General features: G+C 44.3%; 2 protein-coding genes across 2 annotated transcripts in view; both read right to left on the minus strand.

Moving 5' to 3' along the window:
* Positions 1-852: 852 nt before the first annotated feature.
* LOC139393676 (myelin regulatory factor-like protein) lies at positions 853-50,631 on the minus strand. The gene is made up of 25 exons (XM_071142019.1): positions 50,332-50,631; positions 36,894-36,982; positions 26,678-26,768; positions 23,737-23,798; positions 23,020-23,563; positions 21,391-21,627; positions 19,805-20,000; positions 18,562-18,638; positions 18,261-18,371; positions 17,448-17,538; positions 16,841-17,041; positions 16,479-16,697; positions 15,389-15,558; positions 12,840-12,903; positions 12,655-12,731; positions 8,417-8,488; positions 8,186-8,238; positions 5,142-5,315; positions 4,888-4,965; positions 4,633-4,680; positions 4,426-4,510; positions 4,249-4,323; positions 3,509-3,620; positions 3,286-3,360; positions 853-1,504 (listed from the first exon to the last, which is right to left on the minus strand). Exons 2-25 carry the CDS (start codon positions 36,967-36,969, stop codon positions 1,418-1,420), a joined length of 3,075 nt encoding a protein of 1,024 aa, XP_070998120.1. The 5' UTR covers positions 36,970-36,982; positions 50,332-50,631; the 3' UTR covers positions 853-1,417.
* Positions 50,632-60,009: 9,378 nt separating this feature from the next.
* LOC139393679 (rab-3A-interacting protein-like) overlaps positions 60,010-72,089 on the minus strand; it is a gene marked incomplete at its 5' end in the record, with an annotated part of 13,698 nt that continues 1,618 nt past the window's right edge. Inside the window, 5 exons of the mRNA XM_071142022.1 lie at positions 60,010-60,355; positions 62,539-62,608; positions 63,078-63,177; positions 68,505-68,617; positions 71,667-71,795. Of these exons, the coding sequence (XP_070998123.1) occupies positions 60,273-60,355; positions 62,539-62,608; positions 63,078-63,177; positions 68,505-68,617; positions 71,667-71,795 (495 nt within the window). The remainder of the gene's footprint in view (positions 60,356-62,538; positions 62,609-63,077; positions 63,178-68,504; positions 68,618-71,666; positions 71,796-72,089) is intronic.

Below are 72,089 nucleotides of genomic sequence, written 5' to 3' on the forward strand. Positions count from 1 at the left end.
CTCCAATCCCTCCCTCTATCCATCCCATTTCTCCCTCCCTCCATCCCATTTCTCCCTCCATCCCCCATCTCTTCCTCCACCCCCCCATCAGACACACACACACTGCACTCATATAGGTCATAGGCTGCACAAAGATGTCTCTTGTCTCCTGTTGGAATGGATTTCAGATTAATTAAAATGTGAATGATTTATACGGATGTCAGAACGGATTATGGGCCGTTGGTTGTGTGCTTTACATTCTAGTGTGTGTGTGTGTGTGTGTGTGTGTGTGTGTGTGTTACTTTCTATTCCAGATTCCTCCAATCCCTCTCTCATGGTGTGTGGATGATGTCAAAGGTTTAAAGAGGAGAGAGGAGAAGGAGACATCTCTATTGGTTAGAATAGAGGAGAGAGGAGACATCTCTATTGGCCAGAATAGAGGAGAAGGAGACATTTCTATTGGTTAGAATAGAGAGGAGAGGAGACATCTCTATTGGCCAGAATAGAGGAGAGGAGACATCTCTATTGGTTAGAATAGAGGAGAGGAGACCTCTATTGGTTAGAATAGAGGAGAGGAGACATCTCTATTGGTTAGAATAGAGGAGAGGAGACATCTCTATTGGTTAGAATAAAGGAGAGGAGACATCTCTATTGGTTAGAATAGAGGAGAGGAGACATCTCTATTGGTTAGAATAGAGGAGAGGAGACATCTCTATTGGTTAGAATAGAGGAGAGGAGACAGGGAGACATTGGTTAGAATCCCTTGTAGCCGTTGGTTTAAAAGTTGTGTTGGTGGTGGTGTGTGTTGTAGGCAACTGACGTCATTCTAAATTTGCGTCTGAATGATAAAGTTGACCCTGGATGGCAAGTAGCTGCTTCAGAACAGAGAATTCAGTACTTTATTTTACAGTTTCCAATGGTATTTACCTGGTAATTACTAGGAAATGATGCAGTAACACAGAGTTCAACACAATTACTTTCTGAAATAAATGTCAAGTATGAGATAGAAGTACTATTTTACTTTGGGGCTCATCCTGTCCTCCTGTGTTCCAACAGTGTGACGTGATCAATGTATAGTTTAATGAACAATCAATAACCTGTTATACTGCATTTACATTCCACTGAAAACAAAATGATCCTGTTCAGGTCTGTTCCAATTCAATCTCTTTTCACATAGTGCCAGAACTGTCACAAGGCAAAGTGAATCATAGGACTCTTACCTACTGTAATTCTGTATCAATAAATATTCTCTTATTACAGTCCTTGTAAAAGAGATTATGTACAACGATCTCATCAACAATCAGGACATTTCATAGAAAAACAATACAAAGTGGATGAATTATTACGATTGCCATGCATCACCAAGAGAAGCATCGACACCCATGTCATTGGACACTGGCTGGCCTGCCAGAGGAACTACAGTATGAGGTCTTCTTCCTCACTCACACCTCCGGTAGAAGTTGAAGTGGTAGTCTGTGAACAGCGCCCCCACGAAGCCACGGTCGGTATTGCAGTCTGCCTGTCCCTGGATGGAGATAGACCAAGATTGTCTATTACATTGACAAGTGACGGCTCTAACAGTGGAAATACTGTACAAGTCCTCAAAGATAGAAGGCAAGCCTGAGGAGGCGAGATCAGGTGGAACCATTCTAGCCAATGACAGGGTAGATAGGCGTGTGCACAACAGGCCTTAGAGATAGAGTTCTCATTTTAGCTTCTGTGCCAGCACGGGCAGCATCTCCGTTTTAAAGTAGTCCATTTTCTTCTTCTTCATTGTGGGATTGCTTCCCTCTCGTAGGAATCCCCACCCAGTTGACTACTTTAAAATGGTGGAAGCCCTCAATGGCAATACCCATGCTAAAATGGGTTATGGATTGTCATAGGGATAGATGGAGAACTCAACATGGCTATAACCCATTTTAGCATGGGTATTGCCATGTTGAGTTCTCCATCTATCCCTACAACAACAGTAACAAATCCGATATAAAGTAGTTTTGTTTTCAAAGTTGCTGAAATGCCACATGTGTTCACTTATATCCGTGCAACAACCTAACCATTACGAAACTTCTATTCCATCAAACAAGCCTCACGTAGCAAAATACGAATTACATTTTTTTGTTGACCAAATTCAACACTCTCTTATTGACGTTCGTACAGAAATTCCTCACTTTGTGGGCAGAGTTTTGAGCAGAGTAAAACCTCTCGCTTCCCCTCTTCCTCTCTGAGATGAAGAAGATTTACAGTTTGTTTTTGGTTTGGAAACAAATCCTCAAATCAACCACACATACATTTAACTGTGTGATATCGTAAGAATAGGACATCTGGCAAAGACTACTAAACCATGACAATAACAGGGTGTAGTCAACGTCTGTTACAACATTAAATAACATCTCTGGGTGGCCTACAGTGACAGTTGTGAACTCTTGTTCAGTTTCCAATACCAGTGTGAGACGAGGCCATTACGGGGAGCATTACGGGGAGACGAGAGCATTACGGGGAGCATTACGGGGAGACGAGAGCATTACGGGGAGACGAGAGCATTACGGGGAGACGAGAGCATTACGGGGAGACGAGAGCATTACGGGGAGACGAGAGCATTACGGGGAGACGAGAGAGCATTACGGGGAGACGAGAGAGCATTACGGGGAGACGAGAGCATTACGGGGAGACGAGAGAGCATTACGGGGAGACGAGAGAGCATTACGGGGAGACGAGAGCATTATGATGAGATGGGGAGACGAGAGCATTACGGGGAGACGAGAGCATTACGATGAGACGAGAGAGCATTACGGGGAGACGAGAGAGCATTACGGGGAGACGAGAGAGCATTACGGGGAGACGAGAGAGCATTACGGGGAGACGAGAGAGCATTACGGGGAGACGAGAGAGCATTACGGGGAGACGAGAGAGCATTACGGGGAGACGAGAGAGCATTACGGGGAGACGAGAGAGCATTACGGGGAGACGAGAGAGCATTACGGGGAGACGAGAGAGCATTACGGGGAGACGAGAGCATTACGGGGAGACGAGAGCATTACGGGGAGACGAGAGCATTACGGGGAGACGAGAGCATTACGGGGAGACGAGAGCATTACGGGGAGACGAGAGCATTACGGGGAGACGAGGAGACGAGAGCATTACGGGGAGACGAGAGCATTACGGGGAGACGAGGAGACGAGAGCATTAGATTGGGTCGTTTTCTCCCCATAACATACAACACGTAGTAGTTGTGAGGCTACCTGGACAGTGTCGTTTGACATTGATATTTTAGGAAAGGACACATTGGAGAAATCTTTTAGTTCTTACAGCCACTGCTGAGCGGAAGTGGTAGGAGCTCCTGTAGAATCGAGACACTGGCAGAGGCCATTCATGGACGTAGCCCTGGAGAGAACAAGAGAAACACTTTCAACCTTTATACTCTCTTTCTTTCTTACTTTCTTTGTTCACTTTTTATCATACAAAGAGCAGAGAGTTTGTAATTATCAAACAGAGAGCAACCACAGTGTAGTGTTGTCTGTGGATGCCATACCTGTGTATTCATGAAATTGTATTCTTCGTTGGTTTGATCGTGGTCCATCAAAGCAGAGCATTGAAACGTCTCATCATTATGACACAGGTGGACAACCAGCAGCTCTGTAGTACTGCGTCAGAGGAGAGGAGACACCTAGTGGTCATTTACGGTACTTACAACAAACCCACGGTGCAAGTACCAAGTGCTCTGTGACCATTTGTAATTAGTGTGAACAACAATGAGAGAATGTGCCTTATGCAGCTCTGTCTTAGAGGCCTTCATCTCCTCATACAGAACAGGAAGTCCTGCCACACTGGGGTCCAATGTCTGATTCAGACAAAGCTTCAAGTCTCGATTCAATCCGTAGCGCTGAAGATCTGCGGTATAGTGTGATTGACATTTAAAGGTAATTTCCCATTGAGACGACATACGCAGCAACTACGTGACTGCAGTCTCCGCAAATGCCCGGAAACATTGCCTTTAAATCCCAAACCGCACCCTACTGCACTAAGGATTAAATGGAGCCCTTAGACTCGCAAGTCCCCCCGTGTATGGACTCTGAATGTCTGGGAGGATTCAGACCATCATCAGCCCCGGAGGTAAAACAACCTCTTAGAAACTATCCCCTGCTCCTTCCAGAGTCCACAGTCAATGCCAACCTGTCACCACCGCAGTGGGAAGACAAGTCCTATTGAATTATTCAAGTGGAAAACAAAGTGGAGACCAGAGGAAGCATGTCTCGTGTCCTGGTCACTCACTTCATCTGGACAGTGACACGCATGTTGGTGGGGACGAACTTGCTGATAGGGATTTGGAAGGAGTAGTTTCCTGACCTGAATGGAAACAGATCAACGTGGAGATGAAGTATGCCATGGGTTTGGCAGTCTGAATCTACATCTATTAAATGAGTTCAAACTACTGACTGAATGACGTACCCGCAGCTTCCCCTCTCACAGTACCGAGAGTCAATGATCTGTTCGTTTTCTTTGATGAAAAAAGACTTTATGGTTGTGTTTGTCCCTGAAAATAGAACAACAATCTGACGTCAAACTCTGAAGTATTGTGAAATAAAGTCAGAAAATAACACATTTGGATTAGCATTATAATGTGTCATCAAACGCATGTGATAGAATTTGACTTACAATCTCCTGCATCTTTGATTTCTTCATTGAATTTGTCTTTCCCTTTATCTGAGAAGGCAGAATTGGAACCAAAAAGAGAAGTGGGATTACTGCCTGTCACAAGCAGCACAATGCCAACACTTTATAGAGCATCAGAATTACGTCTCATTCAAGGTCAGCAACATGGTAGGTTTTACGTCAAGATAAGCTAGCATGAAGAAAGAGATACAGTGGAGATGGCTGTTGGTAAATGAAGACCGGGAGTAGCCAGCTCACCTGCTAGAGAGGGCCCGGTAGTGGGAGATACAGTGGAGATGGCTGTTGGTAAATGAAGACAGGGAGTAGCCAGCTCACCTGCTAGAGAGGGCCCGGTAGTGGGAGATACAGTGGAGATGGCAGTTGGTAAATGAAGACAGGGAGTAGCCAGCTCACCTGCTAGAGAGGGCCCGGTAGTGGGAGGTACAGGGAGTAGACAGCTCACCTGCTAGAGAGGGCCCGGTAGTGGGAGATACAGGGAGTAGACAGCTCACCTGCTAAAGAGGGCCCGGTAGTGGGAGATACAGTGGAGGAGAGGAGGGCAGGAGAGATGGTGCTGGTATTATCCTTGGAGACTGTAGTGGGACAGCAGAACACTTTATCACAGTAGATCAGGCTACAGAAGTCCACATCAGGGGTCCACGGGACAGGGGTGGTTGTTGGGTTTACTAATAAACAAACAAACAAACAAACGTCAATTTCCACATAGAGGACTACTCATGACAGACAGCAATACGTTTACCACCTCTTTGTACAATAGAATTGAATGAGACACCACAACGTCACCACGATGAGACACCACAACGTCACCACGATGAGACACCACAACGTCACCACGATGAGACACCACAACGTTACCACGATGAGACACCACAACGTTACCACGATGAGACACCACAACGTTACTACGATGAGACACCACAACGTTACCACGATGAGACACCACAACGTTACCACGATGAGACACCACAACGTTACCACGATGAGACACCACAACGTTACTAAGATGACACCACAACGTTACTACGATGAGACATCACAACGTTACTACGATGAGACACCACAACGTTACTACGATGACACCACAACGTTACTACGATGAGACATCACAACGTTACTACGATGAGACATCACAACGTTACTACGATGAGACACCACAACGTTACTACGATGAGACACCACAACGTTACTAAGAGGACACCACAACGTCACTACGATGAGACACCACAACGTTACTACGATGAGACACCACAACGTTACTACGATGAGACATCACAACGTTACCACAATGAGACACCATAACGTTACTACGATGAGACACCACAACGTTACCACGATGAGACACCACAACGTTACTACGATGAGACACCACAACGTTACTACAATGAGACACCACAACGTTACTAAGATGACACCACAACGTTACCACGATGAGACACCACAACGTTACCACGATGAGACACCACAACGTTACTACGATGAGACACCACAACGTTACTACGATGAGACACCACAACGTTACTACGATGAGACACCACAACGTTACTACGATGAGACATCACGTTACTACGATGAGACACCACAACGTTACTAAGATGACACCACAACGTTACTACGATGAGACATCACAACGTTACTACGATGAGACATCACAACGTTACTACGATGAGACATCACAACGTTACTACGATGAGACACCACAACGTTACTAAGATGACACCACAACGTTACTACGATGAGACATCACAACGTTACTACGATGAGACATCACAACGTTACTACGATGCGACATCACAACGTTACTACGATGAGACATCACAACGTTACTACGATGAGACACCACAACGTTACTACGATGAGACACCACAACGTTACTAAGATGACACCACAACGTTACTACGATGAGACATCACAACGTTACTACGATGAGACATCACAACGTTACTATGATGCGACATCACAACGTTACTACGATGAGACACCACAACGTTACCACGATGAGACATCACAACGTTACTACGATGAGACATCACAACGTTACTACGATGAGACATCACAACGTTACTATGATGCGACATCACAACGTTACTGTGATGAAAGTAGAACTATATAAAGAGCATTTCTGGGTTGTTTAGGTAGTCCTGACTGTTGTGGTGTAGAGAGGTTGTTTACCTAAGGTAGTCCTGACTGTTGTGGTGTAGAGAGGTTGTTTACCTAAGGTAGTCCTGACTGTTGTGGTGTAGAGAGGTTGTTTACCTAAGGTAGTCCTGACTGTTGTGGTGTAGAGAGGTTGTTTACCTTAGGTGGTCCTGACTGTTGTGGTGTAGAGAGGTTGTTTACCTGAGGTAGTCCTGACTGTTGTGGTGTAGAGAGGTTGTTTACCTAAGGTAGTCCTGACTGTTGTGGTGTAGAGAGGTTGTTTACCTAAGGTAGTCCTGACTGTTGTGGTGTAGAGAGGTTGTTTACCTAAGGTAGTCCTGACTGTTGTGGTGTAGAGAGGTTGTTTACCTAAGGTAGTCCTGACTGTTGTGGTGTAGAGAGGTTGTTTACCTAAGGTAGTCCTGACTGTTGTGGTGTAGAGAGGTTGTTTAGGTAGTCCTGACTGTTGTGGTGTAGAGAGGTTGTTTACCTAAGGTAGTCCTGACTGTTGTGGTGTAGAGAGGTTGTTTAGGTAGTCCTGACTGTTGTGGTGTAGAGAGGTTGTTTACCTAAGGTGGTCCTGACTGTTGTGGTGTAGAGAGGTTGTTTACCTAAGGTAGTCCTGACTGTTGTGGTGTAGAGAGGTTGTTTAGGTAGTCCTGACTGTTGTGGTGTAGAGAGGTTGTTTACCTAAGGTAGTCCTGACTGTTGTGGTGTAGAGAGGTTGTTTAGGTAGTCCTGACTGTTGTGGTGTAGAGAGGTTGTTTACCTAAGGTGGTCCTGACTGTTGTGGTGTAGAGAGGTTGTTTACCTAAGGTAGTCCTGACTGTTGTGGTGTAGAGAGGTTGTTTACCTAAGGTAGTCCTGACTGTTGTGGTGTAGAGAGGTTGTTTACCTGAGGTAGTCCTGACTGTTGTGGTGTAGAGAGGTTGTTTACCTAAGGTAGTCCTGACTGTTGTGGTGTAGAGAGGTTGTTTACCTAAGGTGGTCCTGACTGTTGTGGTGTAGAGAGGTTGTTTACCTGAGGTAGTCCTGACTGTTGTGGTGTAGAGAGGTTGTTTACCTAAGGTAGTCCTGACTGTTGTGGTGTAGAGAGGTTGTTTACCTAAGGTAGTCCTGACTGTTGTGGTGTAGAGAGGTTGTTTACCTAAGGTAGTCCTGACTGTTGTGGTGTAGAGAGGTTGTTTACCTGAGGTAGTCCTGACTGTTGTGATGTAGAGAGGTTGTTTACCTAAGGTAGTCCTGACTGTTGTGGTGTAGAGAGGTTGTTTACCTAAGGTGGTCCTGACTGTTGTGGTGTAGAGAGGTTGTTTACCTGAGGTAGTCCTGACTGTTGTGATGTAGAGAGGTTGTTTACCTAAGGTAGTCCTGACTGTTGTGGTGTAGAGAGGTTGTTTACCTAAGGTGGTCCTGACTGTTGTGGTGTAGAGAGGATGCACAGTAGTCTCGTTGCTGCAAATAAAAAAAAACATGATATGAACTTTGAAATGAATTTCACATTCCATTCTGGATAGCATTTGGCACAGATGATAAAGTTTGAGTCTCAGTAGTATTCTTGCCACCGTATTCTTGGCAGATAAAGGCTGGCGGCATCTGTAGTTTGTGAAGCCGGGTCAGTGGTGTTTCTTACGTGTTTCCAGGAAGCGGCATGCCGGAGTCGTCTCTCAGAGTCAGCATGTAGAGAGCTGTGATGGCAATAGAACTGTGGAAGAGACATAGGGATGTCATAACACATTCATAACACATTACATAAGAAATAAAAAACATTGTCAGGCCCAGACCAGGGGACTTACAATGCAGGTACATCAACAACAACAAAACTTCAAGAGTGGATTTATGAAAAGGAATAGTAAACTTCTATATTCTGAACTCTCCAATGTTTTTATACAGTCACGTCCCACCCCATCTGATCTGATAGTCTACCTTTTCTCACATTTTCATTTCTCTGATACAGTTATCAGAATAGATAAAGCTTTATGCATTCAATATTATATTATATTCAGGTACAGGTAACCGCCAAAATAATGGAAACACTTGAGTAAATGAGGGATACAAAGTACATGGAAAGCAGTCGCTTCCACACAGGTGTGGTTCCTGAGTTAATTAAGCAATTAACATCCTGGCCTGCTTAAGGGTTATTATTTATATTATCATGCTTAAGGGTTATTATTTATATAATATTATCACGCTTAAGGGTTATTATTTATATTACCATGCTTAAGGGTTATTATTTATATTATCATGCTTAAGGGTTATTATTTATATTACCATGCTTAAGGGTTATTATTTATATAATATTATCACGCTTAAGGGTTATTATTTATATTACCATGCTTAAGGGTTATTATTTATATTAGCATGCTTAAGGGTTATTATTTATATTATCATACTTAAGGGTTATTATTTATATTATCATGCTTAAGGGTTATTATTTATATTACCATGCTTAATGGTTATTATATATATTATATTATCACGCTTAAGGGTTATTATTTATTTTATATTATCATGCTTAATGGTTATTTATTTTATCATACTTAAGGGTTATTATTTATATTACCATGCTTAAGGGTTATTATTTATATTATATTATCATGCTTAAGGGTAATTATTTATATTATCGCGCTTAAGGGTTATTATTTATATTATATTATCACGCTTAAGGGTTATTATTTATTTTATCATACTTAAGGGTTATTATTTATATTATCATGCTTAAGGGTTATTATTTATATTATATTATCGCGCTTAAGGGTTATTATTTATATTATCATGCTTAAGGGTTATTATTTATATTATATTATCACGCTTAAGGGTTATTATTTATATTACCATGCTTAGGGGTTATTATATATATTATATTATCACGCTTAAGGGTTATTATTTATTTTATATTATCACGCTTAAGGGTTATTATTTATTTTATCATACTTAAGGGTTATTATTTATATTATCATACTTAAGGGTTATTATTTATATTATCACGCTTAAGGGTTATTATTTATTTTATCATACTTAAGGGTTATTATTTATATTATCATGCTTAAGGGTTATTATTTATATTATCATACTTAAGGGTTATTATTTATTTTATCATACTTAAGGGTTATTATTTATATTATCATGCTTAAGGGTTATTATTTATATTATATTATCACGCTTAAGGGTTATTATTTATTTTATATTATCATGCTTAATGGTTATTATTTATATAATATTATCACGCTTAAGGGTTATTATTTATTTTATCATACTTAAGGGTTATTATTTATATTATCATGCTTAAGGGTTATTATTTATATTATATTATCACGCTTAAGGGTTATTATTTATTTTATATTATCACGCTTAAGGGTTATTATTTATATTATCATGCTTAGGGGTTATTATTTATATTATATTATCACGCTTAAGGGTTATTATTTATTTTACCATGCTTAAGGGTTATTATATATTTTGTATTATCAGGCTTAAGGGTTATTATTTATATTATATTACAACACTTAAGGGTTATTTATATTATATTATCATGCTTAAGGGTTATTATTTATATTACCATGCTTAAGGGTTATTATTTATAATATATCATGCTTAAGGGTTATTATTTATATTACCATGCTTAAGGGTTATTATTTATATTACCATGCTTAAGGGTTATTATTTATGTTATCATGCTTAAGGGTTATTATTTATATTATCATGCTTAAGGGTTATTATTTATATTATCATGCTTAAGGGTTATTATTTATATTATCATGCTTAAGGGTTATTATTTATATTACCATGCTTAAGGGTTATTATTTATATTATCATGCTTAAGGGTTATTATTTATATTATATTATCACGCTTAAGGGTTATTATTTATATTATCATGCTTAAGGGTTATTATTTATATTATCATGCTTAAGGGTTATTATTTATATTATCATGCTTAAGGGTTATTATTTATATTACCATGCTTAAGGGTTATTATTTATATTATCATGCTTAAGGGTTATTATTTATATTATCATGCTTAAGGGTTATTATTTATATTATCATGCTTAAGGGTTATTATTTATATTATCATGCTTAAGGGTTATTATTTATATTATCATGCTTAAGGGTTATTATTTATATTATATATCACGCGTAAGGGTTATTATTTATATTATCATGTTATTATTTATATTATATTATCACGCTTAAGGGTTATTATTTATATTACCATGCTTAGGGGTTATTATATATATTATATTATCACGCTTAAGGGTTATTATTTATATTATCATGCTTAAGGGTTATTATTTATGTTATCATGCTTAAGGGTTATTATTTATGTTATCATGCTTAAGGGTTATTATTTATATTATATTACAACACTTAAGGGTTATTTATATTATATTATCATGCTTAAGGGTTATTATTTATTTTGTATTATCAGGCTTAAGGGTTATTATTTATATTATATTACAACACTTAAGGGTTATTTATATTATATTATCATGCTTAAGGGTTATTATTTATATTACCATGCTTAAGGGTTATTATTTATATTATATTACAACACTTAAGGGTTATTATTTATATTACCATGCTTAAGGGTTATTATAAGGGTTATTATTTATATTATCATGCTTAGGGTTATTATATTATCACGCTTAAGGGTTATTATTTATATTATCATGCTTAAGGGTTATTATTTATGTTATCATGCTTAAGGGTTATTATTTATATTATATTACAACACTTAAGGGTTATTTATATTATATTATCATGCTTAAGGGTTATTATTTATTTTGTATTATCAGGCTTAAGGGTTATTATTTATATTATATTACAACACTTAAGGGTTATTTATATTATATTATCATGCTTAAGGGTTATTATTTATATGACCATGCTTAAGGGTTATTATTTATATTATATTACAACACTTAAGGGTTATTATTTATATTACCATGCTTAAGGGTTATTATTTATATTACCATGCTTAAGGGTTATTATTTATATTATCATGCTTAAGGGTTATTATTTATAATATATCATGCTTAAGGGTTATTATTTATATTATCATGCTTAAGGGTTATTATTTATAATATATCATGCTTAAGGGTTATTATTTATATTACCATGCTTAAGGGTTATTATTTATATTACCATGCTTAAGGGTTATTATTTATATTATCATGCTTAAGGGTTATTATTTATATTATCATGCTTAAGGGTTATTATTTATATTATCACGCTTAAGGGTTATTATTTATATTATCATGCTTAAGGGTTATTATTTATATTATCATGCTTAAGGGTTATTATTTATATTACCATGCTTAAGGGTTATTATTTATATTATATTATCATGCTTAAGGGTTATTATTTATATTACCATGCTTAGGTACATTATTTTGGCCATTTTTTAGGTTACCATGGCTATGCCCCCGTTGATGACAATGCCCAGATCCACAGGGGTCGAGTGGTCACAGAATGGTTTGATGTGCATGAAAACGAAGTAAACCATATGCCATGGCCATCTCTGTCACCAGATCTCAACCCAATGGAACATTTATAGATTCTGAAGCGGCGCCTGAAACCACCATCAACAAAACACCAAATGATGAAATGTCTGGTGGAATAATGGGGTCACATCCCTCCAATAGGGTTCCAGACACTTGTAGAATCGATGTCAAGGTGCATTGATGCTGTTCTGGCTGGTGGAGACCCAACGCCCCTAGTAAGACACTTCATGTTTCCTTTACTCTGGAAGTTACCTGTATATTGCAGTGCTTCAACATCCAGAGGTATTTTCTAACAAAGCAGTCATACTTTTTGTTTCAATATGAAAGTAACATGAACATCTGCTCCTCAGTTGTAACAGGAAGTCTTACCAGAAAGCCATTGTTGTTACCAGAATGATCATGCTGACTTGGACAAACTTGTGTTTTAAACAGCGGTGGAACTTTGCCTACAAGAGAATAAATATGAATATTAATGCTTTTAGTTTAGTTTGATTCAGACTTGCTGTACACCTGTTCTTATACAAGTATACAGTCTTTCTGCAGTTCTACCTCACCTTGACAGATTTGAGAGGTGTTGGCTTCTGTGATGGTGGAACACTGCTGTGTCTGTTTATTTTCCTGTGTGACACAACACATATATTATCAACACAACACATTAAATAATGACAGTTGAAACATGTTAAATAATGACAGTTGAAACACGTTAAATAATGACAGTTGAAACACGTTAAATAATGACAGTTGAAACACGTTAAATAATGACAGTTGAAACACGTTAAATAATGACAGTTGAAACACGTTAAATAATGACAGTTGAAACATGTAAAATAATGACAGTTGAAACACAACATGTTAAATAATGACAGTTGAAACATGTTAAATAATGACAGTTGAAACACGTTAAATAATGACAGTTGAAACATGTTAAATAATGACAGTTGAAACATGTAAAATAATGACAGTTGAAACATGTAAAATAATGACAGTTGAAACATGTAAAATAATGACAGTTGAAACACGTTAAATAATGACAGTTGAAACACGTTAAATAATGACAGTTGAAACACGTTAAATAATGACAGTTGAAACACGTTAAATAATGACAGTTGAAACATGTTAAATAATGACAGTTGAAACATGTTAAATAATGACAGTTGAAACACAACATGTTAAATAATGACAGTTGAAACATGTTAAATAATGACAGTTGAAACATGTTAAATAATGACAGTTGAAACGTTAAATAATGACAGTTGAAACACAACACGTTAAATAATGACAGTTGAAACACAGCACGTTAAATAATGACAGTTGAAACACATGTTAAATAATGACAGTTGAAACACAACACGTTAAATAATGACAGTTGAAACATGTTAAATAATGACAGTTGAAACACAACATGTTAAATAATGACAGTTGAAACACAACACGTTAAATAATGACAGTTGAAACGTTAAATAATGACAGTTGAAACACAACATGTTAAATAATGACAGTTGAAACACGTTAAATAATGACAGTTGAAACACGTTAAATAATGTCAGTTGAAACATGTTAAATAATGACAGTTGAAACACAGCACGTTAAATAATGACAGTTGAAACACATGTTAAATAATGACAGTTGAAACACAACACGTTAAATAATGGCAGTTGAAACATGTTAAATAATGACAGTTGAAACACAACATGTTAAATAATGACAGTTGAAACACAACACGTTAAATAATGACAGTTGAAACACGTTAAATAATGTCAGTTGAAACATGTTAAATAATGACAGTTGAAACACGTTAAATAATGTCAGTTGAAACATGTTAAATAATGACAGTTGAAACACGTTAAATAATGACAGTTGAAACACGTTAAATAATGACAGTTGAAACACGTTAAATAATGACAGTTGAAACACGTTAAATAATGACAGTTGAAACATGTTAAATAATGACAGTTGAAACACAACATGTTAAATAATGACAGTTGAAACATGTTAAATAATGACAGTTGAAACATGTTAAATAATGACAGTTGAAACACAACATGTTAAATAATGACAGTTGAAACACGTTAAATAATGACAGTTGAAACATGTTAAATAATGACAGTTGAAACACAACATGTTAAATAATGACAGTTGAAACATGTTAAATAATGACAGTTGAAACACAACATGTTAAATAATGACAGTTGAAACACAACACGTTAAATAATGACAGTTGAAACGTTAAATAATGACAGTTGAAACACAACACGTTAAATAATGACAGTTGAAACATGTTAAATAATGACAGTTGAAACACAACATGTTAAATAATGACAGTTGAAACACAACACGTTAAATAATGACAGTTGAAACGTTAAATAATGACAGTTGAAACACAACACGTTAAATAATGACAGTTGAAACACAGCACGTTAAATAATGACAGTTGAAACACATGTTAAATAATGACAGTTGAAACACAACATGTTAAATAATGACAGTTGAAAATGTATTAGAAATCAAAGAACGTTGAGCATTCAGTCCATTACAAGTATAAACTCAGTCCTTCCAAAAGGAGAGATTCCTAAGCTACAATAAAGTGGAGATATTTGACAGTACAGGAGGCATAATGCAGAAGGCTGTTATGGTTGAGCTGAGGAAGTGTTGATGGTCCCCATGAGAGTGACCCTGGTCACAAAGACAGACACACAACACATCCAGAGGTCAACCATCCTCAGTACAGCCCCACCGTCTCATAGACACCAGGCTGTATCACAACCGGCCGTGATTGGGAGTCCCATAGGGCGGTGCACACTTGGCCCAGCGTCGTCCGGGTTTGGCCGGTGTCGGCTGTCATTGTAAATAAGAATTTGTTCTTAACTGACTTGCCTAGTTATATAAAGGTTAAATAAAATGTGAAAATGGTTGAAATACAGCAGGGATCTGAAAAGAGTCCCTGAGTACCTGACTAAACCGACTGACTAAATGTACTAAAACAAATGTTTTTATGTTGGGTGAAAATCTCTCAATGTCTTCAAATTATTTTGAAAACTGAAAGAGAACTTGTAGGCAATAGGCCATAGAGAAATAGCACCCCCTGGTGGCACTGTGACATTACCCTTTAGCGCTGCTGTTAGCAGGGTTGCTGCTGTTAGCAGGGCTGCCCATGTCCTTTAGCTTGGCTGACCGTGTGTTCCACACCTCCAGCTCCTGAATCCTGTTCTCCAGGTTGTCAGTCACCTTGCACAGCTGCTTCACAGCCCCTACATTCTCCATGAAGATCTGCTCCTATGGGGGACAAATAGCATAGAAATGGTACAGTATTTTGTTCTTCAAAGTAAAAGTTTTATTTTTTATTGAACCTTTACTTGGCAAGTCAGTTAAGAACACATTCTTATTTACAATGAGAGCCTACCAGGAAACAGTTAACTGCCTTGTTCAGGGGCACAAAGACAGATTTTTACCTTGTCAGCTCGGGGATTCGATCCAGCAACCTTTCGGTTACTGGCCCACCGCTCTAACCACTAGGCTCCCCTGTCTCTAACCACTAGGCTACCCTGTCTCTAACCACTAGGCTACCCTGTCTCTAACCACTAGGCTACCCTGCCTCTAACCACTAGGCTACCCTGCAGGCTACCCTGCCTCTAACCACTAGGCTACCCTGCCTCTAACCACTAGGCTACCCTGCCTCTAACCACTAGGCTACCCTGCCTCTAACCACTAGGATACCCTGCCTCTAACCACTAGGCTACCCTGCCTCTAACCACTAGGCTACCCTGCCTCTAACCACTAGGCTACCCTGCCTCTAACCACTAGGCTACCCTGCCTCTAACCACTAGGCTACCCTGCCTCTAACCACTAGGATACCCTGCCTCTAACCACTAGGCTACCCTGCCTCTAACCACTAGGCTACCCTGCCTCTAACCACTAGGCTACCCTGCCTCTAACCACTAGGCTACCCTGCCTCTAACCACTAGGCTACCCTGCCTCTAACCACTAGGCTACCCTGCCTCTAACCACTAGGCTACCCTGCCTCTAACCACTAGGCTACCCTGCCTCTAACCACTAGGCTACCCTGCCTCTAACCACTAGGCTACCCTGCCGCCCCAAAGTGGGACCATAACTCAGATCTCTTGGCAATCCTCATACTGATTATCACACTGATCACATGTTATCAGGCCTTATATGTCATGCGGACGGAGACGTACTTTGTCCACCATGAGGAAGTTGTGGATCCTCCGTCCGTCGCTGCAGGTGATGTCCCCCACCACTTTGACAGCAGTGGGCAGCAGCTCCTTCACCTCCTGGGCTAGGACGCCCGTTTCATGTATGTGATCGATCCCCATCTCTGAGGCGAACTCAGGCTTGTAGTCATACTCCACAATCCTCATCTGAGATATTCTCTTCAACTGTTCTGTTGAATCCACCTACACAGTTGAAATATTGGCCCGTCAGGTAAGATATCATTCCCTGGGCCACTGTGAAGGCAATTTCTATGTTCCTTCCTGTTATTTCACACCAAAATCCTTATTTTGATAGCTATTATATAAGAGCATGTGCTGCTTTCTACCTCTTGTATGTGGTGTTTTGCACGGCGGTCGGAGGGGTGCATAACCTGCCCCATGATCTTAGCGTTGCCACAGACCACCAGGGCTTCATCGGGGGTGTCTGTGTTGATGCCCACCCTCCCCTGGCACACCACCGCGTCCGGAGCCTGTCCTCGTTGCCACAACACCTCAGTGTCGTTCTCAAACTGGCCCGGGTTCGACGCCTGTAGTGAAGGAACACGGAAGAGTTTAGAGTTCTGGTAACGGTTGGTTCCATTTAGATCACAGTGCATTCTAGAACTAATTGTCCAATGGAAACATGGTAGGAACTACATTTGATTTAATTTGTATATATTCTTTATTTAATCTTAAATTTTAGCAAGGAGTCTCATGCTTTAGTATGCTTTAGTACTTAGTGCTTGAGTCTCATGCTTTAGTATGCTTTAGTACTTAGTGCTTGAGTCTCATGCTTTTAAATAGTACAGGGTTCCCCAACTGGTGTCCTCCGCGCCAAATTTGGCCCCCGGGGTGGTCTCATTTGGCCCCCCAAGTTTTCAGAGAGAAAAAAAAAGAATACATCTGCTCAACAGTTGATGATCTCTGCTTTGGTACTTCTGGTTCAGTACTGACCCTGACTATGATCCTCTCTGACATGAACGCTATCAGCAGGTAACTCTCTTCCCTCACTGTGGCGTACAGACCCACCACCATCAGGAAGTACCTGGTCATAACACAAGGACACATGGAACGACATGTTGAAACTGTTTTCAATGCCGATATTAGTAACACGGCAATGACACGGCAGTAACATGGCAGTGACACGGCAATGACACGGCAGTAACACGGCAGTAGCACGGCAGTAACACGGCAATAACACGGCAATAACACGGCAGTAACACGGCAGTAACACGGCAATAACACGGCAAATGGCAATAACACGGCAGTGACACGGCAGTAACACGGCAGTAACACAGCAGTAACACGGCAAATGGCAATAACACGGCAGTAACACGGCAATAACACGGCAATAACACGGCAGTAACAAAGCAATAACACGGCAGTAACACGGCAATAACACGGCAACATGGCAAATGGCAATAACACGGCAGTAACACGGCAATAACACGGCAGTAACACGGCAGTAACACGGCAGTAACACGGCAAATGGCAATAACACGGCAGTAACAAGGCAGTAACATGGCAGTAACACAGCAATAACACGGCAAATGGCAGTGACACGGCAGTGACACGGCAGTAAAACGTCAGTAACACGGCAGTAACATGGCAATAACACGGCAACATGGCAAATGGCAATAACACGGCAGTAACACGGCAGTAACACGCCAATAACACGGCAGTAACAAGGCAGTAACACGGCAGTAACACGGCAGTAATACGGCAGTAACACGGCAGTAACACGGCAATAACACGGCAATAACCAACCTCTGGTCAGGGTTGGGTTTACCCTTTTTCCTCATGTTGTTGGCAGTGGTCTCACTGAAGTGCAGTCTTCCCAGAGTAACTCTAGTGATCTTGTCCCCTGGTAGATTCACTCTGAGGGACGAGATGTTAGTCAGAAATGTAGGCCCGAGATTCCATCCAAATCGCCCCTTTTTTGGCTATGCACCGTATACCTTTTAAATCACAATTGTGTCATTGTTCAGATATGACAGATTACACTCCCAACGTTGAACACGGCAGTCTACAGTACAGAGTAGAATGACATGGAGGACGGGACACTCACTTGACTGGCAGGAATGGCTTCTTGCTGCGATCCGGCTGGGACTGCTCTATGGTGACTTTGTGAGTCTGTGCCTCAAGCTGCAGAGAACAAAAAGTATAGATAACTAGCAGGGTTGATGAGAACAAACGGTCAAAGTATAGATAACTAGCAGGGTTGATGAGAACAAACGGTCAAAGTATAGATAACTAGCAGGGTTGATGAGAACAAACGGTCAAAGTATAGATAACTAGCAGGGTTGATGAGAACAAACGGTCAAAGTATAGATAACTAGCAGGGTTGATGAGAACAAACGGTCAAAGTATAGATAACTAGCAGGGTTGAGAGAACAAACAGTCAAAGAGAACAAACAGTCAAAGTATAGATAACTAGCAGGGTTGATGAGAACAAACGGTCAAAGTATAGATAACTAGCAGGGTTGATGAGAACAAACGGTCAAAGTATAGATAACTAGCAGGGTTGGGGAGAACAAACGGTCAAAGTATAGATAACTAGCAGGGTTGATGAGAACAAACGGTCAAAGTATAGATAACTAGCAGGGTTGATGAGACCAAACGGTCAAAGTATAGATAACTAGCAGGGTTGATGAGAACAAACGGTCAAAGTATAGATAACTAGCAGGGTTGATGAGAACAAACGGTCAAAGTATAGATAACTAGCAGGGTTGATGAGAACAAACGGTCAAAGTATAGATAACTAGCAGGGTTGATGAGAACAAACAGTCAAAGTATAGATAACTAGCAGGGTTGATGAGAACAAACAGTCAAAGTATAGATAACTAGCAGGGTTGATGAGAACAAACGGTCAAAGTATAGATAACTAGCAGGGTTGATGAGAAAAACGGTCAAAGTATAGATAACTAGCAGGGTTGATGAGAACAAACAGTCAAAGTATAGATAACTAGCAGGGTTGATGAGAACAAACGGTCAAAGTACAGATAACTAGCAGGGTTGGGGAGAACAAACGGTCAAAGTATAGATAACTAGCAGGGTTGATGAGAACAAACGGTCAAAGTATAGATAACTAGCAGGGTTGGGGAGAACAAACAGTCAAAGTATAGATAACTAGCAGGGTTGATGAGTTACGGGGGACATTTAGAAAGTAATCTACCCAACTCTGCTAACTTACATACTAACAAAAAAACTAGTGCTTAATGTCCTCGGCATCATCTGAAGTAGTCTGCCGAGGTCAAACGCTGATGTTCCAGGGAAGTTCGTGTTGCATATTGGGACGGCGTTGAACTAACCTTCACGCCAAACACCTTGACGTGGAAGCTCTCTATCGGCGCAGGGCCGTTGGGTGTTTTGACGTACAGGGGGTCTCCGGCCATCCCTACGTGAACTGTGACCTGAAAGTGGTTCTTTTTCTGACACACGAAGGACTCGTCAGCTGTGGAGTAGTTGAAACCTTTATCGGTGTCCACATGGTAACCGGGGGAAGGGCTGTGGAGAGACGATAGAGCGAGCTACACTGAGTGACAAAACATTAGGAACACCTGCTCTTTCAATGACATAGACTGACCATGTGAATCCATGACATAGACTGACCAGGTGAATCCATGACATAGACTGACCAGGTGAATCCATGACAGACTGACCAGGTGAATCCATGAGATAGACTGACCAGGTGAATCCATGACAGACTGACCAGGTGAATCCATGACAGACTGACCAGGTGAATCCATGACATAGACTGACCAGGTGAATCCATGACATAGACTGACCAGGTGAATCCATGACATAGACTGACCAGGTGAATCCATGACATAGACTGACCAGGTGAATCCATGACATAGACTGACCAGGTGAATCCATGACATAGACTGACCCGGTGAATCCATGACATAGACTGACCAGGTGAATCCATGACAGACTGACCAGGTGAATCCAGGTGAAAGAAGATATGATCCCTTATTGATGTCACCTGTTAAATCCACTTCAATCAGTGTAGATGAAGGGGAGGAGACAGGTTAAAGATGAAGGGGAGGAGACAGGTTATAGATGAAGGGGAGGAGACAGGTTAAAGATGAAGGGGAGGAGACAGGTTAAAGATGAAGGGGAGGAGACAGGTTATAGATGAAGGGGAGGAGACAGGTTAAAGATGAAGGGGAGGAGACAGGTTAAAGATGAAGGGGAGGAGACAGGTTATAGATGAAGGGGAGGAGACAGGTTAAAGATGAAGGGGAGGAGACGTGTTAAAGAAGGAGTTTTAAGCCTTGAGACAACGGAGACATGGATGATGTTTGTGTCAGAGGGTGGAGGGGCAAGACAAATTATTAAAGAGCCTTTGAACAGGGTAGCCCTTAACTGTGGTATATTGGCAATGTACCACAAACCTATGAGATGCCTTATTGCTATTTTAAACTGGTTACAATGTAATTAGAATAGTAAAAATACACGTTGTGTCATACTCGTGGTATACGGTCTGATATACCACAGCTTTCAGCCAATCAGCATTCAGGGCTCAAACCACCCAGTTTATAATTATGAATGACCAAGTACGATAAGAATAACATAACAGTAGGAGTCAGTTGTGTCCATTTAAGTCAATAATTTAACCAAATGGGGTTTGTTTACAACGACTCATGACTAAAACCATTTTACTGCTGGCTAAGAAATGACTAAGATATTACTGATGAGTTATGACATTGTCAGACATAGAAAGTGAAAAAATATTTGCTCCCCCTGCGCTTAACTTGAACAAAAAAATCAGTCCCTTAAAAGAATGTAGCGTTAGTTGAATAGCCTTTGAGTTTAGAGACTAAGACAGGCAGTTTAGAAGGCATGAGCCTTGGTGAAGAGTGAGGGAACGTGAAGGCAGAAGGACACTCACAGGATGTCATAGTTACTGTTGTAGAGCGGTGTCCACAGGCCAGGCTGGTAGCGATCCCAGGTGAGGAGCTGATAGGTCCCCATCCCAGAGGTGCTCTCTGTGGCCCCGTCACTGTCATAGGACGGGACGTCACCGCCTCCCCTCTCAGAGCCCCCTGCTATAGGAACAGCCACTAAATGGTTCTGGACCTCAAGGGGTTCTGTTCGTCTTCTCTTCCTACAGTCAGGCAATATAAGCCTGTGGAGGAAGAGGAGGAGGAGGAGGAGGAGGAAGAGGAAGAGGAGGAGGAAGAGGAAAGGGTAAGAGGGAAGTGTTAAAACATTAATATCCCGTTGAAGTAAAACATATTTTGACTGTCATTCTCAAACTGATATGTGCTGTACGGTAGTTTAGTGGTTTATGTACTGTACGGTAGTTTAGTAGTTTATGTGCTGTACGGTAGTTTAGTAGTTTATGTGCTGTATGGTAGTTTATGTGCTGTACGGTAGTTTAGTAGTTTATGTGCTGCACGGTAGTTTAGTAGTTTATGTACTGTACGGTGGTTTAGTAGTTTATGTGCTGCACGGTAGTTTAGTAGTTTGTGCGCTGCACGGTGGTTTAGTAGTTTATGTGCTGCACGGTGGTTTAGTAGTTTATGTGCTGTACGGTGGTTTAGTAGTTTATGTGCTGTACGGTAGTTTAGTAGTTTTATGTACCCATATGTACTGTACGGTGGTTTAGTAGTTTATGTGCTGTACGGTAGTTTAGTAGTTTATGTACTGTACGGTAGTTTAGTAGTTTATGTACTGTATGGTGGTTTAGTAGTTTATGTGCTGTATTGTAGTTTAGTAGTTTATGCACTGTATTGTAGTTTAGTAGTTTATGTGCCCATATGTGCTGTACGGTAGTTTAGTAGTTTATGTACTGTACGGTAGTTTAGTAGTTTATGTGCTGTATGGTGGTTTAGTAGTTTATGTGCTGTACGGTAGTTTAGTAGTTTATGTACTGTACGGTGGTTTAGTAGTTTATGTGCTGTATGGTGGTTTAGTAGTTTATGTGCTGTACGGTAGTTTATGTACTGTACGGTGGTTTAGTAGTTTATGTGCTGTATGGTAGTTTAGTAGTTTATGTGCTGTACGGTAGTTTAGTAGTTTATGTGCCCATATGTACTGTACGGTAGTTTAGTAGTTTATGTACTGTACGGTAGTTTAGTAGTTTATGTGCTGTACGGTGGTTTAGTAGTTTATGTACTGTATGGTAGTTTAGTAGTTTATGTACTGTATGGTAGTTTAGTAGTTTATGTGCTGTACGGTAGTTTAGTAGTTTATGTGCCCATATGTACTGTACGGTAGTTTAGTAGTTTATGTGCTGTACGGTAGTTTAGTAGTTTATGTACCCATATGTACTGTACGGTGGTTTAGTAGTTTATGTACTGTATGGTAGTTTAGTAGTTTATGTGCTGTACGGTGGTTTAGTAGTTTATGTACTGTACGGTGGTTTAGTAGTTTATGTGCTGTATTGTAGTTTAGTAGTTTATGTGCTGTAAGGTAGTTTAGTAGTTTATGTGCTGTAAGGTAGTTTAGTAGTTTATGTACTGTACGGTAGTTTAGTAGTTTATGTGCTGTACGGTAGTTTAGTAGTAGTTCTCACCCTGTGTGTTGACCAGCTGTGGGAGGCAGGTATGAATATCCTGGTTCTGAAGGGCATCCAGGCACAGGTAGTAGGCAGGATGAGGGCAGCCCGAGGCCTGGGGCTAGGTATGGGGCTTGGCCTGGAGGTAGTTCTGGGGCCGGGGGTGCGTTGGCCCTGGGGTAGCTGTCTGCCAGGCCCTGGAGTGGAGGAGGCTGATGCTGCTGGAGAGCCTTGTGGTGGACGGGCGGTGTGGTGGCAGTGTTAGCCTGTATATAGCTCTCCCCTGGGCTCAGGTAGTGGGGGTTGTGGACGGGCGGTGTGGGGGCAGTGTTAGCCTGTATATAGCTCTCCCCTGGGCTCAGGTAGTGGGGGTGGTGGAGGGGGGGGTTGTGGGGCAGTGAGCCTGGAGATGTGTCTGCCTTGGTGTAAGAGTTAGTCAGCCCCTGGTGGTATGGCAGTCCTGGGTGTGGTGGGGGTTGTGGTGCCAGCTCTTTATATCGGCACGATGCGGCTGGAGGACGTGTCACTGTCTGGAAGACTTCCTGGTAGCCGTAGCTCACGTCTAGGTTAGAAACGGGGCAAAGGCGGTCATATCATTCATTAAAATAGGAACATTTTATTATTATGATATGGTTGTGCTGTTTGTAACACTTGGCATCGAAAGAGATTCCTATCAACCGTTGTTGATAAAGTACTGCCAATAAAGGAAGAGGTTTCATTATCACAGTGGCTCACCTGGTATTTGCGGAGGTGAACACGGTTCTGAACCAGAATCTGGTGGTGACTCTGGTAACATGCTAGGAAGACAAAGACGCAGTCAGACACGGCCCTCCAAAGACGCAGTCGGACACGGCCCTCCAAAGACACAGTCAGACACGGCCCTCCAAAGACACAGTCAGACATGGCCCTCCAAAGACACAGACACAGTCAGACACGGCCCTCCAAAGACACAGTCAGACACGGCCCTCCAAAGACACAGTCAGACACGGCCCTCCAAAGACACAGACACAGTCAGACACGGCCCTCCAAAGACACAGTCAGACACGGCCCTCCAAAGACACAGACACAGTCAGACACGGCCCTCCAAAGACACAGTCAGACACGGCCCTCCAAAGACACAGTCACAGTCAGACACGGCCCTCCAAAGACACAGTCAGACATGGCCCTCCAAAGACACAGTCAGACACGGCCCTCCAAAGACACAGACACAGTCAGACACGGCCCTCCAAAGACACAATCAGACATGACCCTCCAAAGACACAGTCACAGTCAGACATGGCCCTCCAAAGACACAGACACAGTCAGACACGGCCCTCCAAAGACAGTCAGACACGGCCCTCCAAAGACACAGTCAGACACGGCCCTCCAAAGACACAGTCACAGTCAGACACGGCCCTCCAAAGACACGGTCAGACACGGCCCTCCAAAGACACAGTCAGACATGGCCCTCCAAAGAGACAGTCACACACGCCCCTCCAAAGACACAGTCAGACACGGCCCTCCAAAGACACAGTCAGACACGGCCCTCCAAAGACACAGTCAGACACGGCCCTCCAAAGACACAGTCAGACACGGCCCTCCAAAGACACAGTCAGACACGGCCCCCCAAAGACACAGTCAGACACGGCCCTCCAAAGACACAGTCAGACACGGCCCTCCAAAGACACAGTCAGACACGGCCCTCCAAAGACACAGTCAGACACGGCCCTCCAAAGACACAGTCAGACACGGCCCTCTAAAGACACAGTCACAGTCAGACACGGCCCTCCAAAGACCCAGTCACAGTCAGACATGGCCCTCCAAAGACCCAGTCACAGTCAGACACGGCTCTCCAAAGACACAGTCACAGTCAGACACGGCCCTCCAAAGACACAGTCAGAGTCAGACACGGCCCTCCAAAGACACAGTCAGACATGGCCCTCCAAAGACACAGTCAGACATGTTCCTCCAAAGACCCAGTCACAGTCAGACATGGCCCTCCAAAGACACAGTCAGACACGGCCCTCCAAAGACACAGTCACAGTCAGACACGGCCCTCCAAAGACACAGTCAGACATGGCCCTCCAAAGACACAGTCAGACACGGCCCTCCAAAGACACAGTCAGACATGGCCCTCCAAAGACACAGTCAGACACGGCCCTCCAAAGACACAGTCAGACATGGCCCTCCAAAGACACAGTCAGACACGGCCCTCCAAAGACACAGTCACAGTCAGACATGGCCCTCCAAAGACACAGTCAGACATGGCCCTCCAAAGACCCAGTCACAGTCAGACACGGCCCTCCAAAGACACAGTCAGACACGGCCCTCCAAAGACACAGTCACAGTCAGACACGGCCCTCCAAAGACCCAGTCAGACATGGCCCTCCAAAGACCCAGTCAGACATGGCCCTCCAAAGACCCAGTCACAGTCAGACATGGCCCTCCAAAGACACAGTCAGACACAGCCCTCCAAAGACACAGTCACAGTCAGACACGGCCCTCCAAAGACACAGTCGGACACGGCCCTCCAAAGACCCAGTCAGACACGGCCCTCCAAAGACACAGTCAGACATGGCCCTCCAAAGACACAGTCAGACATGGCCCTCCAAAGACACAGTCAGACATGGCCCTCCAAAGACACAGTCAGACATGGCCCTCCAAAGACACAGTCAGACATGGCCCTCCAAAGACACAGTCAGACATGGCCCTCCAAAGACACAGTCAGACATGGCCCTCCAAAGACACAGTCAGACATGGCCCTCCAAAGACACAGTCAGACATGGCCCTCCAAAGACACAGTCAGACATGGCCCTCCAAAGACCCAGTCAGACATGGCCCTCCAAAGACCCAGTCACAGTCAGACATGGCCCTCCAAAGACACAGTCAGACACGGCCCTCCAAAGACACAGTCACAGTCAGACACGGCCCTCCAAAGACACAGTCAGACATGGCCCTCCAAAGACACAGTCAGACATGGCTCTCCAAAGACACAGTCAGACATGGCCCTCCAAAGACACAGTCAGACATGGCCCTCCAAAGACACAGTCAGACATGGCCCTCCAAAGACACAGTCAGACATGGCCCTCCAAAGACACAGTCAGACATGGCCCTCCAAAGTCACAGTCAGACACGGCCCTCCAAAGACACAGTCAGACATGGCCCTCCAAAGACCCAGTCAGACATGGCCCTCCAAAGACACAGTCAGACATGGCCCTCCAAAGACACAGTCAGACATGGCCCTCCAAAGACACAGTCAGACACGGCCCTCCAAAGACACAGTCAGACATGGCCCTCCAAAGACACAGTCAGACATGGCCCTCCAAAGACACGGTTTCTAGAACTAGCCTTTCTCTCTGCTTACCTAACGTGTCATTGTCTTGACTAGCTAACAACAAAGCCTACAGCTGTAGCTGTTGGTGCCATGGTGGAGAGCTGCTCACATGCAGCAGATACAGTGTAGGGCAGGAACAAAAGCCTGCAGAACCAGTAGGTCTCCAGGAGGATGGTTGACCACCCCAGCTCTAGGATTGTGCCATTGTGTTGTAAAAACTTCTGTGTGTCGTCCATTCCATTTAACACAGCTGCTGTGTTTATGGGTGGTAGAAGGACTAAGAATATGGATGCTTACCAGGTATTAGATGGTCCTGGAAACAGATTTACCCTCAGGTACAATAAAGTAAACATGGATGCTTACAATGTTGGGTCCATGTCGTTGCTGAGGTACTGTTCCAGTATGCTGGTGTCCACCACAGCACTCTCCAGGACCCCACTCATATCCTGGCATCCTGGAAACACACTTTTCATTACATTTCACAAGTGCCTCATTCTGGTTCACAGTCTCTCTTAAAATCTTGCTCCCTCTCTCTCTCTCTCTCTCTCTCTCTCTATAAATTTCCTCCCTCTCTCTCTATAAATCTTGCTCCCTCTCTCTCTCTAAATCTTGCTCCTTCTCTCTCTCTAAATCTTGCTCCCTCTCTCTCTCTAAATCTTGCTCCCTCTCTCTCTCTAAATCTTGCTCCCTCTCTCTCTCTAAATCTTGCTCCCTCTCTCTCTCTAAATCTTCCTCCCTCTCTCTCTCTAAATCTTGCTCACTCTTCCCCTCTCTTTCTCTCTAAATCTTTCTCTCTAAATCTTGCTCCCTCTCTCTCTCTCTCAGTCTTGCTCCTTCTCTCTCTCTAAATCTTGCTCCCTCTCTCTCTCTAAATCTTGCTCCTTCTCTCTCTCTAAATCTTGCTCCCTCTCTCTCTCTCTAAATCTTGCTCCCTCTCTCTAAATCTTGCTCCTTCTCTCTCTCTAAATCTTGCTCCCTCTCTCTCTCTCTAAATCTTGCACCTTCTCTCTCTCTAAATCTTGCTCCCTCTCTCTCTCTAAATCTTGCTCCTTCTCTCTCTCTAAATCTTGCTCCCTCTCTCTCTCTCTAAATCTTGCTCCCTCGCTCTCTCTCTAAATCTTGCTCCCTCTCTCTCTCTCTAAATCTTGCTCCTTCTCTCTCTCTAAATCTTGCTCCCTCTCTCTCTCTCTAAATCTTGCTCCTTCTCTCTCTCTAAATCTTGCTCCCTCTCTCTCTCTATAAATCTTGCTCCCTCTCTCTCTCTCTAGATCTTGCTCCCTCTCTCTCTCTCTAAATCTTGCTCCCTCTCTCTCTCTCTAGATCTTGCTCCCTCTCTCTCTCTCTCTAGATCTTGCTCCCTCTCTCTCTCTCTAAATCTTGCTCCCTCTCTCTCTCTCTAGATCTTGCTCCCTCTCTCTCTCTCTAAATCTTGCTCCCTCTCTCTCTCTCTAGATCTTGCTCCCTCTCTCTCTCTCTAGATCTTGCTCCCTCTCTTTCTCTCTAGATCTTGCTCCCTCTCTCTCTCTCTAGATCTTGCTCCCTCTCTCTCTCTCTAAATCTTGCTCCCTCTCTCTCTCTCTAGATCTTGCTCCCTCTCTCTCTCTCTAGATCTTCCTCCCTCTCTCTCTCTCTAAATCTTGCTCCCTCTCTCTCTCTCTAGATCTTGCTCCCTCTCTCTCTCTCTAGATCTTGCTCCCTCTCTCTCTCTCTAGATCTTGCTCCCTCTCTCTCTCTCTCTAGATCTTGCTCCCTCTCTCTCTAGATCTTGCTCCCTCTCTCTCTCTCTAGATCTTGCTCCCTCTCTCTCTCTCTAAATCTTGCTCCCTCTCTCTCTCTCTAGATCTTGCTCCCTCTCTCTCTCTCTAAATCTTGCTCCCTCTCTCTCTCTCTAGATCTTGCTCCCTCTCTCTCTCTCTAAATCTTGCTCCCTCTCTCTCTCTCTAGATCTTGCTCCCTCTCTCTCTCTCTAGATCTTGCTCCCTCTCTTTCTCTCTAGATCTTGCTCCCTCTCTCTCTCTCTAGATCTTGCTCCCTCTCTCTCTCTCTAAATCTTGCTCCCTCTCTCTCTCTAGATCTTGCTCCCTCTCTCTCTCTAGATCTTGCTCCCTCTCTCTCTCTCTAAATCTTGCTCCCTCTCTCTCTCTAGATCTTGCTCCCCCTCTCTCTCTCTCTAGATCTTGCTCCCTCTCTCTCTCTAGATCTTGCTCCCTCTCTCTCTCTCTAGATCTTGCTCCCTCTCTCTCTCTCTAGATCTTGCTCCCTCTCTCTCTCTCTAGATCTTGCTCCCTCTCTCTCTCTAGATCTTGCTCCCTCTCTCTCTCTCTAGATCTTGCTCCCTCTCTCTCTCTCTAAATCTTGCTCCCTCTCTCTCTCTCTAGATCTTGCTCCCTCTCTCTCTCTCTAAATCTTGCTCCCTCTCTCTCTCTCTAGATCTTGCTCCCTCTCTCTCTCTCTAGATCTTGCTCCCTCTCTCTCTCTCTAAATCTTGCTCCCTCTCTCTCTCTCTAGATCTTGCTCCCTCTCTCTCTCTCTAGATCTTGCTCCCTCTCTCTCTCTCTAAATCTTGCTCCCTCTCTCTCTCTCTAGATCTTGCTCCCTCTCTCTCTCTCTAGATCTTGCTCCCTCTCTCTCTCTCTAAATCTTGCTCCCTCTCTCTCTCTCTAGATCTTGCTCCCTCTCTCTCTCTCTAGATCTTGCTCCATCTCTCTCTCTCTAGATCTTGCTCCCTCTCTCTCTCTCTAGATCTTGCTCCCTCTCTCTCTCTCTAGATCTTGCTCCCTCTCTCTCTCTCTAGATCTTGCTCCCTCTCTCTCTCTCTAGATCTTGCTCCCTCTCTCTCTCTCTAGATCTTGCTCCCTCTCTCTCTCTCTAGATCTTGCTCCCTCTCTCTCTCTCTAGATCTTGCTCCCTCTCTCTCTCTCTAGATCTTGCTCCCTCTCTCTCTCTCTAGATCTTGCTCCCTCTCTCTCTCTCTAGATCTTGCTCCCTCTCTCTCTCTCTAGATCTTGCTCCCTCTCTCTCTCTCTAGATCTTGCTCCCTCTCTCTCTCTAGATCTTGCTCCCTCTCTCTCTCTCTATATATTGCTCCCTCTCTCTCTCTCTAGATCTTGCTCCCTCTCTCTCTCTCTAAATCTTGCTCCCTCTCTCTCTCTCTAGATCTTGCTCCTTCTCTCTCTCTCTCTAGATCTTGCTCCCTCTCTCTCTCTCTAAATCTTGCTCCCTCTCTCTCTCTCTAGATCTTGCTCCCTCTCTCTCTCTCTCTAGATCTTGCTCCCTCTCTCTCTCTCTCTAGATCTTGCTCCCTCTCTCTCTCTCTAGATCTTGCTCTCTCTCTCTCTCTAGATCTTGCTCCCTCTCTCTCTCTCTAGATCTTGCTCCCTCTCTCTCTCTCTAGATCTTGCTCCCTCTCTCTCTCTCTAGATCTTGCTCCCTCTCTCTCTCTCTAGATCTTGCTCCCTCTCTCTCTCTCTAGATCTTGCTCCCTCTCTCTCTCTCTAGATCTTGCTCCCTCTCTCTCTCTCTAGATCTTGCTCCCTCTCTCTCTCTCTAGATCTTGCTCCCTCTCTCTCTCTCTAGATCTTGCTCCCTCTCTCTCTCTCTAGATCTTGCTCCCTCTCTCTCTCTCTAGATCTTGCTCCCTCTCTCTCTCTCTAGATCTTGCTCCCTCTCTCTCTCTCTAGATCTTGCTCCCTCTCTCTCTCTCTAAATCTTGCTCCCTCTCTCTCTCTCTAGATCTTGCTCCCTCTCTCTCTCTCTCTAGATCTTGCTCCCTCTCTCTCTCTCTAAATCTTGCTCCCTCTCTCTCTCTCTAGATCTTGCTCCCCTCTCTCTCTCTCTAGATCTTGCTCCCTCTCTCTCTCTCTCTAGATCTTGCTCCCTCTCTCTCTCTCTAGATCTTGCTCTCTCTCTCTCTCTAGATCTTGCTCCCTCTCTCTCTCTCTAGATCTTGCTCCCTCTCTCTCTCTCTAGATCTTGCTCTCTCTCTCTCTCTAGATCTTGCTCCCTCTCTCTCTCTCTAGATCTTGCTCCCTCTCTCTCCCCTACAAAACCTGAATCTGCCAAGGTTATAGGTCACCAGGTGAAACTAACCCATCGTTAATATCAGTATGTAACCATTACAGCGTATCAGAGTGTGGTCCATCACCTACAGGCTCGCTGTAGCCTGCCCTATACATGGCTCCCTGTACTGTAGGAGACAGTAGTAATCACTGTTATCAGCCAGGACACAGCTCTCAGAGGCTCCCTGTACTGTAGGAGACAGTAGTTATCACTGTTCTCAGCCAGGACACAGCTCTCAGAGGCTCCCTGTACTGTAGGAGACAGTAGTAATCACTGTTATCAGCCAGGACACAGCTCTCATAGAGGCTCCCTGTACTGTAGGAGACAGTAGTAATCACTGTTATCAGCCAGGACACAGCTCTCAGAGGCTCCCTGTACTGTAGGAGACAGTAGTTATCACTGTTCTCAGCCAGGACACAGCTCTCATAGAGGCTCCCTGTACTGTAGGAGACAGTAGTAATCACTGTTATCAGCCAGGACACAGCTCGCAGAGGCTCCCTGTACTGTAGGAGACAGTAGTAATCACTGTTATCAGCCAGGACACAGCTCTCAGAGGCTCCCTGTACCGTAGGAGACAGTAGTAATCACTGTTCTCAGCCAGGACACAGCTCTCAGAGGCTCCCTGTACTGTAGGAGACAGTAGTAATCACTGTTATCAGCCAGGACACAGCTCTCATAGAGGCTCCCTGTACTGTAGGAGACAGTAGTAATCACTGTTATCAGCCAGGACACAGCTCTCAGAGGCTCCCTGTACTGTAGGAGACAGTAGTTATCACTGTTATCAGCCAGGACACAGCTCTCAGAGGCTCCCTGTACTGTAGGAGACAGTAGTAATCACTGTTATCAGCCAGGACACAGCTCTCATAGAGGCTCCCTGTACTGTAGGAGACAGTAGTAATCACTGTTATCAGCCAGGACACAGCTCTCAGAGGCTCCCTGTACTGTAGGAGACAGTAGTTATCACTGTTATCAGCCAGGACACAGCTCTCAGAGGCTCCCTGTACTGTAGGAGACAGTAGTTATCACTGTTCTCAGCCAGGACACAGCTCTCAGAGGCTCCCTGTACTGTAGGAGACAGTAGTAATCACTGTTATCAGCCAGGACACAGCTCTCATAGAGGCTCCCTGTACTGTAGGAGACAGTAGTAATCACTGTTATCAGCCAGGACACAGCTCGCAGAGGCTCCCTGTACTGTAGGAGACAGTAGTAATCACTGTTATCAGCCAGGACACAGCTCTCAGAGGCTCCCTGTACCGTAGGAGACAGTAGTAATCACTGTTCTCAGCCAGGACACAGCTCTCAGAGGCTCCCTGTACTGTAGGAGACAGTAGTAATCACTATCAGCCAGGACACAGCTCTCAGAGGCTCCCTGTACCGTAGGAGACAGTAGTAATCACTGTTATCAGCCAGGAAACAGCTCTCATAGAGGCTCCCTGTACTGTAGGATACAGTAGTAATCACTATTAGCCAGGACACAGCTCTCATAGAGGCTCCCTGTACTGTAGGAGATAGTAGTAATCACTGCTATCAGCCAGAAAAGAGGCAGGTCGCTAGAAGAAATGACTGCTCAGTGTGTGCTGTGGTTGATGTCCCAGTCCTGCTGTGTATCTGGGGCGGCAGGGACTAGTAACCGAAAGGTTGCAAGTTCAAACCCCCGAGCTGACAAGGTACAAATCTGTGGTTCTGCCCCTGAACAGACAGTTAACCCACTGTTCCTAGACCAGTTAACCCACTGTTCCTAGACCAGTTAACCCACTGTTCCTAGACCAGTTAACCCACTGTTCCTAGACCAGTTAACCCACTGTTCCTAGACCAGTTAACCCACTGTTCCTAGACCAGTTAACCCACTGTTCCTCGACCAGTTAACCCACTGTTCCTAGACCAGTTAACCCACTGTTCCTAGACCAGTTAACCCCACTGTTCCTAGACCAGTTAACCCCACTGTTCCTAGACCAGTTAACCCACTGTTCCTAGACCAGTTAACCCACTGTTCCTAGACCAGTTAACCCCACTGTTCCTAGACCAGTTAACCCACTGTTCCTAGACCAGTTAACCCACTGTTCCTAGACCAGTTAACCCACTGTTCCTAGACCAGTTAACCCACTGTTCCTAGACCAGTTAACCCACTGTTCCTAGACCAGTTAACCCACTGTTCCTAGACCAGTTAACCCACTGTTCCTAGACCAGTTAACCCACTGTTCCTAGACCAGTTAACCCACTGTTCCTAGACCAGTTAACCCACTGTTCCTAGACCAGTTAACCCACTGTTCCTAGACCAGTTAACCCACTGTTCCTAGACCAGTTAACCCACTGTTCCTAGACCAGTTAACCCACTGTTCCTAGACCAGTTAACCCACTGTTCCTAGACCAGTTAACCCACTGTTCCTAGACCAGTTAACCCACTGTTCCTAGACCAGTTAACCCACTGTTCCCAGGCCGTCATTGAAAAGAAGAATTTGTTCATAACCTAGTTAAATAAAGGTAAAATAAAAAATGTACTGTGTGTACACTCCCCTACGTATTACATTAAGGCAGAAGCTTAGTATCTGGTCCCATATATACACCAGAAGTGAATTTGTCCAAATACTTATGACCCCTTCAAGTACATACCTAGCATACCAAATACATACCTAGCGTGTTAAATGCAAGGAGACATTTTACAGTCACAAACACTCACGCAACAAACAAAGACCTGACCTTAAAAAACATTTTTTTAAAGTTTTCTAAGTTCTTTAAAGAATGTCCTACTAGCTTGTCCCTGAGAGTGATGTGTTTGGCCTTGATCTAATTACTGTGTGACTCTGATTGTGGGACAGGTGGCCTTGAGCTGCCCATGACGTCAGAGCTCTGCTGCACCTGTGTAGATACGGGGCTGGGAAGTGTCTCTGGTCTGCTGACTCTATGACCGTATTTCAATTGTCCAATTGTCCTCGTATGCTGTAAATTTTTTAGCCTACAAAACGTGAAATAACTGGCTCCTTTGAACTTTAACTCCAGATATGGAATGTGTGAGTAGGGAAGAGGACCAAGCTTTCGTAGAACTATCAACACAGAACCGGCAACTTTTATTTCAGCTCTTGTAACATGTGACCAACACTTTACATTTTGCGTTTATATTTGTTTTCAGTATACATGGTCAGTCACCGGCTTCATTAGGAAATGTGTTGATGATGTTGTACCCACAATAACAATCCGGACATACCCCTAACCAAAAACCCTGGATGAACGGAGATATCCGTACAATGCAGAGAGCCCGTACTGCAGCATTCAATGTCAAGCAGAACGGATCCCGATGACTCTGTGGGGCGCAGCGCGGCTAGCAGGTACGAGCTCTGCAAATCCATTAGGGACGCAAAAACACAACACAGCCTCAAACTTGAATTGATGTTCCACAACTCAGACTCACAACGCATGTGGCAAGGACCACAGACTGTCACAGACTACAAAAGGCAAATCCAGCTGTGTGGTGCCCACCGAAGCTTCCAGCTCAGTTTAACACATTCTGTTCTCGCTTCGAGGCAGACAATAGCGAGACAATCCGGGAAGACTCTCGCTGCTCCAGACAACCAGGAAGTCTCTCGCTCCTCCAGACAACCAGGGAAGTCTCTCGCTCCTCCAGACAACCAGGAAGTCTCTCGCTCCTCCAGACAACCAGGAAGTCTCTCGCTGCTCTAGACAACCAGGTGCTTTCACTCTCTGAGGCTGATGTGAGGAAAACTCTCAAAAAAAGAGTGAATACTCCCCGTCTTCAGAGTGTGTGCTGACCAGCTAGTCTTCACTGACATCTTCAACCTGTCCCAGGCTGTAGTCCCCACCTGCTTTAAGGAGACCACCATCGTCCCAGTGCCCAAGAAAAATAAAGTGGCATGCCCAAATGTCTATCGCCCCGTCGCGCTCACCTCAGTCCTCATGAAGTGCCCGGAGAGGCTGGTCATGGCCCACATCAAGGCCAGCATGTCAGGCCCACTGGACCCACTTACATCTGGAAAGAGGAACACCTATGTGAGAATGCTGTTCATTGACTACAGTTCAGCATTCAACACTATTGTTCCCTCCAAGTTTGTTACCAAACTCAAAGCCCTGGGTCAGGACACCAATCTCTGCAACTGGATTCTGGATTTCCTGACGGGCAGACCACAGGCTGTGAGGATTGGCAACAATACCTTCTCCACACTGACTCAACACAGGGCCCCCCCCAGGGGTGTGTCCTCAGTCCTCTGCTGTACTTCCTGTTTATCCACCATCCACGACTGTTTAGCTTTGCACCACACCAACTCCATCATCTAGTCTCCATGACGACACCACGGTTGTAGGCCTGATAACCTACCAAGAACAACGAGTCAGTCTATAGGGAGGAGGTAAGTGAACTGGCATTGTGGTGTCAGGACAACAACCTCTATATCAATGTCAGCAACAACAACCAAAAATGAGTTCGTTGTTGACTTCAGGAAGCAGAGGGAACATGCCCCAATCCACATCAGTGGGACTGCGGTAGAGAGAGTCACAAGTTTTAAGTTCCTCGGCATCCACAGAGTACTTACCATGGACAAACAACACCACCACTCTTGTCAAGAGGGCACAACAGCGTCTCTACTTCCTAATGCTAACCCGGGTCCTCTCCAAATACAACCACTGCACCATCGAGAGCATGCATCACGGCCAAGTATGGGAATTGCTCCGTCCACGACTACACACACATCACAACTGCTGCTACCTGACTGTTACTACACTGCTCAGTTTATACACTGCCCCCCCCCCCATCCCCCCTTCTCCAATACACCTGGAAATATTGATCTACAAATTGTGCCTTCCTTTATTATACTTAATAAGCAACAAAAAATATATATATTCTACTGAGACATTTATTTTCAAATTCTTATTTTACATTATTTCTTCTTGATGTTGCATTGTTCTAGAAGGAACCTACAAGTAAGCATTTCATTGGACGATGCATGTACGGGATATGCGTGGTATACGACTAATAAAAAACTTGACAGTGGACCGATCTAGCCAAACGACTATCTATTTCTCAATTGAAACCGCCTCACAACATGACCTATTAACTCATCTAACTGTAGTAACTCACAACATGATCTATTAACTCATCTAACCGTTTTAACTCACAACATGACCTATTAACTCATCTAACTGTAGTAACTCACAACATGACCTATTAACTCATCTAACTGTAGTACCTCACAACATGACCTATTAACTCATCTAACTGTAGTAACTCACAACATGACCTATTAACTCATCTAACTGTAGTACCTCACAACATGACCTATTAACTCATCTAACTGTAGTAACTCACAACATGACCTATTAACTCATCTAACTGTAGTACCTCACAACATTACCTATTAACTCATCTAACTGTAGTACCTCACAACATTACCTATTAACTCATCTAACTGTAGTAACTTTGGGAAGATGAATCACTGTTTGAATATATTTTTAACCTAATGGGTGATCTTTACACCTGACGGGTGACCGTTACCCCTGACGGGTGACCGTTACCCCTGACGGGTGACCGTTACCCCTGACGGGTGATCGTTACCCCTGACGGGTGATCGTTACCCCTGACCGGTGATCGTTACACCTGACGGGTGACCGTTACCCCTGACGGATGATCATTACCCCTGACGGGTGATCGTTACCCCTGACGGGTGACCATTTGACTGTTCTGAAAGGTTAGAGACATCGAATCAGAGCCTCTCTCCCCCACCCCCTCTCTTTCTCTCCCTCTCCCCCACCCTCTCCCCCTCCCCTCCCCTCCCCACCCTCTCTCTTTCTCTCCCTCTCCCCCACCCTCTCCCCACCCTCTCTCTCTCCTCCACCCCACCCCACCCTCTCTCCCTCTCCCACCCCCCTCCACCCTCTCTCGCCCTCCCTCTCCACCCCACCCTCTCCCTCTTCTCCCCCCCCCTCTCTCCTCCACCCCACCCTCTCTCTCTCTTCTTCTCCCTCCACCCTCTCTCTCACCCCCCTCTCTCTTCTCCCCCCCTCTCTCCCATCTCTCCTCCCCCACCCCTCTCTCTTCTCCCCGTCCCTCTCTCACTCTCATATTGATAATTCTGTCCAAACCCTGAGAGCTTTAGCCACTTCATATTTCTGTGAAAAGGCCTTTGACATTAATGTTCTGGGATCAGCTAAGACACCTCAGGAACAACACTACTTCCCCTAAGGATTATGTATTGAAAAACACACACTCATAATTCCATACACACTCACTCACCCACTCACACACCAGAGGAGGCTGGTGGGAGGAGGTTTAGGAGGATGGGCTCATTGTAAAGCCTGGAATGGAATTAGTGCAACGGAGTCAAACATGTGGTTTCTATGTGTTTGATACCATTCCATTTATTCCATCCCAGCCATTACAATGAGCCCATCCTCCTAAAGTACCTCCCACCAGCTTCCTCTGACTCGCACAACCCTCTCTCACACACACACACACACACACATACACACTAGGGAATAGGGTGCTGTTTTGGGACACAACTATAGAATGTCTTACCGTCAAAGAACTGCTGCAGCGCTTCATTCTCTCCCAGAACATCAACGGGCACCGGGAGTCCTCCTGGGGGCTCCATGGTGATCAGCTGCCTGAGATACACAGCTGTTATTGGGGGTGAAACAGTAGGCAAGGCCTAGGCTTGAGCACTGTGTAGGCCCGAGCATGTTCATGAGGAGGTAAACACACAGACTGTACAAAATGGAAGAAACCCCTTCACCAATGCCAACCTATTATTTTTCAGGCTTGCACGGTAGGCTTTGAATGTAACTCCAGACTCTTAGAAAATTGGAGGCTCTGCTATTTCTGTCAGGAAAACATAATGGCCGAGCTAAAACTATTTCTGTCAGGAAAATATACTGGCCTAGGTCAAACTATTTCTGTCAGGAAAATATAGTAGCCTAACAAACTATTTCTGTCAGGAAAACCTAGTGGCCAAACTGAAAGTCAACCTGCCATGGAGTAAACTAACTGTCCGTATCCCCTGGTAACAGTTTCATAAAGCTGTTCTACACCTGACATGGAGTAAACTAACTGTCCGTATCCCCTGGTAACAGTTTCATAAAGCTGTTCTTCACCTGACATGGAGTAAACTAACTGTCCGTATCCCCTGGTAACAGTTTCATAAAGCTGTTCTACACCTGACATGGAGTAAACTAACTGTCTGTATCCCCTGGTAACAGTTTCATAAAGCTGTTCTACACCTGACATGGAGTAAACTAACTGTCCGTATCCCCTGGTAACAGTTTCATAAAGCTGTTCTACACCTGACATGGAGTAAACTAACTGTCCGTATCCCCTGGTAACAGTTTCATAAAGCTGTTCTTCACCTGACATGGAGTAAACTAACTGTCCGTATCCCCTGGTAACAGTTTCATAAAGCTGCTCTACACCTGACATGGAGTAAACTAACTGTCCGTATCCCCTGGTAACAGTTTCATAAAGCTGCTCTACACCTGACATGGAGTAAACTAACTGTCCGTATCCCCTGGTAACAGTTTCATAAAGCTGTTCTACACCTGACATGGAGTAAACTAACTGTCCGTATCCCCTGGTAACAGTTTCATAAAGCTGCTCTACACCTGACATGGAGTAAACTAACTGTCCGTATCCCCTGGTAACAGTTTCATAAAGCTGTTCTACACCTGACATGGAGTAAACTAACTGTCCGTATCCCCTGGTAACAGTTTCATAAAGCTGTTCTTCACCTGACATGGAGTAAACTAACTGTCTGTATCCCCTGGTAACAGTTTCATAAAGCTGTTCTACACCTGACATGGAGTAAACTAACTGTCCGTATCCCCTGGTAACAGTTTCATAAAGCTGTTCTACACCTGACATGGAGTAAACTAACTGTCCGTATCCCCTGGTAACAGTTTCATAAAGCTGTTCTACACCTGACATGGAGTAAACTAACTGTCCGTATCCCCTGGTAACAGTTTCATAAAGCTGCTCTACACCTGACATGGAGTAAACTAACTGTCCGTATCCCCTGGTAACAGTTTCATAAAGCTGTTCTACACCTGACATGGAGTAAACTAACTGTCCGTATCCCCTGGTAACAGTTTCATAAAGCTGCTCTACACCTGACATGGAGTAAACTAACTGTCCGTATCCCCTGGTAACAGTTTCATAAAGCTGCTCTACACCTGACATGGAGTAAACTAACTGTCCGTATCCCCTGGTAACAGTTTCATAAAGCTGTTCTTCACCTGACATGGAGTAAACTAACTGTCCGTATCCCCTGGTAACAGTTTCATAAAGCTGCTCTACACCTGACATGGAGTAAACTAACTGTCCGTATCCCCTGGTAACAGTTTCATAAAGCTGCTCTACACCTGACATGGAGTAAACTAACTGTCCGTATCCCCTGGTAACAGTTTCATAAAGCTGTTCTACACCTGACATGGAGTAAACTAACTGTCCGTATCCCCTGGTAACAGTTTCATAAAGCTGCTCTACACCTGACATGGAGTAAACTAACTGTCTGTATCCCCTGGTAACAGTTTCATAAAGCTGTTCTACACCTGACATGGAGTAAACTAACTGTCTGTATCCCCTGGTAACAGTTTCATAAAGCTGTTCTACACCTGACATGGAGTAAACTAACTGTCCGTATCCCCTGGTAACAGTTTCATAAAGCTGCTCTACACCTGACATGGAGTAAACTAACTGTCCGTATCCCCTGGTAACAGTTTCATAAAGCTGTTCTACACCTGACATGGAGTAAACTAACTGTCCGTATCCCCTGGTAACAGTTTCATAAAGCTGCTCTACACCTGACATGGAGTAAACTAACTGTCCGTATCCCCTGGTAACAGTTTCATAAAGCTGCTCTACACCTGACATGGAGTAAACTAACTGTCCGTATCCCCTGGTAACAGTTTCATAAAGCTGCTCTACACCTGACATGGAGTAAACTAACTGTCCGTATCCCCTGGTAACAGTTTCATAAAGCTGTTCTACACCTGACATGGAGTAAACTAACTGTCCGTATCCCCTGGTAACAGTTTCATAAAGCTGTTCTTCACCTGACATGGAGTAAACTAACTGTCCGTATCCCCTGGTAACAGTTTCATAAAGCTGCTCTACACCTGACATGGAGTAAACTAACTGTCCGTATCCCCTGGTAACAGTTTCATAAAGCTGCTCTACACCTGACATGGAGTAAACTAACTGTCCGTATCCCCTGGTAACAGTTTCATAAAGCTGCTCTACACCTGACATGGAGTAAACTAACTGTCCGTATCCCCTGGTAACAGTTTCATAAAGCTGCTCTACACCTGACATGGAGTAAACTAACTGTCCGTATCCCCTGGTAACAGTTTCATAAAGCTGTTCTTCACCTGACATGGAGTAAACTAACTGTCCGTATCCCCTGGTAACAGTTTCATAAAGCTGCTCTACACCTGACATGGAGTAAACTAACTGTCCGTATCCCCTGGTAACAGTTTCATAAAGCTGTTCTTCACCTGACATGGAGTAAACTAACTGTCCGTATCCCCTGGTAACAGTTTCATAAAGCTGCTCTACACCTGACATGGAGTAAACTAACTGTCCGTATCCCCTGGTAACAGTTTCATAAAGCTGCTCTACACCTGACATGGAGTAAACTAACTGTCCGTATCCCCTGGTAACAGTTTCATAAAGCTGCTCTACACCTGACATGGAGTAAACTAACTGTCCGTATCCCCTGGTAACAGTTTCATAAAGCTGCTCTACACCTGACATGGAGTAAACTAACTGTCCGTATCCCCTGGTAACAGTTTCATAAAGCTGTTCTACACCTGACATGGAGTAAACTAACTGTCCGTATCCCCTGGTAACAGTTTCATAAAGCTGCTCTACACCTGACATGGAGTAAACTAACTGTCCGTATCCCCTGGTAACAGTTTCATAAAGCTGCTCTACACCTGACATGGAGTAAACTAACTGTCCGTATCCCCTGGTAACAGTTTCATAAAGCTGTTCTACACCTGACATGGAGTAAACTAACTGTCCGTATCCCCTGGTAACAGTTTCATAAAGCTGTTCTACACCTGACATGGAGTAAACTAACTGTCCGTATCCCCTGGTAACAGTTTCATAAAGCTGTTCTACACCTGACATGGAGTAAACTAACTGTCCGTATCCCCTGGTAACAGTTTCATAAAGCTGCTCTACACCTGACATGGAGTAAACTAACTGTCCGTATCCCCTGGTAACAGTTTCATAAAGCTGCTCTACACCTGACATGGAGTAAACTAACTGTCCGTATCCCCTGGTAACAGTTTCATAAAGCTGCTCTACACCTGACATGGAGTAAACTAACTGTCCGTATCCCCTGGTAACAGTTTCATAAAGCTGTTCTACACCTGACATGGAGTAAACTAACTGTCCGTATCCCCTGGTAACAGTTTCATAAAGCTGTTCTACACCTGACATGGAGTAAACTAACTGTCCGTATCCCCTGGTAACAGTTTCATAAAGCTGCTCTACACCTGACATGGAGTAAACTAACTGTCCGTATCCCCTGGTAACAGTTTCATAAAGCTGTTCTACACCTGACATGGAGTAAACTAACTGTCCGTATCCCCTGGTAACAGTTTCATAAAGCTGCTCTACACCTGACATGGAGTAAACTAACTGTCCGTATCCCCTGGTAACAGTTTCATAAAGCTGTTCTACACCTGACATGGAGTAAACTAACTGTCCGTATCCCCTGGTAACAGTTTCATAAAGCTGTTCTACACCTGACATGGAGTAAACTAACTGTCCGTATCCCCTGGTAACAGTTTCATAAAGCTGCTCTACACCTGACATGGAGTAAACTAACTGTCCGTATCCCCTGGTAACAGTTTCATAAAGCTGTTCTACACCTGACATGGAGTAAACTAACTGTCCGTATCCCCTGGTAACAGTTTCATAAAGCTGCTCTACACCTGACATGGAGTAAACTAACTGTCCGTATCCCCTGGTAACAGTTTCATAAAGCTGTTCTACACCTGACATGGAGTAAACTAACTGTCCGTATCCCCTGGTAACAGTTTCATAAAGCTGCTCTACACCTGACATGGAGTAAACTAACTGTCCGTATCCCCTGGTAACAGTTTCATAAAGCTGCTCTACACCTGACATGGAGTAAACTAACTGTCCGTATCCCCTGGTAACAGTTTCATAAAGCTGCTCTACACCTGACATGGAGTAAACTAACTGTCCGTATCCCCTGGTAACAGTTTCATAAAGCTGCTCTACACCTGACATGGAGTAAACTAACTGTCCGTATCCCCTGGTAACAGTTTCATAAAGCTGTTCTACACCTGACATGGAGTAAACTAACTGTCCGTATCCCCTGGTAACAGTTTCATAAAGCTGTTCTACACCTGACATGGAGTAAACTAACTGTCCGTATCCCCTGGTAACAGTTTCATAAAGCTGTTCTACACCTGACATGGAGTAAACTAACTGTCCGTATCCCCTGGTAACAGTTTCATAAAGCTGCTCTACACCTGACATGGAGTAAACTAACTGTCCGTATCCCCTGGTAACAGTTTCATAAAGCTGTTCTACACCTGACATGGAGTAAACTAACTGTCCGTATCCCCTGGTAACAGTTTCATAAAGCTGCTCTACACCTGACATGGAGTAAACTAACTGTCCGTATCCCCTGGTAACAGTTTCATAAAGCTGTTCTACACCTGACATGGAGTAAACTAACTGTCCGTATCCCCTGGTAACAGTTTCATAAAGCTGCTCTACACCTGACATGGAGTAAACTAACTGTCCGTATCCCCTGGTAACAGTTTCATAAAGCTGTTCTACACCTGACATGGAGTAAACGAACTGTCCGTATCCCCTGGTAACAGTTTCATAAAGCTGTTCTTCACCTGACATGGAGTAAACTAACTGTCCGTATCCCCTGGTAACAGTTTCATAAAGCTGTTCTACACCTGACATGGAGTAAACTAACTGTCCGTATCCCCTGGTAACAGTTTCATAAAGCTGTTCTACACCTGACATGGAGTAAACTAACTGTCCGTATCCCCTGGTAACAGTTTCATAAAGCTGTTCTACACCTGACATGGAGTAAACTAACTGTCCGTATCCCCTGGTAACAGTTTCATAAAGCTGTTCTACACCTGACATGGAGTAAACTAACTGTCCGTATCCCCTGGTAACAGTTTCATAAAGCTGTTCTACACCTGACATGGAGTAAACTAACTGTCCGTATCCCCTGGTAACAGTTTCATAAAGCTGTTCTACACCTGACATGGAGTAAACTAACTGTCCGTATCCCCTGGTAACAGTTTCATAAAGCTGTTCTACACCTGACATGGAGTAAACTAACTGTCCGTATCCCCTGGTAACAGTTTCATAAAGCTGTTCTACACCTGACATGGAGTAAACTAACTGTCCGTATCCCCTGGTAACAGTTTCATAAAGCTGTTCTACACCTGACATGGAGTAAACTAACTGTCCGTATCCCCTGGTAACAGTTTCATAAAGCTGTTCTACACCTGACATGGAGTAAACTAACTGTCCGTATCCCCTGGTAACAGTTTCATAAAGCTGTTCTACACCTGACATGGAGTAAACTAACTGTCCGTATCCCCTGGTAACAGTTTCATAAAGCTGTTCTACACCTGACATGGAGTAAACTAACTGTCCGTATCCCCTGGTAACAGTTTCATAAAGCTGTTCTACACCTGACATGGAGTAAACTAACTGTCCGTATCCCCTGGTAACAGTTTCATAAAGCTGCTCTACACCTGACATGGAGTAAACTAACTGTCCGTATCCCCTGGTAACAGTTTCATAAAGCTGTTCTACACCTGACATGGAGTAAACTAACTGTCCGTATCCCCTGGTAACAGTTTCATAAAGCTGCTCTACACCTGACATGGAGTAAACTAACTGTCCGTATCCCCTGGTAACAGTTTCATAAAGCTGCTCTACACCTGACATGGAGTAAACTAACTGTCCGTATCCCCTGGTAACAGTTTCATAAAGCTGTTCTACACCTGACATGGAGTAAACTAACTGTCCGTATCCCCTGGTAACAGTTTCATAAAGCTGTTCTACACCTGACATGGAGTAAACTAACTGTCCGTATCCCCTGGTAACAGTTTCATAAAGCTGTTCTTCACCTGACATGGAGTAAACTAACTGTCCGTATCCCCTGGTAACAGTTTCATAAAGCTGTTCTACACCTGACATGGAGTAAACTAACTGTCCGTATCCCCTGGTAACAGTTTCATAAAGCTGTTCTACACCTGACATGGAGTAAACTAACTGTCCGTATCCCCTGGTAACAGTTTCATAAAGCTGTTCTACACCTGACATGGAGTAAACTAACTGTCCGTATCCCCTGGTAACAGTTTCATAAAGCTGTTCTACACCTGACATGGAGTAAACTAACTGTCCGTATCCCCTGGTAACAGTTTCATAAAGCTGCTCTACACCTGACATGGAGTAAACTAACTGTCCGTATCCCCTGGTAACAGTTTCATAAAGCTGCTCTACACCTGACATGGAGTAAACTAACTGTCCGTATCCCCTGGTAACAGTTTCATAAAGCTGTTCTACACCTGACATGGAGTAAACTAACTGTCCGTATCCCCTGGTAACAGTTTCATAAAGCTGTTCTACACCTGACATGGAGTAAACTAACTGTCCGTATCCCCTGGTAACAGTTTCATAAAGCTGCTCTACACCTGACATGGAGTAAACTAACTGTCCGTATCCCCTGGTAACAGTTTCATAAAGCTGCTCTACACCTGACATGGAGTAAACTAACTGTCCGTATCCCCTGGTAACAGTTTCATAAAGCTGTTCTACACCTGACATGGAGTAAACTAACTGTCCGTATCCCCTGGTAACAGTTTCATAAAGCTGTTCTTCACCTGACATGGAGTAAACTAACTGTCCGTATCCCCTGGTAACAGTTTCATAAAGCTGTTCTTCACCTGACATGGAGTAAACTAACTGTCCGTATCCCCTGGTAACAGTTTCATAAAGCTGCTCTACACCTGACATGGAGTAAACTAACTGTCCGTATCCCCTGGTAACAGTTTCATAAAGCTGCTCTACACCTGACATGGAGTAAACTAACTGTCCGTATCCCCTGGTAACAGTTTCATAAAGCTGTTCTTCACCTGACATGGAGTAAACTAACTGTCCGTATCCCCTGGTAACAGTTTCATAAAGCTGTTCTTCACCTGACATGGAGTAAACTAACTGTCCGTATCCCCTGGTAACAGTTTCATAAAGCTGTTCTACACCTGACATGGAGTAAACTAACTGTCTGTATCCCCTGGTAACAGTTTCATAAAGCTGCTCTACACCTGACATGGAGTAAACTAACTGTCCGTATCCCCTGGTAACAGTTTCATAAAGCTGTTCTACACCTGACATGGAGTAAACTAACTGTCCGTATCCCCTGGTAACAGTTTCATAAAGCTGTTCTACACCTGACATGGAGTAAACTAACTGTCCGTATCCCCTGGTAACAGTTTCATAAAGCTGTTCTACACCTGACATGGAGTAAACTAACTGTCCGTATCCCCTGGTAACAGTTTCATAAAGCTGTTCTTCACCTGACATGGAGTAAACTAACTGTCCGTATCCCCTGGTAACAGTTTCATAAAGCTGCTCTACACCTGACATGGAGTAAACTAACTGTCCGTATCCCCTGGTAACAGTTTCATAAAGCTGTTCTACACCTGACATGGAGTAAACTAACTGTCCGTATCCCCTGGTAACAGTTTCATAAAGCTGCTCTACACCTGACATGGAGTAAACTAACTGTCCGTATCCCCTGGTAACAGTTTCATAAAGCTGCTCTACACCTGACATGGAGTAAACTAACTGTCCGTATCCCCTGGTAACAGTTTCATAAAGCTGTTCTACACCTGACATGGAGTAAACTAACTGTCCGTATCCCCTGGTAACAGTTTCATAAAGCTGCTCTACACCTGACATGGAGTAAACTAACTGTCCGTATCCCCTGGTAACAGTTTCATAAAGCTGCTCTACACCTGACATGGAGTAAACTAACTGTCCGTATCCCCTGGTAACAGTTTCATAAAGCTGTTCTTCACCTGACATGGAGTAAACTAACTGTCCGTATCCCCTGGTAACAGTTTCATAAAGCTGTTCTTCACCTGACATGGAGTAAACTAACTGTCCGTATCCCCTGGTAACAGTTTCATAAAGCTGCTCTACACCTGACATGGAGTAAACTAACTGTCCGTATCCCCTGGTAACAGTTTCATAAAGCTGCTCTACACCTGACATGGAGTAAACTAACTGTCCGTATCCCCTGGTAACAGTTTCATAAAGCTGTTCTTCACCTGACATGGAGTAAACTAACTGTCCGTATCCCCTGGTAACAGTTTCATAAAGCTGTTCTTCACCTGACATGGAGTAAACTAACTGTCCGTATCCCCTGGTAACAGTTTCATAAAGCTGTTCTACACCTGACATGGAGTAAACTAACTGTCTGTATCCCCTGGTAACAGTTTCATAAAGCTGCTCTACACCTGACATGGAGTAAACTAACTGTCCGTATCCCCTGGTAACAGTTTCATAAAGCTGTTCTACACCTGACATGGAGTAAACTAACTGTCCGTATCCCCTGGTAACAGTTTCATAAAGCTGTTCTACACCTGACATGGAGTAAACTAACTGTCCGTATCCCCTGGTAACAGTTTCATAAAGCTGTTCTTCACCTGACATGGAGTAAACTAACTGTCCGTATCCCCTGGTAACAGTTTCATAAAGCTGCTCTACACCTGACATGGAGTAAACTAACTGTCCGTATCCCCTGGTAACAGTTTCATAAAGCTGTTCTACACCTGACATGGAGTAAACTAACTGTCCGTATCCCCTGGTAACAGTTTCATAAAGCTGCTCTACACCTGACATGGAGTAAACTAACTGTCCGTATCCCCTGGTAACAGTTTCATAAAGCTGCTCTACACCTGACATGGAGTAAACTAACTGTCCGTATCCCCTGGTAACAGTTTCATAAAGCTGTTCTACACCTGACATGGAGTAAACTAACTGTCCGTATCCCCTGGTAACAGTTTCATAAAGCTGCTCTACACCTGACATGGAGTAAACTAACTGTCCGTATCCCCTGGTAACAGTTTCATAAAGCTGCTCTACACCTGACATGGAGTAAACTAACTGTCCGTATCCCCTGGTAACAGTTTCATAAAGCTGTTCTACACCTGACATGGAGTAAACTAACTGTCCGTATCCCCTGGTAACAGTTTCATAAAGCTGTTCTTCACCTGACATGGAGTAAACTAACTGTCCGTATCCCCTGGTAACAGTTTCATAAAGCTGTTCTTCACCTGACATGGAGTAAACTAACTGTCCGTATCCCCTGGTAACAGTTTCATAAAGCTGCTCTTCACCTGACATGGAGTAAACTAACTGTCCGTATCCCCTGGTAACAGTTTCATAAAGCTGTTCTTCACCTGACATGGAGTAAACTAACTGTCCGTATCCCCTGGTAACAGTTTCATAAAGCTGTTCTTCACCTGACATGGAGTAAACTAACTGTCCGTATCCCCTGGTAACAGTTTCATAAAGCTGCTCTTCACCTGACATGGAGTAAACTAACTGTCCGTATCCCCTGGTAACAGTTTCATAAAGCTGTTCTACACCTGACATGGAGTAAACTAACTGTCCGTATCCCCTGGTAACAGTTTCATAAAGCTGCTCTACACCTGACATGGAGTAAACTAACTGTCCGTATCCCCTGGTAACAGTTTCATAAAGCTGCTCTACACCTGACATGGAGTAAACTAACTGTCCGTATCCCCTGGTAACAGTTTCATAAAGCTGCTCTACACCTGACATGGAGTAAACTAACTGTCCGTATCCCCTGGTAACAGTTTCATAAAGCTGCTCTACACCTGACATGGAGTAAACTAACTGTCCGTATCCCCTGGTAACAGTTTCATAAAGCTGCTCTACACCTGACATGGAGTAAACTAACTGTCCGTATCCCCTGGTAACAGTTTCATAAAGCTGTTCTACACCTGACATGGAGTAAACTAACTGTCCGTATCCCCTGGTAACAGTTTCATAAAGCTGTTCTACACCTGACATGGAGTAAACTAACTGTCCGTATCCCCTGGTAACAGTTTCATAAAGCTGCTCTTCACCTGACATGGAGTAAACTAACTGTCCGTATCCCCTGGTAACAGTTTCATAAAGCTGCTCTACACCTGACATGGAGTAAACTAACTGTCCGTATCCCCTGGTAACAGTTTCATAAAGCTGTTCTACACCTGACATGGAGTAAACTAACTGTCCGTATCCCCTGGTAACAGTTTCATAAAGCTGTTCTACACCTGACATGGAGTAAACTAACTGTCCGTATCCCCTGGTAACAGTTTCATAAAGCTGTTCTACACCTGACATGGAGTAAACTAACTGTCCGTATCCCCTGGTAACAGTTTCATAAAGCTGCTCTACACCTGACATGGAGTAAACTAACTGTCCGTATCCCCTGGTAACAGTTTCATAAAGCTGTTCTACACCTGACATGGAGTAAACTAACTGTCCGTATCCCCTGGTAACAGTTTCATAAAGCTGTTCTACACCTGACATGGAGTAAACTAACTGTCCGTATCCCCTGGTAACAGTTTCATAAAGCTGCTCTACACCTGACATGGAGTAAACTAACTGTCCGTATCCCCTGGTAACAGTTTCATAAAGCTGTTCTACACCTGACATGGAGTAAACTAACTGTCCGTATCCCCTGGTAACAGTTTCATAAAGCTGTTCTACACCTGACATGGAGTAAACTAACTGTCCGTATCCCCTGGTAACAGTTTCATAAAGCTGCTCTACACCTGACATGGAGTAAACTAACTGTCCGTATCCCCTGGTAACAGTTTCATAAAGCTGTTCTACACCTGACATGGAGTAAACTAACTGTCCGTATCCCCTGGTAACAGTTTCATAAAGCTGCTCTACACCTGACACGGAGTAAATGATGTGTAAACTGGGAAGACGACTTCTGTATTTGGACTCCAGGTGTTCAGGAGTAAGACACGTTTAGACAGGTCAGACTGGTTTGTGCTTCATAACAAGAGTCCGTCTTCCTGCACTTCACTTTGTGTTACTCTTCCAGGAAGAGCCTTTCTCTATTGAGCAAACGGTCCATCTGTCTTCCTGCTCTTCCAGGAAGAGCCTTTCTCTATTGAGCAAACGGTCCATCAGTCTTCCTGCTCTTCACTTTGTGTTACTCTTCCAGGAAGGCCTTTCTCAATTGACCAAACGGTCCATCTGTCTTCCTGCTCTTCCAGGAAGAGCCTTTCTCTATTGACCAAACGGTCCATCTGTCTTCCGTTGGCCTCAGTGTTTTTCACTGGGAATCAGTTCAACTGTAGTAGTCTCTCTCTCTCTCAGCAAGCAGCCGACGCACTCAAGCTTTACTAAAGAAAACCACTGACTCGTCACGCTTCATAACGTTCCTGACTGCGGTTATGTCGTTATATATGGAGTGTAATAATAATTAATAATAAGTTTTGCCTGCTTGCTGACCGGGGTTGTGGGTGTGTGTAATATACTGTACATTATAGCTAATCCATGATTAATCATCATCATCATCATTACTATTGTCTCTAGTCTCTCTCAGCTCATTTAGGGAATGTGTAATTGCTTTGGCTGGTCTGTTACCAGGGGATACGGACAGTTAGTCTCTCTCAGCTCGGCTCATTTAGGGAATGTGTAATTGCTTTACACACGAGAGGCTTTCTGTAATAATATACACGATGCTTCCCAAATGGCACCCTGTTCCCTTTGTAGTACACAGCTTTAGACCAGGGCCCATAGGGACTATTTTGGGAATAGTCTGTCATTTGGGACAAAGATACAGTGACTAAACTGCTGTGAATAACGAGGCTATTTTCTCCTAGATATTGACTCTATAACATTGTCAGTTTTGTTCTATGAATTTATGACACACTAAAGTCAGCCGATACATTATGAGAAACGGTCAGCCTTATGATAATGAAGAAGGATGTTCAAAATGATTTGGGAAAAAACATCTCAGTCAGTCCCAGATAAAGATCTGGATGCTTATGTACCACTGACAATTCAAGTGGCCTTTTAAAAAGAAAAAAAAAAAAAAACAGGAAATATAAATGTTAAAGATTTACAAACACAGAGCTTTGACTAAAATATCCTGAACAAAGCTGAGAGACAGTAATCAAATGGGAGTGTTGTAAATACTAAAAACCATTAGCTTCCTTCTAGACTGTAAGAAGGAAGCTAATGGTTTTCTGTCTCTACTGACTGTTAGAAGGAAGCTAATGGTTTTCTGTCTCTACTGACTGTTAGAAGGAAGCTAATGGTTTCTCTTCTCTACTGACTGTTAGAAGGAAGCTAATGGTTTTCTGTCTCTACTGACTGTTAGAAGGAAGCTAATGGTTTTCTGTCTCTACTGACTGTTAGAAGGAAGCTAATGGTTTCTCTTCTCTACTGACTGTTAGAAGGAAGCTAATGGTTTCTCTTCTCTACTGACTGTTAGAAGGAAGCTAATGGTTTTCTGTCTCTACTGACTGTTAGAAGGAAGCTAATGGTTTTCCGTCTCTACTGACAGTTAGAAGGAAGCTAATGGTTTTCCGTCTCTACTGACTGTTAGAAGGAAGCTAATGGTTTTCCATCCCTACTGACTGTTAGAAGGAAGCTAATGGTTGTCCGTCTCTACTGACTGTTAGAAGGAAGCTAATGGTTGTCCGTCTCTACTGACTGTTAGAAGGAAGCTAATGGTTTTCCGTTTCTACTGACTGTTAGAAGGAAGCTAATGGTTTTCCGTCTCTACTGACTGTTAGAAGGAAGCTAATGGTTTTCCGTCTCTACTGACTGTTAGAAGGAAGCTAATGGTTTTCCGTCTCTACAGTCAGTAGAGAAAGGAAAGGCTGAATGTGAACCTTACCGTTTCTCCAAAATGGAGTCCTGGCTGGTAGTTCCGTTGACAACCTTCTCTCCGACTTCAGTTTACGTCTCTCAGGTACAATCCATTTGGCAAACAGTATCCATTAAATCCTCAGAGCCCAGTTACTCTTCGTTTGTTCACCCACCCAGGTAGTTGTTTCGGTAGATTTAGGCCCTTTGGCGTTGACAATAATATTCCCAGAATTGTGTATTCAAAATAATGTATGTCACAGGTGTCTCTCCTGTGTACTTTGTTCTCTGGTCTGAAAGGTAAAAACCATTCACATACCCTGCGCAGGCGTTCTGCCTGTGTGTGCCAGGTGTCCTTGCCCTGGACCATAAAGCAGGTATTCATTACAAGGTGACACAGAGGGGTAGTACACTAAAAAGCAGTCTTATCTCTGGCTTAGACACTCTGCAAATAGAACACTGTCCTTACAGATATACAGTACTGTACTGTCCTTACAGATATACAGTACTGTCCACACAGATATACAGTACTGTACTGTCCACACAGATATACAGTACTGTACTGTCCACACAGATATACAGTACAGTCCTTACAGATATACAGTACTGTCCATACAGATATACAGTACTGTACTGTCCACACAGATATACAGTACTGTACTGTCCACACAGATATACAGTACAGTCCTTACAGATATACAGTACTGTCCATACAGATATACAGTACAGTCCATACAGATATACAGTACAGTCCTTACAGATATACAGTACAGTCCTTACAGATATACAGTACTGTCCATACAGATATACAGTATAGTACAGTCCATACAGATATACAGTACAGTCCACACAGATATACAGTACTGTCCACACAGATATACAGTACAGTCCATACAGATATACAGTACAGTCCATACAGATATACAGTACAGTCCATACAGATATACAGTACTGTCCATACAGATATACAGTACTGTCCATACAGATATACAGTACAGTCCATACAGATATACAGTAGTGTCATTACAGATATACAGTACTGTCCACACAGATATACAGTACAGTGTCATTACAGATATACAGTACTGTCCACACAGATATACAGTACAGTGTCATTACAGATATACAGTACTGTCCACACAGATATACAGTACAGTGTCATTACAGATATACAGTACTGTCCACACAGATATACAGTACAGTGTCATTACAGATATACAGTACACCGTCTATCCATGACCCAGAATGCACTAAAGGTCCTCTCTACCTGGAAAGGTGTGCCCGTTTGATGCGTTTCTTCTGATATCAAGTATTTTGATATTCCAAAATGGCAGATGTGCTATTTTGTGTATCTATACGGATTTTCTCTTTATCTTTCTACATGAGTAGATAATAGCTTATAATTGTTAGTTGAGACAACATACATCTTGCCATTACTTTGATGTTGCAATATACTACAAATGTAGGATCTTAATTTTGATCAATTTTTTGTTCCTGAGAATTTTCTTGCAAAGCAAACTTGTAGTGTATTTGCATCTGAAAAAGGCTTCTAAAGTGTGTAATTTACACGTTGAAATGTCAAGACTTGATTTGCCCTAACTGAGAATGTATCAACCCCTACAAAAACGTCCATTAAATATAATCCATATAATAATTCACTTTTCCTGATGCTGCAGGATCATTTTGCAGCTGTAACAAACTGGCTCAAATTAAGATCCTACATCTGTACAGCAAGTGTTCCACAGGAGAAGTAGGAGCTCCAGCTGATCTGCCAAATCAAAGTGTTTGTGTCACGTGCTCCGAATACAACGTAGACCTTACAGTGAAATGCTTACTATACAGTAGCGAGGCTCTATACAGTAGAGAGGCTCTATACAGTAGAGAGGCTCTATACAGTAGAGAGGCTCTATACAGTAGAGAGGCTCTATATACAGTAGAGAGGCTCTATATACAGTAGAGAGGCTATATATACAGTAGAGAGGCTATATACAGTAGAGAGGCTATATACAGTAGAGAGGCTATATATACAGTAGAGAGGCTATGTACAGTAGAGAGGCTAAATATACAGTAGAGAGGCTATGTACAGTAGAGAGGCTAAATATACAGTAGAGAGGCTATATATACAGTAGAGAGGCTATATACAGTGGCGAGGCTATATACAGTAGCGAGGCTATATACAGTAGAGAGGCTCTATACAGTAGAGAGGCTCTATACAGTAGCGAGGCTCTATACAGTAGCGAGGCTCTATACAGTAGCGAGGCTCTATACAGTAGCGAGGCTCTATACAGTAGTGAGGTTATATACAGTAGAGAGGCTCTATACAGTAGAGATGCTCTATACATTAGAGAGGCTATATATACAGTAGAGAGGCTATGTACAGTAGAGAGGCTATGTACAGTAGAGAGGCTATATATACAGTAGAGAGGCTATATATACAGTAGAGAGGCTATATATACAGTAGAGAGGCTATATATACAGTAGAGAGGCTATATATACAGTAGAGAGGCTATATATACAGTAGAGAGGCTATATATATACAGTAGAGAGGCTATATATACAGTAGAGAGGCTATATATATACAGTAGAGAGGCTATATATACAGTAGAGAGGCTATATATACAGTAGCGAGGCTATGTACAGGCACCAGTTAGTCGGGCTAATTGAGGAACGTACAATCCCTCCATCACTGCTCAGGCTCTCTGCTATAGGCTGAGAGAGGCTGGACCGAGGCCTTGTAGGCCTGTTGTCAGGCAGGTCCTCACCAGATATCACCGGCAACAACGTCGCCTATAGGCACAAACCCATCGTCGCTGGACCAGACAGGACTGCCAAAAAGTGCTCTTCACTGACGAGTCACGGTTTTGTCTCACCAGGGGAGATGGTCGGATTCGCGTTTATCGTTGAAGGAATGAGCATTACACCGAGGCCTGTACTCTGGAGGCTGATTGATTTGGAGGTGGAGGGTCCGTCATGGTCTGGGTCAGTGTGTCACAGCAGCATCGGACTGAGCTTGTTGTCATTGCAGGCAATCTCAAAGCTGTGCGTTACAGGGAAGACATCCTCCTCCCTCATGTGGTACCCTTCCTGCAGGCTCATCCTGACATGACAATGCCACCAGCCATACTGCTCGCTCTGTGCGTGATTTCCTGCAAGACAGGAATGTCAGTGTTCTGCCATGGCCAGCGAAGAGCCCAGATCTCAATCCCATTGAGCACTCCTGTGACCTATTGTATCGGAGGGTGAGGGCTAGGGCTAGGCCCATACGCTGCAAAAATGTCCGGGAACTTGCAGGTGCCTTGGTGGAAGAGTGGGGTAACATCTCACAACAAGAACTGGCAAATCTGGTGCAGTCCACGAGGAGGAGATGCACTGCAGTACTTAATGCAGCTGGTGGCCACACCAGATACTTACTGTTACTTTTGATTTTAACCCCCCCCCTTTGTTCAGGGACATTATTCCATTTCTGTTAGTCACATGTCTGTGGAACTTGTTCAGTTTATGTCTCAGTTGAATCTTATGTTCATACAAATATTTACACATGCTAAGTTTGCTGAAAGTAAACACAGTTGACACGACAATGTCACCAGCCAGAGGACGTTTCTTTTGCTGAGTTGATGATAAAGAGAGAGTAGCAGCAGCGTAAAAGAGGGGTTGGTGGGTGGGCACAATGCAAATAGTCCGGGTAGGCATTTGATTACCTGTTCAGGAGTCTTATGGCTTGGGGGTAAAAACTGTTGAGAAGCCTTTTTGTCCTAGACTTGGCACTCCGGTACCACTTGCCATGCGGTAGTAGAGAGAACAGTCTATGACTGGGGTGGTTGGGGTCTTTGACAATTTTTAGGACCTTCCTCTGACACCGCCTATTATATCGGTCCTGGATTGCAGGCAGCTTAGCCCCAGTGATGTACTGGGCCGTACGCACTACACTCACTAGTGCCTTGCGGTCGGAGGCCGAGCAGTTGCCGTACCAGGCAATTATGCAACCAGTCAGGATGCTCTTGATGTTGCAGCTGTAGAACCTTGAAGATCTGAGGACCCATACCAAATCTTTTTAGTTTCCTGAGGGGGAATAGGCTTTGTCGTGTCCTCTTCAAGACTGTCTATTCCCTAGACCAGTGGTTCCTATTCCCTAGACCAGTGGTTCCTATTCCCTAGACCAGTGGTTCCTATTCCCTAGACCAGTGGTTCCTATTCCCTAGACCAGTGATTCCCATCCAGGGCTACTAGGATCCCTAGGGGGAACTTGGCCTATCCACAGGGGGTACATGAGAAGACTCATGATGAGACCTTGGCATTACTGCTAAAGAGCACACGAGTGGGTACTACAGGTGCACTCTGGGAAGAGCAAAATTCCGTTGGTGGTGCAGTAATCCAAAAAGGTTGGGAACCACTGCCCTATATAGTGCACTACTGTTGACCAGAGCCATATGCCCTATAGAGTGCACTACTGTTGACCAGAGCCCTATGCCCTATAGAGTGCACTACTGTTGACCAGAGCCCTATGCCCTATAGAGTGCACTACTGTTGACCAGAGCCCTATGCCCTATAGAGTGCACTACTGTTGACCAGAGCCCTATGCCCTATAGAGTGCACTACTGTTGACCAGAGCCCTATGCCCTATAGAGTGCACTACTGTTGACCAGAGCCCTATGCCCTATAGAGTGCACTACTGTTGACCAGCGCCCTATGCCCTATAGAGTTCCCTACTGTTGACCAGAGCCCTACATGTATGTACCCTAGTCAAAAGTAGTGTACTATATAGGGAATAGGGCTCTGGTCTAAAGTAGTGCACTATATAGGGAATAGGGCTCTGGTCTAAAGTAGTGTACTATATAGGGAATAGGGCTCTGGTCTAAAGTAGTGCACTATATAGGGAATCGGGCTCTGATATAAACTAGTGCACTACATATGGAATAGGGCCCTGGTCTAAAGTTGTGTACTATATAGGGAATAGGGCTCTGGTCTAAAGTAGTGAACTATATAGGGAATAGGGCTCTGGTCTAAAGTAGTGCACTATATAGGGAATAGGGCTCTGGTCTAAAGTAGTGCACTATATAGGGAATAGGGCTCTGGTCTAAAGTAGTGCACTATATAGGGAATAGGGCTCGGGTCTAAAGTAGTGCACTATATAGGGAATAGGGCTCTGGTCTAAAGTAGTGCACTATATAGGGAATAGGGCTCTGGTCTAAAGTAGTGCACTATATAGGGAATAGGGCTCTGGTCTAAAGTAGTGCACTATATAGGGAATAGGGCTCTGGTCTAAAGTAGTGCACTATATAGGGAATAGGGCTCTGGTCTAAAGTAGTGCACTATATAGGGAATAGGGCTCGGGTCTAAAGTAGTGTACTATATAGGGAATAGGGCTCTGGTCTAAAGTAGTGCACTATATAGGGAATAGGGCTCTGGTCTAGAGTAGTGCACTATATAGGGAATAGGGCTCTGGTCTAGAGTAGTGCACTATATAGGGAATAGGGCTCTGGTCTAAAGTAGTGCACTATATAGGGAATAGGGCTCGGGTCTAAAGTAGTGCACTATATAGGGAATAGGGCTCTGGTCTAAAGTAGTGCACTATATAGGGAATAGGGCTCTGGTCTAAAGTAGTGCACTATATAGGGAATAGGACTCTGGTCTAAAGTAGTGCACTATATAGGGAATAGGTTACCGTTTGGGACGCACACATGGGTATTGAACCAGGAAGTATTTTATATGCAGTATAATTGTGTTCAGTCCAAGATAATAAAGTTTATAGTGTTGAATCTATACTGCAGAGGAGGCTGGTGGAAGGAGATATAGGAGTGTTGAATCTATACTGCAGAGGCGGCTGGTGGGAGGAGATATAGGAGTGTTGAATCTATACTGATGAACTCTGTGATTGTGAAAGAAGACAACAAATTGACATTTTTAAATGCAGTAGAATTGCAAACATATTGAAACAGTAACATTATACAGTAACATACTACTGTATAAAAAAGGACGTAATTTCACCAAGATTAACAATCCTGTGGAAAGCCCAGAGACGTGGCAGGAAGGAGAACCATTAACAGGAAGTGGCCCTACTTTTATAAGACAACGCATGGGCAACGTGCAGAATGTACTGAACAATGTACAGTGCCTTGCGAAAGTATTCGGCCCCCTTGAACTTTGCGACCTTTTGCCACATTTCAGGCTTCAAACATAAAGATATAAAACTGTATTTGTTTGTGAAGAATCAACAACAAGTGGGACACAATCATGAAGTGGAACGACATTTATTGGATATTTCAAACTTTTTTAACAAATCAAAAACTGAAAAATTGGGCGTGCAAAATTATTCAGCCCCTTTACTTTCAGTGCAGCAAACTCTCTCCAGAAGTTCAGTGAGGATCTCTGAATGATCCAATTTTGACCTAAATGACTAATGATGATAAATACAATCCACCTGTGTGTAATCAAGTCTCCGTATAAATGCACCTGCACTGTGATAGTCTCAGAGGTCCGTTAAAAGCGCAGAGAGCATCATGAAGAACAAGGAACACACCAGGCAGGTCCGAGATACTGTTGTGAAGAAGTTTAAAGCCGGATTTGGATACAAAAAGATTTCCCAAGCTTTAAACATCCCAAGGAGCACTGTGCAAGCGATAATATTGAAATGGAAGGAGTATCAGACCACTGCAAATCTACCAAGACCTGGCCTTCCCTCTAAACTTTCAGCTCATACAAGGAGAAGACTGATCAGAGATGCAGCCAAGAGGCCCATGATCACTCTGGATGAACTGCAGAGATCTACAGCTGAGGTGGGAGACTCTGTCCATAGGACAACAATCAGTCGTATATTGCACAAATCTGGCCTTTATGGAAGAGTGGCAAGAAGAAAGCCATTTCTTAAAGATATCCATAAAAAGTGTAGTTTAAAGTTTGCCACAAGCCACCTGGGAAACACACCAAACATGTGGAAGAAGGTGCTCTGGTCAGATGAAACCAAAATTGAACTTTTTGGCAACAATGCAAAACGTTATGTTTGGCGTAAAAGCAACACAGCTGAACACACCATCCCCACTGTCAAACATGGTGATGGCAGCATCATGGTTTGGGCCTGCTTTTCTTCAGCAGGGACAGGGAAGATGGTTAAAATTGATGGGAAGATGGATGGAGCCAAATACAGGACCATTCTGGAAGAAAACCTGATGGAGTCTACAAAAGACCTGAGACTGGGACGGAGATTTGTCTTCCAACAAGACAATGATCCAAAACATAAAGCAAAATCTACAATGGAATGGTTCAAAAATAAACATATCCAGGTGTTAGAATGGCCAAGTCAAAGTCCAGACCTGAATCCAATCGAGAATCTGTGGAAAGAACTGAAAACTGCTGTTCACAAATGCTCTCCATCCAAGCTCACTGAGCTCGAGCTGTTTTGCAAGGAGGAATGGGAAACAATTTCAGTCTCTCGATGTGCAAAACTGATAGAGACATACCCCAAGCGACTTACAGCTGTAATCGCAGCAAAAGGTGGCGCTACAAAGTATTAACTTAAGGGGGCTGAATAATTTTGCACGCCCAATTTTTCAGTTTTTGATTTGTTAAAAAAGTTTGAAATATCCAATAAATGTCGTTCCACTTCATGATTGTGTCCCACTTGTTGTTGATTCTTCACATTCTTCTTTTATGCAGTATAATTGTGTGCTGACAATTTTACCCTTAGTGTGTCATCATATCTACACTGACTGAGTGTGTTTGGGACAACAGATTTCAAGTTCACAAACAGACACGTTGGTTCCAGAGGTATACCATTTTTAATTCAGTGTGTTCCAGAAAGGCACTAAAATAAATTGAGGAAAGCTTGGAGTTGGAATGTTAACAGAGGACTTGGAGGGATGGAAGGATGGGAAACCAGGAGAAGGTATATAGATTGGAACGTTCACACACCACACATACACACACACACACCACGACGACACAGCTACATACTTCTAACTAAGGGTTGGTAAAGAACTAAAAAGCCAGAGAGAATGTTCTTCATCATCATCATCATCATCGATGTGTTTTCTAAAACCTTCAAAACATTTGTCCAGATTCTTCTAAAGTCCTTGTATTGGACAGAACCCAACATCACATGTTCTGCTCCCAAATGACACCTATATTCTCTACATCCCGGGTCCCAAACATACGGGGCGTCGAAGTGTCACGGGAGGGAATAAAACGAAGCGTGACTGACAGAGGAAGACTCTGATGCACATGGGGAATGTATTTGCTTTGTCTCTATGACGTTGAGAAGCTGAGCTTACGACCTTCTAAAGTCCAGGAGTCAAAAGAAATTGGACTTCGCTTGCGGAGTAATCTTATACAATGTGTGACTCCGTCGCTATCAATTGATCGAATCACTTCCTGTAAAATGGAATTTGCATAATTAAATTGAAGGTTCATATAAATTATCGTAATAAAACATTTGGGGAAATCAGATCTAGACTATTTATTTCTATTATTATTGTTATTATCATCATCATCATCATCATCATCATCGGGGCTCCTGAGTGGCGCAGCCGTTTAAGGCACTGCATCTCAGTGCTAGAGGAATCACTGCAGACCCTGGTTCGATTCCAGGCTGTATCACAACCAGACGTGATTGGGAGTCCCATAGGGTGCAGCACAATTGGCCCCGCGTCGTCAGGGTTAGGGGGGTTGGCCTTGGTAGGCCGTCATTGTAAATAAGAATTTGTTCTCAGCTCACTTGCCTAGTTAAATAAAAGGTTAAATAAATTGCCTACCTAAAATAAGTCATTTTCCTAGGTCCCTCAAATGAAACAAAATGAAGCTGGTGTTGTATTTAACAAAGGCAATCTCAATAAAAAAAATGATAAAACACGTTTGGGAACCCCTGCTGTGCATACTGCACCACTACAGTAGTTAACTATATAGGGAATAGGGTGCCACTTGTGCCTCAGCCTTGTAGTGTGGACAGATGAGCTCATTCAGCGTTTCTTACATATAATAACAGAGTCAAGTTACATACAGCAGTGTGGTCGTCACCATAGTTACGGTCCTCTGGTTTTAAATACGGACTGGAGATGGATGGATAGAATAACCACAGATGGCTGGATGGACGGAGCGCCTCGATTTACACTTGTCTTGTGTCCCAAATGGCACCCTATTCCATATTTAGTGCACCACTTTTGACCAGGGCTCATAGGGGCCACAAGTCGTGCACTACAGTGAACAGGGTGCCATTTTGGGTTTAGGGCACTTCCTCTCTGTTCCAATATGCATTCTAGCAGACCAATCAGAATGACAAGCAATGGTCATGTTCCAGACAGACTGACTGAACTACCAATCCCCTTCCTGATGAACTATTCACTGTTATTGGTAGATCAGTCAGTCTGAACTACCAATCCCCTTACATCCTGATTAACTACTCACTGTTATTGGTAGATCAGTCAGTCTGAACTACCAATCCCCTTACATCCTGATTAACTACTCACTGTTATTGGTAGATCAGTCAGTCTGAACTACCAATCCCCTTCCTGAATAACTACTCACTGTTATTGGTAGATCAGTCAGTCTGAACTACCAATCCCCTTCCTGAATAACTACTCACTGTTATTGGTAGATCAGTCAGTCTGAACTACCAATCCCCTTCCTGATTAACTACTCACTGTTATTGGTAGATCAGTCAGTCAACTACCAATCCCCTTACATCCTGAATAACTACTACTCACTGTTATTGGTAGACCAGTCAGGATGTAAGGGGCATGCATTTTAAGTCATATACTTGTAGGTATTGAAGACAGAGGATGGGAGGACTCTCCTGAAATGACACGTGATTGGATGAGAGATTGGAAGGGGTAGCGATGAGGAGCGTTGGGGGCGGTCCTTCTTCCTTCTGAGAGCCAGGAGGGTAGGATGATTGGAGAGCTATTCTGTCCGTCACGGGAGTGCATCTGATGATAGGTTGAGATTCAGACACGCATCCCTCTGTTCTGTATCGTGATTGGTTGGTCACAGTTCCTCCTTGTAGTAGCCCAGCTTAGCAAAACTCATCTCTTTCCTCAACTGCATCACTTCCCAGAACATCTGTTCTGCTAGAGAACAGGAACGGAGATGGAGAACAGGAAAGGAGATGGAGGAAAGGAGATGGAGAACAGGAACGGAGATGGAGGAAAGGAGATGGAGAACAGGAACGGAGATGGAGAACAGGAAAGGAGATGGAGGAAAGGAGATGGAGAACAGGAACGGAGATGGAGGAAAGGAGATGGAGAACAGGAACGGAGATGGAGGAAAGGAGATGGAGAACAGGAACGGAGATGGAGGAAAGGAGATGGAGAACAGGAACGGAGATGGAGAACAGGAAAGGAGATGGAGGAAAGGAGATGGAGAACAGGAACGGAGATGGAGGAAAGGAGATGGAGGAAAGGAGATGGAGAACAGGAACGGAGATGGAGGAAAGGAGATCGAGAACAGGAACAGAGATGGAGAACAGGAACGGAGATGGAGAACAGGAAAGGAGATGGAGGAAGGAAAGGAGATAGAGAACAGGAAAAGAGATGGAGAACAGGAAAGGAGATGGAGAACAGGAAAGGAGATGGAGGAAAGGAGATGGAGAACAGGAACGGAGATGGAGAACAGGAAAGGAGATGGAGGAAAGGAGATGGAGAACAGGAACGGAGATGGAGGAAAGGAGATGGAGAACAGGAACGGAGATGGAGGAAAGGAGATGGAGAACAGGAAAGGAGATGGAGGAAAGGAGATGGAGAACAGGAACGGAGATGGAGGAAAGGAGATGGAGAACAGGAACGGAGATGGAGGAAAGGAGATGGAGAACAGGAACGGAGATGGAGGAAAGGAGATGGAGAACAGGAACGGAGATGGAGAACAGGAACGGAGATGGAGAACAGGAAAGGAGATGGAGGAAAGGAGATGGAGAACAGGAACGGAGATGGAGGAAAGGAGATGGAGAACAGGAACGGAGATGGAGGAAAGGAGATGGAGAACAGGAACGGAGATGGAGGAAAGGAGATGGAGAACAGGAACGGAGATGGAGGAAAGGAGATGGAGAACAGGAACGGAGATGGAGGAAAGGAGATCGAGAACAGGAACGGAGATGGAGGAAAGGAGATCGAGAACAGGAACGGAGATGGAGAACAGGAACAGAGATGGAGAACAGGAAAGGAGATGGAGAACAGGAACGGAGATGGAGAACAGGAAAGGAGATGGAGGAAGGAAAGGAGATAGAGAACAGGAAAAGAGATGGAGAACAGGAAAGGAGATATAGAACAGGAAAAGAGATGGAGGGAGGAAAGGAGGATTGGACAGAAGAGAGAATAAACATTACAACACATCCTGACATCCTGACTATACTGTAGGGACATTATAACACATCCTGACTATACTGTAGGGACATTATAACACATTATAACACAATCTGACTATACTGTAGGGACATTATAACACATTCTGACTATACTGTAGGGACATTATAACACATTGACTATACTGTAGGGACATTATACCACATTATAACACATTCTGACTATACTGTAGGGACATTATAACACATTCTGACTATACTGTAGGGACATTATAACACATTCTGACTATACTGTAGGGACATTATAACACATTGACTATACTGTAGGGACATTATAACACATTATAACACATCCTGACTATACTGTAGGGACATTATAACACATTCTGACTATACTGTAGGGACATAGTCAGCATGACAACTGGAGACTAAAGACTGCCAGTTCGGCTACTGTTGAAGATTGTGTGAATCCTATAAACAACAAAATGCTAGAACAGCCATTCCGTGGCTACGTTACAAAAATCATCACTTGGCTCCGAACTCGTCTCCTCTATTGAAAAACAATGGCGTTCTTGTGCTAGTCGTTAACCTTGAGGAGACTTCTCTAAATGAGCTGTGTGACTGATGAGCCTCCACCCTCTACGGTAATGGACATAGAAATAGAATCAGAACGTTGAGGTGAATGGGGATTCCCCATTCTAGGTATTCCATTTCTATGCTGATAGGATTCCACCATGTCAGATAGCTGCTGAGTTAGCCCGATCTACAGCACCACTGGGGTCCATAAGACACACTACTCTACATGACTTATTCATATGTACTGTGGTTTCCTGATAGCACGTCCATCCATGGGATCCATCCAAAGCTTCACATTAGCTAAAACCACTAAAGACAAAGTGTATTCACATGTGACTGTAGGCAAAAACAACACGGAAATGCACTGCTGGCTGATCTCACCGTCCTGCAGCTTGACCAGCCCTTGGTGAATGTAGCGGATGTAGGTAAAGAAGTTACAAACTGACGTGATCTGGAGAGAGAGGGAGAGATCAAGGTTAAATGTCTAGACTGGTCAAACATTAGATGGTGGACATGAATCCTTTTCTTATGCAGGGAATTAGACGTTGATAAACGAGAGTGCTGTCGAAGTCGTAGGGGATTACAGGTTGATAAATGAGAGTGCTGTGGACGTCGTAGGGGATTACAGGTTGATAAATGAGAGTGCTGTAGACGTCGTAGCGGATTACAGGTTGATAAATGAGAGTGCTGTAGACGTCGTAGCAGATTACAGGTTGATAAATGAGAGTGCTGTAGACGTCGTAGCAGATTACAGGTTGATAAATGAGAGTGCTGTAGACGTCGTAGGGGATTACAGGTTGATAAATGAGAGTGCTGTACACTTCGTAGGGGATTACAGGTTGATAAATGAGAGTGCTGTAGACGTCGTAGGGGATTACAGGTTGATAAATGAGAGTGCTGTAAGATGTGGTAAAACTCACCCGATAACGACAGAAAGGAGACACGTAGTAATAGTTGCTGGAATCACCAAACTTGATTCTGTGCTTGCAGGTTTTGGTCTGGCCACTAAGGGCACACTTTCTGTGAGGAGAGACAAGAAACAGAGAGACAGTGGTAAGAAAGACCATTCTGAAACCAAGTGGTAAGAAAGACCATTCTGAAACCAAGTGGTAAGAAAGACCATTCTGAAACCAAGTGGTAAGAAAGGCCATTCTGAAACCAAGTGGTAAGAAAGACCATTCTGAAACCAAGTGGTAAGAAAGACCATTCTGAAACCAAGTGGTAAGAAAGACCATTCTGAAACCAAGTGGTAAGAAAGACCATTCTGAAAACAAGTGGTAAGAATGAGGCCCAGAATTACCCTGAAAACAGCTGAATGTCTAATCACCTAAAGCTCAACATCACAGCACATTGAGAGACCAGGCCTGGCCAGCCTAACTGGACTGATCATGTTTAAGGAATAGAAAGAGGGATGGAGGAGACACACAGAGCGAGGGGGAGAGACACACACAGAGCGAGGGGGAGAGAGACACACACAGAGCGAGGGGGAGAGAGACACACTCAGAGCGAGGGGGAGAGAGACACACTCAGAGCGAGGGGGAGAGAGACACACTCAGAGCGAGGGGGAGAGAGACACACTCAGAGCGAGGGGGAGAGAGACACACTCAGAGCGAGGGGGAGAGAGACACACTCAGAGCGAGGGGGAGAGAGACACACTCAGAGCGAGGGGGAGAGAGACACACTCAGAGCGAGGGGGAGAGAGACACACTCAGAGCGAGGGGGAGAGAGACACACTCAGAGCGAGGGGGAGAGAGACACACTCAGAGCGAGGGGGAGAGAGACACACTCAGAGCGAGGGGGAGAGAGACACACTCAGAGCGAGGGGGAGAGAGACACACTCAGAGCGAGGGGGAGAGAGACACACTCAGAGCGAGGGGGAGAGAGACACACTCAGAGCGAGGGGGAGAGAGACACACTCAGAGCGAGGGGGAGAGAGACACACAGAGCGAGGGGGAGAGAGACACACAGAGCGTGGGGGAGAGAGAGACACAGAGCGAGGGGGAGAGAGACACACAGAGCGAGGGGGAGAGAGACACACAGAGCGAGGGGGAGAGAGACACACAGAGCGAGGGGGAGAGAGACACACAGAGCGAGGGGGAGAGAGACACACAGAGCGAGGGGGAGAGAGACACACAGAGCGAGGGGGAGAGAGACACACAGAGCGAGGGGGAGAGAGACACACAGAGCGAGGGGGAGAGAGACACACAGAGCGAGGGGGAGAGAGACACACAGAGCGAGGGGGAGAGAGACACAGAGCGAGGGGGAGAGAGACACACAGAGCGAGGGGGAGGGAGACACACAGAGCGAGGGGAAGGGAGACACTCAGAGCGAGGGGGAGAGAGACACTCAGAGCGAGGGGGAGAGAGACACACTCAGAGCGAGGGGGAGAGACACACTCAGAGCGAGGGGGAGAGACACACACAGAGCGAGGGGGAGAGACACACACAGACAGAGGGGGAGAGAGACACACTCAGAGCGAGGGGGAGAGAGACACACTCAGAGCGAGGGGGAGAGAGACACACTCAGAGCGAGGGGGAGAGAGACACACTCAGAGCGAGGGGGAGAGACACACTCAGAGCGAGGGGGAGAGACACACTCAGAGCGAGGGGGAGAGAGACACACTCAGAGCGAGGGGGAGAGAGACACACTCAGAGCGAGGGGGAGAGAGACACACTCAGAGCGAGGGGGAGAGAGACACACTCAGAGCGAGGGGGAGAGAGACACACTCAGAGCGAGGGGGAGAGAGACACACTCAGAGCGAGGGGGAGAGAGACACACAGAGCGAGGGGGAGAGAGACACACAGAGCGAGGGGGAGAGAGACACACAGAGCGAGGGGGAGAGAGACACACAGAGCGAGGGGGAGAGAGAGACACAGACCGAGGGGGAGAGAGACACACAGAGCGAGGGGGAGAGAGACACACAGAGCGAGGGGGAGAGAGACACACAGAGTCAGGGGGAGAGAGACACACAGAGCGAGGGGGAGAGAGACACACAGAGCGAGGGGGAGAGAGACACACAGAGCGAGGGGGAGAGACACACACAGAGCGAGGGGGAGAGACACACAGAGCGAGGGGGAGAGACACACAGAGCGAGGGGGAGAGACACAGAGCGAGAGAGAGACACATCGAGGAAGAATGAAAGAAATGGTGAGAGAGCAGGGTGGAATCAGAATGAATGCGGTCTTTGGGTAAACACATTGTATATTCCCTTCACACAGACAGTGAACCACTGAGAACAAAAACATCATTCCCCCAATTCTCTCTTCTTCCTCCCAACTTGAACAAATAATCTCCTTTAATCCACCCAATATTCTAACCAAGGTCAGAGACATTATCAGGAAGTCAATTGTCAGCGGTGGATTCTGATTGGTCACGGTTGGGTGAGGAAGGAGGATAGCAGTTCCAGCACATTGTAATCTCCCCCTAGGATTCTAGAGAGATGATTACTGATTCATATTGTAGACAGAGCAGAAGGAGAGCATATTAAACACAGACATGGAGATACACTATATATTCAAAAGTATGTGGACACCCCTTCAAATCAGTAGATTCGGCTATTTCAACCTCACCCGTTGCTGACAGGTGTAGAAAACTGAGCACACCGCCATGCGATCTCCATAGACAAACATTAGCAGTAGAATGGCCTTACTGAAGAGCTCAGTGACGTTCAAAGTGGCACAGTCACAGGATGCCACCTTTTCAACAAGTCAAGCTAGTCAAATTGCTGTCCTGTTAGAGCTGCCCTGGTCAACTGTAAGTGCTGTTATTGTGAAGTGGAAACGTCTAGGAGAAAAACAGTGGTAGGCCACACAAGCTCACAGAAAGGGACCATCGAGAGCTGAAGTGGGTAGAGTGTATAATTTATTTGTATTTTTTAAAAGTCTGTCTTCGGTTGCATCATTCTCTACCGAGTTCCAAACTGCCGCTGGAAGCAACATCAGCACACAAACTGTTGGTCAGGAGATTCATGAAATGGGTTTCCATGGCAGAGCAGCAGCACACGAGCCCAGAATGAGCAATGCCAAGCGTCGTCTGGAGTGGTGTAAAGCTCAACGCCATTGGACTCTGGAGCAGCGGAAACGTGTTCTCTGGAGTGATGAATCCCGCTTCACCATCTGGCAGTCCAACGGACCAATCTGGGTTGAGGATGCCAGGAGAACACTACCTGCCCCAATGCACAGTGCCCTTTCCTGTTTCAGCATGACAATACCCCGTGCACAAAGTGAGAGTCATACAGAAATGGTTTGTCGAGATCGGTGTGGAAGAACTTGATTGGCCTGTATAGAGCCCTGATCTCAACCCCATCAAACACCTTTGGGATGAACGGGAAAGCCGACTGCAAGCCAGGCCTAATCAGTGTCTGACCTCACTAATGCTCTTGTTGGCTGAATGGAAGCAAGTCCCCGCAGCAATGTTCCAACATCTAGTGGAAACTCTTCCCAGAAGAGTGGAGGCTGTTATAGCAGCAATGGGGGGGACCAACTCCATTTTAATGCCCATGATTTTGGAATGAGATGTTCGACTAGCAGGTGTCCACATACTTTTGGCCATGTAGTGTAAGTGGAGGAGCATGTTGTTAGAATGTCAGGCATATTAAACAGAGGGAACATGGAGAACATGGAGAACAGCGGAGGAACATGTTAGAATGTGACTGAGGAACATACAGAGAACAGTGGAGGAACATGGAGAACAGTGGAGGAACATGTTAGAATGTGAGGCATATTAAACAGAGGGAACATGGAGAACAGTGGAGGAACATGTTAGAATGTGAGGCATATTAAACAGAGGGAACATGGAGAACAGTGGAGGAACATGCTAGAACATGAGGCATATTAAACAGAGGGAACATAGAGAACAGTGCAGGAACATGTTAGAATGTGACTGAGGAACATGTTAGAACGTGAGGCATATTAAACAGAGGGAACATGCTAGAAGGTGACTGAGGAACATACAGAGAACAGCAGTGAACAAAATTAAGAGCTGAAGAAAAAACGCCAGGGTGAATGAATGATACAGCCAACTGTAAATGGTTACTGATAATTCCTCTCAACTTTGCAGAGAATTGCACATCTGTCTGTCTATAGTAGTAGTGGTAGTGGTAGTAGTAGTAGTAGTGGTAGTAGTAGTAGTAGTAGTAGTAACAGCCTACTCCAAACACTGCACGCTGAATTTTTGTCAACAATGAGCAGTGGAAGTCAGTGTGTTAGCTGGGCTAGTCGTCAGCTGGGTTAGTCGTTAGCTGGGCTAGCCGTCAGCCGGGTTAGCCGTCAGCCGGGTTAGCCGTCAGCCGGGTTAGCCGTCAGCCGGGTTAGCCGTCAGCCGGGGTAGCCGGTGCAGCCGTTGGCCGGTGCAGCCGTTGGCCGGGGCAGCCGTTGGCCGGGGCAGCCGTTGGCCGGGGTAGCCGTTAGCCGGGGTAGCAGCCGTTAGCCGGGGTAGCAGCCGTTAGCCGGGGTAGCCGCCGTTGGCCGGGGTAGCCGTTGGCCGGGGTAGCCGTTGGCCGGGGTAGCCGTTGGCCGGGGTAGTCTTTGGCCGGGGTAGTCTTTGGCCGGGGTAGTCTTTGGCCGGGGTAGTCTTTGGCCGGGGTAGTCTTTGGCCGGGGTAGTCTTTGGCCGGGGTAGCCGTTAGCCGGGTTAGTCGTTAGCCGGGTTAGTCGTTAGCCGGGTTAGTCGTTAGCTGGGTTAGCTGGGGTAGTCGTCAGCTGGGGTAGTCGTCAGCCAGGTTAGCCGTTAGCGTGTCAGCTGGGGTAGTTGTCAGCTGGGGTAGTTGTCAGCTGGGGTAGTTGTCAGCTGGGGTAGTTGTCAGCTGGGGTAGTTGTCAGTGTGTCAGCTGGGGTAGTTGTCAGCTGGGGTAGTTGTCAGCTGGGTTAGTTGTTAGCGTGTTAGCTGGGGTAGTTGTCAGCTGGGGTAGTTGTCAGCTGGGGTAGTTGTCAGCTGGGGTAGTTGTCAGCTGGGGTAGTTGTCAGCTGGGGTAGTTGTCAGCTGGGGTAGTTGTCAGCTGGGGTAGTTGTCAGCGTGTCAGCTGGGGTAGTTGTCAGCTGGGGTAGTTGTCAGCTGGGTTAGTTGTTAGCGTGTTAGCTGGGGTAGTTGTTAGCGTGTTAGCTGGGGTAGTTGTTAGCTGGGGTAGTTGTTAGCATGTTAGCTGGGGTAGTTGTTAGCTGGGGTAGTTGTCAGCTGGGGTAGTTGTTAGCGTGTTAGCTGGGGTAGTTGTTAGCTGGGGTAGTTGTCAGCTGGGGTAGTTGTTAGCGTGTTAGCTGGGGTAGTTGTCAGCTGGGGTAGTTGTCAGCTGGGGTAGTTGTTAGCATGTTAGCTGGGGTAGTTGTCAGCTGGGGTAGTTGTTAGCGTACTCACTTTGGTCCTCCACACTCCACAGCAGAGGCCTTCACGACAGGCAGCGTCTGGAAGCCCACCGGCTCCACACTGAGCGTGTTCCTCTCCACTGCCTCCAAGATGGCCGACCCCAGCTACAGAAGAGGTTAGAGTTAAGGGTGAAAGTGCTCTGAAGCCCACCTTAAATCCACAGCCTCCAAGATGAGGTCAGATGTTAGGGGTCAGGGTAAAAGTACATTATATTTATAGACAGTACTGCTTCAGTTACTTCTAGTTTTAGTCAACATTTCTAAAATACTTATTTCAGTAAGTGTCAGTTTTTCCTCATCTGTCAGTACCTCTATTCTGCCACAAGAGGGCAGTGTAACAGATCAGTCTATTCAGAGTACAGAATAGTGTTGCAGGGTACAGCGAAACTTCTGTACATTTTAGACTGTTCTGGGCTGCATTAGCTCCACAGTCCCCATTCATGCTGCACAGACACTGACACGCTTGAATAATGCCACGCGGACCGTAATGAAATTGTTCATTACGGTTCGCAAAACAATGTCCATACAGGCCAGAAATGTTTAACAATGCAGGACGATACCGGTAGCTTCCAGGTTTAAAATGTAGGCTAACTTTCCTAACTCGACTACAGCTGAATTCACTACCCTCATACTTTGTTTGTGATAATATCCAAACCATAATGCGAAATACGCTGATTTTAAAGCCGATTGTCACCACAAACTTTATTAATTGACTTAGTCTCCCTTGCAGCACCAAAAACTAATTATCTCCTTCGCCTCGTCCTGGTTTCCAGTAGATTCCATACCCACAATCAGCCTAACAAACGACACTCATTTAAAGAGACAGCGCACACTTCTATAAAGAAGAGATTGCTTTTTTTTTTCTCTACGCAAATGTTGTTAATCAGTACGATAAAATATGTTCTCTTAGCCGTCACCAATAAGTCGTAAATGAAAAGGGATTGTTTGGCATCTGTATCCTCATGAAATCAACCAAAACAAGCTGAATAACTCATTAAATACACTCCTATTGAATAATATACATTCACCTGTATTATGAATAGACCTAGTCGACATCCTGATTTACCCAGTTAACCAATAGAGATGGACCATTCCAATAACTGATTACCATTATGTAGTCTGATTGGTAAAAGTCTAATTGATTGTACATGATTGTATCATTTATTCATTACTGCATACAAAGCCGTCTCCGTGAACAATGTTGCAAGTAAAGCATTTCAAATGTAATGATATTGAACTCAAAAGCTGAGTTTATCTGTCTGGATCAAGTGCCATTCTGTAACTTTGGCAAATACGCCTTTTCTATGTGTGATATAGTTTTGGTATCAAGTGATGTGATGCTATAGAGTATCGTGATAGTAGCTGGTATTGGGTTGGAAGTTAAAATGGTGGTATGGTGACAACACTAGTACAGAACACTAATGACAACACTAGTACAGAATACTAATGACAACACTAGTACAGAACACTAATGAAAACACTAGCACAGAACACTAATGACAACACTAGCACAGAACACTAATGACAACACTAGTACAGACCACTAATGACAACACTAGTACAGAACACTAATGACAACACTAGTACAGACCGCTAACGACAACACTAGTACAGACCGCTAACGACAACACTAGTACAGACCGCTAACGACAACACTAGTACAGACCGCTAACGACAACACTAGTACAGACCGCTAACGACAACACTAGTACAGACCACTAATGACAACACTAGTACAGAACACTAATGACAACACTAGTACAGAACACTAATGACAACACTAGTACAGAACACTAATGACAACACTAGTACAGAACACTAATGACAACACTAGTACAGAACACTAATGACAACACTAGTACAGAACACTAATGACAACACTAGTAAAGAACACTAATGACAACACTAGTACAGAACACTAATGACAACACTAGTACAGACCACTAATGACAACACTAGTACAGAACACTAATGACAACACTAGTACAGAACACTAATGACAACACTAGTACAGAACGCTAATGACAACACTAGTACAGACCGCTAATGACAACACTAGTACAGAACACTAATGACAACACTAGTACAGAACACTAATGACAACACTAGTACAGAACACTAATGACAACACTAGTACAGAACACTAATGACAACACTAGCACAGAATACTAATGACAACACTAGTACAGAACACTAATGACAACACTAGTACAGAACACTAATGACAACACTAGTACAGAACACTAATGACAACTCTAGTACAGACCACTAACGACAACACTAGTACAGACTGCTAATGACAACACTAGTACAGAACACTAATGACAACACTAGTACAGAACACTAATGACAACACTAGTACAGAACACTAATGACAACACTAGCACAGAATACTAATGACAACACTAGTACAGAACACTAATGACAACACTAGTACAGAACACTAATGACAACACTAGTACAGAACACTAATGACAATACTAGAGGCAGCTGTTAGTTCTTCTGATAGAGGACACCATCGTCTAATAGCAGACTGGGTTATAACAGCTCCAGACATTATACTGCTCCCTGATGGAATACACAGGTTATAACAGCTCCAGACATTATACTGGCTCCCTGATGGAATACACAGGTTATAACAGCTCCAGACATTATACTGCTCCCTGATGGAATACACAGGTTATAACAGCTCCAGACATTAGACTGGCTCCCTGATGGAATATGGATACGACCACAGGTACTAAGGATTGAAAGAAGTTTAGACTGGTGAGTCCATCTGGTCACTACGGAAGCCCAGAGGGTACTTGATGAAACCAGACAAAACAGAGAGCACTTGGTAAAACAATGTTAACAGCTAGAGTCATTTAGGATTTTTAATGAGTTTTAAAATCATAGAGCTGACGACATGCAGGACACAGAATAGGTCTTCATGAACTATCATACATCCTGCACCAGGCATTAGTGTACCTGGAGGAGGTGAGGGGTGTGTGTGTGTGTGTGTGTGTGTGTGTGTGTGTGAACCTCACTCTTGGAGAAGGTGAGGTGTGAGTGTGTGTGTGTGTGTGTGTGTGTGTGTGTGTGTGTGTGTGTGTGTGTGTGTGTGTGTGTGTACCTCACTCTTGGAGGTGGTGAGGTGTGTGTGTGTGGTGTGTACCTCACTCTTGGAGAAGGTGAGACAGGGGTAGATGTCCTCTCTGTAGACTCTCTCCAGGAAGGAGCTGTTCCTCTCCAGACTGGGCTCCTCCTTCCACAACTTAAACTCACTAAACAGGAGACTGTCCAGCTGAAGAGGAGGAGTAGGAGGAGGAGGAAGAGGATTGGGGGGTGGAGGAAGAGGAGTAGGGGGGTGGAGGAAGAGGAGCAGGGTGTGGAGGAAGAGGAGTAGGAGCAGGAGGAGTAGGGGTGGAGGAAGAGGAGTAGGAGCAGGAAGAGTAGGGGTGGAGGAAGGAGGAGTAAGAGCAGGAAGAGTAGGGGTGGAGGAAGGAGGAGGAGCAGGAGGAGGAGTAGGGGGTGGAGGAAGAGGAGTAGGAGCAGGAAGAGTAGGGGTGGAGGAAGAGGAGTAGGAGCAGGAAGAGTA

This window comes from Oncorhynchus clarkii, unplaced genomic scaffold (assembly GCF_045791955.1).
Source record: "Oncorhynchus clarkii lewisi isolate Uvic-CL-2024 unplaced genomic scaffold, UVic_Ocla_1.0 unplaced_contig_795_pilon_pilon, whole genome shotgun sequence".
Lineage (NCBI taxonomy): Eukaryota > Metazoa > Chordata > Actinopteri > Salmoniformes > Salmonidae > Oncorhynchus > Oncorhynchus clarkii.

Bases quoted from the DNA above. Each gene is read 5' to 3' on its own strand.
- LOC139393676 (XM_071142019.1), bottom strand. From the start codon at position 36,969: ATGGAGCCCCCAGGAGGACTCCCGGTGCCCGTTGATGTTCTGGGAGAG. The intron at 21,628-23,019 runs GTGAGAACTACT...CTTCCTCCACAG, and splicing joins ACAGCTGGTCAACACACAGG to GCTTATATTGCCTGACTGTA. The intron at 4,681-4,887 runs GTGAGCTGGCTA...CTGCCTTCTCAG, and splicing joins TACCGGGCCCTCTCTAGCAG to ATAAAGGGAAAGACAAATTC.